Source organism: Rattus norvegicus, chromosome 1 (assembly GCF_036323735.1).
Source record: "Rattus norvegicus strain BN/NHsdMcwi chromosome 1, GRCr8, whole genome shotgun sequence".
NCBI classification, from domain to species: Eukaryota; Metazoa; Chordata; class Mammalia; order Rodentia; family Muridae; genus Rattus; species Rattus norvegicus.
In genome coordinates, this window is record NC_086019.1 from 171,399,474 (window position 1) to 171,471,562 (window position 72,089).

At 37.1% G+C, this 72,089-nt stretch overlaps 3 protein-coding genes across 3 annotated transcripts; 1 reads left to right on the plus strand and 2 right to left on the minus strand.

Moving 5' to 3' along the window:
- Positions 1-19,398: 19,398 nt before the first annotated feature.
- Positions 19,399-20,370, minus strand: Or5p58 (olfactory receptor family 5 subfamily P member 58). Its single transcript, NM_001402451.1, has one exon. The coding sequence runs from the start codon at positions 20,368-20,370 to the stop codon at positions 19,399-19,401; it is 972 nt and encodes a 323-aa protein (NP_001389380.1).
- Positions 20,371-46,157: 25,787 nt separating this feature from the next.
- On the plus strand, positions 46,158-47,105 carry Or5p59 (olfactory receptor family 5 subfamily P member 59). The gene has a single exon (NM_001001037.1). The coding sequence runs from the start codon at positions 46,158-46,160 to the stop codon at positions 47,103-47,105; it is 948 nt and encodes a 315-aa protein (NP_001001037.1).
- Positions 47,106-66,145: 19,040 nt separating this feature from the next.
- Positions 66,146-67,090, minus strand: Or5p66b (olfactory receptor family 5 subfamily P member 66B). The gene has a single exon (NM_001000218.1). The coding sequence runs from the start codon at positions 67,088-67,090 to the stop codon at positions 66,146-66,148; it is 945 nt and encodes a 314-aa protein (NP_001000218.1).
- Between the last annotated feature and the right edge of the window lie 4,999 nt (positions 67,091-72,089).

Here is a 72,089-nt window from a genome sequence, read left to right on the forward strand (position 1 = left end):
CTCCCCCTTTTACTATGAGGGTATTTCCCTACCCATTTTCACACCCCTTCCTGCCTCCCTGCCCTGAAATTCCCCTACACTGGAGGGTCGAGCCTTGGCAGGACCAAGAGCTTTTCCACCCATTGGTGCCCGACAAGGCCATTCTCTGCTACATATTCAGCTGGAGTCATGGGTCTGTCCAGGTGTACTCTCTGGATGATGGTTTAGTTCCTGGGAGCTCCAGTAGGTAGGTATTGTTGTTCTTATGGGGTTGCAAATTCCTTCAGCTCCATCAATCCATTCTCTAACTCCTCTAGTGGGGACCCCATTCTCAGTTCAATGGTTGGCTGAGAGCATCCATTTCTGTATTTTCATGCTCTGGTAGACCCTCTCAGGAGATAGTTATATCAGGTTCCTGTCAGCATACACTTCTTGGCACCAGCACTATTGTCTGGGTTTGGTGGATGCAGGTATATGTGCTGGATCTCCAGGTGGGGCAGTCTCTGGATGGCCTTTCCTTCAGTCTCTGCTTCAAACTTTGTCTTTGTATTTCCTCCTATGAATATTTTTGTTCCTTCTTCTAAGAAGGACTGGAACATCTTCACTTTGGTCATCCTTCTTCTTGAGCTTCATGTGGTCTGTGGATTGTGTTTTGGGTAATCCAAGATATTGGATTAATATCCACTTATCAGTGAATGAATGACATGTGTGATATTTTTGTGTTTGGGTTACCTCACTCAGGATGATACTTTCTAGTTCCACCTACTTGCCTATGAATTTCATGAAGTCATTGTTTTTAATAGCTGAGTAGTACTCCATTGTGTACATGTACCACATTTTCTGTATCCATTCCTCTGTTGAGAGATATCTGGGTCAATTTCAGCTTCTGGATATTATAAATAAGGTTGCTATGAAATAGTGGAGGATGTATCCTGGTTATATGTTGGAAATAATAGAAGAAAAAGTTTGGAAGAGCCTTGAAGACATGGGCACTGGGGGAATTTTCTGAACAGAATATTGATGACTTATGTTCTAAAATCAAGTATTGACAATTGGAACTTCATAAAATTGCAAAGTTTTTGTAAGACAAAGGACACTGTCATTAGGATAAAAGAGCAACCAGCAGATTTCCAAAATATGTTTGCCAGTCCTACATCTGATAGAGGACTAATATCAAATATATACAAAGAACTCAAGAATTTATACTCCAGAGAATAAAAAAGTCTATTAAAAATGGGGTACACAGCTAAGCAAAGAATTCTTAACGGAGGAATATCAAATGACTGAGAAGGACCTGAAGAAAAATTTCAACATCCTTAATTATCAGGGAAATGAAAACAAAACAATCCTGAGATTCCACCTCACACCAGTCAGATTAGCTAAGAAAAAAACTCAGGTGACAACAGATGCTGATGAAGATGTGGAGAAAGAGGAACACTCCTCCATTGTTGGTGGACTTCCATCTGGTACAAACACTCAGGAAAACAATCTGGAGAATCCTTAGGAAATCAGACATAGTACTACCTGAGGACCCAGCTATAATATTCCTGGACATATACTCAAAAGATGACTTGCCTTTTTTTAAAACAGTTTTGGAAATGTCATGAAAGAGCAAAGGTATAGTACAATGAATATACTTTTAGCTCCAAGACAAAGCCTCTCCAGAAGTCATTTTTATTTTTAAATTTAATTTTAAAATTTTAACTAGTGATAAATTTACACCCATTAGTAGGTCAGATTACCACAGTGATCCTATGTCTACTTTGTTGCATTTCTACATACTTTAGGACAATGTTGCAACTACTAGAGTGACATAGGATTGCAGTACAAACAAGACACAGACCATGTCCACCACCAAGAGGATTGATCCTAATGTTCTATAACTACGAGAATAGTCTCTCTTCCCAATTCTCTTCTTCATTTCTGATAACACATGACATCATTTTCTGCTCTTTTATCTCTTCAAAAGCTTTACAGTTATATAACACCCTTATGGGTATACACTTGAAAAGTCTGTACTTCCTCTTTGTTCTTGGCTCTGAATCATCAAATGTTCATGCAGGAACTCCCAATTAATTTTACAGTAATTGTTTCAGTTTTTACTTCTTACCTATTCCATTACATTTGAAGTGTCATTTATACAGTAAAGGGATGAATCACTTGATTTTCAAAATCAACTAAATGAGACATCGCTCCAGCCCCTCATAGTGGGTTAGAAAGAAAAGGAAGAAAAATATATTAAAATGAAGAGATTCTACATTAGGAAAGATTATCCTGGAGGAAAAAAAATCCATGATGTGACTAAGCAACTTTTTTTCTAGTATTGAAGAGATTGTAGATGTCATGGTTTAACAGATGGCTTAGAAAGATTAAAACAGAGGCAGAAGGAACACCCAGTCAGAGCCTGCCCCACATGTGGCCCATACATATACAGCCACCCAATTAGACAAGATGGATGAAGCAAAGAAGTGCAGGCTGACAGGAACCGGATATAGATCTCTCCTGAGAGACAGAGCCAGAATACAGCAAATACATAGGCGAATGCCAGCAGCAAACCACTGAACTGAGAACGGGACCCCCATTGAAGGAATCAGAAAAAGGACTGGAAGAGCTTGAAGGGGCTCGAGACCCCTTATGAACAACAATGCCAACCAACAAGAGCTTCCAGGGACTAAGCCACTATCCAAAGACTATACATGGACTGACCCTGGACTCTAACCTCATAGGTAGCAATGAATGGCCTCGTAAGAGTACCAGTGGAAGGGGAAGCCCTTGGTCCTCCTAAGACTGAACTCCCAGTGAACGTGATTGTTGGGGGGAGGGTGGTAATGGGGGGAGGATGGGGAGGGGAACACCCATATAGAAGGGGAGGGTGAGGGGTTAGGGGGATGTTGGCCCAGAAACCAGGAAAGGGAATAACATTCAAAAAAAAAAAAAAAAACCAAGAAACAGATGGTTTAGTAGGTAAAGTACTTGTCACTCAAATCTGATGACATAATTTTATTCCTCCAAAGCCACATCAAAGGTTTTTTTGGTTAGTGTGCATCTTTATTTCCAGTACTTATATTTTGAGGTGAGAGATGAGACAAAAAAAAATCTTCTGGAAGCTTGATGTAAGTTAACATGGAGTATACATACAACAGAAATAAATGAAATTGTGCCTTTAAATAGTTAAAATATATAACAGATCATGAAATGTTGTTCTATTGCCTATACATGTGCTCTGCAACATACATGCACACACACACACACACACACACTAACAAAACAACAACATAGTAACAAATGAAAGAAAACTATTAGTTCTCTTGTTTTGACTTCATAATTATCAGATGATAGAGCATATCTCATAATAACAACGGACTCAATTCACCAATAAAAATAGATGAGCTAACAAACTGCATCTCCAGACAGGATCCAGCATTTTACTGCATCCAAGAAACCCACCTCACTAACAAAGACAGATACTATCTCAAAGTAAAAGGCTGTAAATGGTCTACCAAACAAATGGTCCCTAGAAATAAGCTGGAATTGCCCTCCTAATATCCAATAAAATAGACTTTCAACCAAAAATTGTCAAGCAGATGGAGAAGGACACTTCTTATTCATCAAAGAAAAAAATCCACCAAGAAAATTCTTAATTCTGAACATTTATGCCTCAAATACATGGGCACCCACATTCATAAAAAAAGTTACTAAAGCTCAAAACACATTTGATCTCCACACAGTAATAGTGGGAGACTTTAACACTCTACTCTCATTAATGGAAAGGTCATTGAAGCAGAAACTAAAGAGAGACAGTGAAACTAATGGATATTATGAAACAAATGGATGTAGTAGATATATACAGAACATTTCACCAGAAAAGCAAACAATATATATTTTTTTCAGCACCTCATGGTACTTTCTCCAATATTTGCCACATAATCGGTCACAAGACAAGCCTCAACAGATAAAAAAAGTTTGAAATAATCCCATTCATCCTCTCAGATCATGACTGACTAAGGCTAGACTTCAACAACAACAACAACAACAACAACAACAACAACAACAACAACAACAACAACAACAAAAGAAAACCCACATACCCATGGAAACAGAACAACTTTCTACTCAATGATGAGTTGGTTAGAGAAAAAAATAAAGAAATTGTGACTTCCTGGAATTCAGTGAAAATGATGATACAGCATAATCAAACTTATTTGACACAATGAAATCAGTGCTAAGAGGAAAATTTGTAGAACTAAGTGCCCTGATAAAGAAATTGGAAAGATACAAACTGGCAACTTAACAACATACCTGAGAGCTCTAAAACAAAACAGAGCAAGCACACTCAAGAGGATAGCAGGCAGAAAATATTTAAACTTGGGGCCAAAATCAACCAAATAGAAACAAAGAGAATAATATAAAGAATCAACAAAACCAAAATCTGGTTCTTTGAGAAAATCAACACAATAGATAAACACCTAGCCAAACTAACTAAGGGTGACAGAAACAGTATTCAAATTAACAAAATGAGAAATGAAAAGGAAAACATAACAACAGAATCTGAGGTGATTCAAAATATCATTAGATCTTACTACCAAAGCCTATACTCAACAAAACTGGAAAATCTCTATGAAATGTCTGAAATTTTCTAGACAGATATAATGTGCCAAGATCAAGCCAAGAGTGGGTAAACTGTCCAACAGGCCCATGTCCCTGAAGGAAATAGAAGTCATTAAAAACTTCCCAACCAAAAAAAGCCCAAGGCCAGTTGGCTTTAGTATATAATTCTACAAGACCTTCAAAAAGAACTGGCTAATACCAATACTCCTCAAACTATTCCATAAAAATTGAAAGAGAAGGAACACTACCTAATTTATTCTATGAAGCCAGAATTGCTTTGATACCTGAACCACACAAAGATCCAACAAAAGAAGAGAGAGAAATTTAGCCCCATTTACTTACAAATATTGACGCAAAAATACCAAATAAAAATTTTAAAATCCAATCCAAGAACACGTCAAAACCACCATTCACCACAATCAAGTAGACTACATCCCAGGGATGCAAAGTTGGTTCAATACAAAAAAAAAATCCAATAACATAATTGACTATGTAAATAAACTCAAAACTCGAGCGGCAGGTCCCCTGTAGTCCAGACACTGCTTCGACCTGAAGGGACCGGGTCAACAATTCTCTGCACCCAAATCCTGTGGGAGGGAGAGCTAAACCTTCAGAGGGGCAGACACGCCTGGGAAGCCAGAAGAGACTACACTCTGGCCACATTTCTGAGTGCAGAGGAAAACACCTAACACCATCTGGGACCCTGGTGCACGGGGGCTGCAGGAAAAGGCAGCACAGGTCCTCCTGGTTGCCGCCCTCACGGAGAGCTCAAAAGAAGCCCTCCATGAGCAACTTAGCTGCTGTACCACAGGTAAGACCAACTTTTCTGCTCCAAGAGACCTGCCTGGTGCACTCAGGACACACACTCACAGAAACAGCTGAAGACCAGTAGACAGGAAAGACTACATGCCTGAAAGCAGAACACTCTGTCCCCATAACTGGCTGAAAGAAGCAAGAAAACAGGTCTACAGCATTCCTGACACACAGGCATATAAGACGGTCTAGCCACTGTCAGAAATAGCAGAACAAGGTAACACCAGAGACAACCAAATGGCGAGAGGCAAGCACAGGAACCCAAGCAACAGAAACTAAGACTACATGGCATCATTGGAGCCCAATTCTTCCACCAAAGGAAATACTGAATATCCAAACACACCAGAAAAGCAAGATCTAGATTTAAAATCACATTTGATCATGATGATGGAGGACTTCAAGAAAGACATAAAGAACTCCCTTAGAGAAACACAGGAAAACATAAATAAATTTTAGAAGCCTATAGAGAGGAATCACAAAAATCCCTGAAAAAATTCTAGGAAAACACAATCAAACAGGTGAAGGAATTAAATATGGAAATAGAAGCAATAAAGAAAGCACAAAGAGAAGCAACCCAGGATATAGAAAACCAAAGGAAGAGACAAGGAGCCGTAGATACAAGCATCACCAACAGAATACAAGAGATAGAAGAGAGAATCTCAGGAGCAGAAGATTCCATAGAATTCATCAACACAACTGTCAAAGATACTGTAAAATGGAAAAAGCTACTGGTTTAAAACATGAAGAAAAACCAGGACTCAATGAGAAGATCAAACCTAAGGATAATAGGTACAGAAGAGAGTGAAGACTCCCAGCTCAAAGGACCAGTAAATATCTTCAACAAAATCATAGAAGAAAACTTCCCTAACCTAAAGAAAGAGATGCCCATAAATATACAAGAAGCCTAAAGAACTCCAAATAGATTGGACCAGAAAAGGAAGTCCTCCCATCACATAATAGTCAAAACACCAAATGCCCAAAATAAAGAAAGAATATTAAAAGCAGTAGTGGAAAAAGGTCAAGTAGCATATAACGGAAGACCTATCATAATCACACTAGACTTCTCTCCAGAGACTATGAAAGCCAGAAGATCCTGGACAGATGTCATACAGACCCTAAGAGAACACAAATGCCAGCCCTGGTTACTGTTTCCTGCAAAATTCTCAGTTAACATACATGGAGAAACCAAGATATTCCATGACAAAACCAAATTTACACAATATCTTTCTACAAATCCCATGCTACAAAGGATAATAATTGGTAAAGCCCAACATAAGGAGGCAAGCTACACCCTAGAAAAAGCAAGAAACTAATCATCTTGGCAACAGAATAAAGGGAAGAAAAGCACACAAACATAATTTCACATCCAAATATGAATATAACAAGAAGCAATAGTCACTATTCCTTAATATCTCTCAACATCAATGGTCTCAACTCCCCAATTAAAAGACATAGATTAACAAACTGGATACGCAATGAGGATCCTGCATTCTGCTGCCTACAGGAACCATGCCTCAGAGAAAAAGACAGACACTACCTCAGAGTGAAAGGCTGGAAAACAACTTTCCAAGCAAATGGTCGGAAGAAGCAAGCTGGAGTAGCCATTCTAATATCGAATAAAATTGATTTCAACTAAAAGTCATCAAAAAAGATAAGGAAGGACACTTCATATTCATCAAAGGAAAAATCCAACAAGATGAACTCACAATTCTAAATATCTATGCTCCAAATTCTAGGGAACGTACATACATAAAAGAAATTTTACTAAAGCTCAAAGTACACATTGCACCTCACACAATAAGAGTAGGAGATTTCAACACCCCATTATCATCAATTGACAGATCATGGAAACAGAAATTAAACAGAGACTTAGATAGACTAAGAGAAGTCCTGAACCAAATGGACTTAACAGATATTTATATATCATTCTATCCTGAAACAAAAGCGTATACCTTCTTCTTGCCACCACATGGTACTTTCTCCAAAACTGACCATATAACTGTGTCCCATAAGTTTGGGTATGTTGTACATTCATTTTTATTAAATTCTAAGAAGTCTTTAATTTCTTTTTGTATTTCTTCCTTGACCAGGTTATCATTGAGTAAAGCATTGTTCAACATCCATGTATATGTGGGCATCCTTACCTTATTCTTGTTGAAGACCAGTTTTATGACCAATTATATGGGACACAATGAAAGCTGTGCTAAGAGGAAAACTCATAGCTCTAAGCACTTGCAGAAAGAAACAGGAGAGAGCATATATGAGCAGCTTGACAGCATACCTAAAAGCTCTAGAACAAAAAGAAGCAAATACACCCAGGAGGAGTCAAAGGCAGGAAATAATCAAACTCAGAGCTAAAATCAACCAAGTAGAAACAAAAAGTACCATATAAAGAATCAACAGCAAATATATAGGCGAATGCCAGCAGCAAACCACTGAACTGAGAACGGGACCCCCGTTGAAGGAATCAGAGAAAGGACTGAAAGAGCTTGAAGCGGTTCGAGACCCCATATGAACAACAATGCCAACCAACCAGAGCTTCCAGGGACTAAGTCACTACCCAAAGACTATACATGGCTGACCCTGGGCTCCAACCTCATAGGTAACAATGAATGGCCTAGTAAGAGCACCAGTGGAAGGGGAAGCCCTTGGTCCTACCAAGACTGAACCCCGAGTGAAAGTAATTGTTGGGGGGAGGGTGGTAGTGGGGGGAGGATGGGGAGGGGAACACCCATATAGAAGGGGAAGAGGAGGAGTTAGGGGGATGTTGGCCGGGAAACCGGAAAAGGGAATAACATTTGAAATGTAAATATGAAATACTCAAGTTAATAAAAAATAAAAAATAAAAAGATAAAAAAAAGAATCAACAGTATCAAAAGTTGGTTCTTTGAGAAAATCAACAAGATAGATAAAACCTTAGCCATACTAACCAGAGGACACACAGTGTGTCCAAATTAACAAAATCAGAAATGAAAATGGAGACATAACTACAGAATCAGAGGAAATTCCAAAAATCATCAGATCCTATTAGAAAAGCTATATTCAACAAAACTTGAAAATCTAAAGGAAATGGAGAATTTCTTAGACAGATACCGGGTACCGAAGTTAAATCAGGAACAGATAAACCAGTTAAACAACAGCATAACTCCTAAGGAAATAGAAACAGTCATTAAAGTTCTCCCAACAAAAAAGAGCCCAATTCTAGATGGGTTCAGTGCAGAATTCTATCAGACCTTCATAGAAGACCTCATAACAATACTATCAATACTATTCACAAAATGGAAACAGATGGAGCACTACCGAATTCCTTCTATGAAACCAGAATTACTCTTATACCTAAACCACACAAAGACCCAAAAAGACAGAGAACTTCAGACTAATTTCCCTTATGAATACCTATGCAAAAGTACTCAATAAAATTCTGGCAACCCAAATCCAAGAACACATCAAAACAATCATCCACTATGATCAAGTAGGCTTCACCCCAGACATGCAGGGATGGTTTACTATACAGAAAACCACCAACGCAATCCATTATATAAAGAAACTGAAAGAAAAAAACCACATAATCATTTGATTAGATGTTGAGAAAGCATTTGACAAAATTCAACACCCCTTCATGATAAAAGTCCTGGAAAAAATAGGAATTCAAGGCCCATACCTAAACATAGTAAAAGCCATATACAGCAAACCAGTTGCTAACATCAAACTAAATGGAGAGAAATTTGAAGCAATCCCACTAAAATCAGGGATTAGACAAGGCTGCCCACTCTCTCCCTACTTATTCAATATAGTTCTTGAAGTTCTAGCCAGAGCAATCAGACAACAAAAAGAGATCAAGGGGATACAGATCAGAAAAGAAGAATTCAAAATATCACTATTTGCAGATGACATGATAGTATATTTAAGTGATCCCAAAAGTTCCACCAGAGAACTACTAAAGCTGATAAACAACTTCAGCACAGTGGCTGGGTATAAAATTAACTCAAATTAATCAGTAGCCTTCCTCTACACAAAAGAGAAACAAGCCGAGAAAGAAATTAGATAAACAACACCCTTTATAATAGTACCAAACAATATAAAATACCTCGGTGTGACTTTAACCAAGCAAGTAAAAGATCTGTATGATAAGAACTTCAAGCCTCTGAAGAAAGAAATTGAAGGAGACCTCAGAAGATGGAAAGATCTCCCATGCTTATGGATTGACAGGATTAATATAGTAAAAATGGCCATTTTACCAAAAGCGATCTACAGATTCAATGCAATCCCCATCAAAATACAAATCCAATTCTTCAGAGAGTTAGACAGAACAATTTGCAAATTCATCTGGGATAATAAAAAATGCAGGATAGCTAAAAGTATCATCAACAATAAAAGGACTTCTGGGGGAATCACTATCATGAACTCAAGCAGTATTACAGAGCAATAGTCATAAAAACTGCATGGTATTACACAGAGACAGACAGATAGAACAGTGGAATAGAATTGAAGACCCAGAAATGAACCCACACACTTATGGCCACTTGATTTTTGACAAAGGAGCCAAAACCATCAAATGGAAAAAAGATAGCATTTCTAGCAAATAGTGCTGGTTCAACTAGAGGTCAACACGTAGAAGAATGCAGATCGATCCATGATTATCACCCTGAAAAAATTTGAAGTCCAAGTGGATCAAAAACCTCCACATCAAACCCGATACACTCAAACTAAAAGAAGAAAAAGTGGGGAAGCATCTTGAACCCATGGGCACTGGAAAAAATTTCCTGAACAAAACACCAATGGCTTATGCTCTAAGATCAAGAATCGACAAATGGGATCTCATAAAACCGAAAAGCTTCTGCAAGGCAAAGGATACTGTTTTTAGGACAAAGCGACAACCAACAGATTGGGAAAAGATCTTTACCAATCCTACAACAGATAGAGGACTTATATCCAAAATATACAAAGAACTCAAGAAGTTAGACCGCAGGGAGACAAATAACCCTACTAAAAATGGGGTTCAGGGCTAAAGAAAGAATTCCCAGCTGAGGAATGCCGAATGGCTGAGAAACACCTAAAGAAATATTCAACATCTTGTCATAAGGAAAATGCAAATCAAAACAACCCTGAGATTTCACCTCATACCAGTGAGAATGGCTAAGATCAAAAACTCAGGTGACAACAAATGCTGGCAAGGGTGTGGAGAAAGAGGAATACTCCTCCATTGTTGGTGGAATTGCAGACTGGTAAAACCATTCTGGAAATCAGTCTGGAGGTTCCTCAGAAAATTGGACATTGAACTGCCTGAGGATCCAGCTATACCTCTCTTGGGCATATACCCAAAGATACCCCAACATATAAAAAAGACACATGCTCCACTATGTTCATAGCAACCTTATTTATAATAGCCAGAAGCTGGAAAGAACCCAGATGCCCTTCAACAGAGGAATGGATACAGAAAGTGTGGTACATCTACACAATGGAATATTACTCAGCCATCAAAAACAATGCCTTTATGAAATTCATAGACAAATGGATCGAACTGGAAAATATCATCCTGAGTGAGGTAACCCAATCACAGAAAAACACACATGGTATGCACTCATTGATAAGTGGCTATTAGCCCAAATTCTTGAATTACCCTAGATGCATAGAACACATGAAACTGAAGACGGATGATCAAAATGTGAATGCTTCACTCCTTCTTTAAAAGGGGAACAAGAATACCCTTGGCAGGGAATAGAGAGGCAAAGATTAAAACAGACACAGAAGGAACACCCAGTCAGAGCCTGCCCCACATGTGGCCCATACATATACAGCCACCCAATTAGACAAGATGGATGAAGCAAAGAAGTGCAGGCCGACAGGACCCGGATGTAGATCTCTCCTGAGAGACACAGTCAGAATACAGCAAATACAGAGGCGAATGCCAGCAGCAAACCACTGAACTGAGAATAGGACCCCCGTTGAAGGAATCAGAGAAAGAACTGGAAGAGCGTGAAGGGGCTCGAGACCCCTTATGAACAATAATGCCAAGCAACCAGAGCTTCCAGGGACTAAGCCACTACCTAAAGAGTATACATGGACTGACCCTGGACTCTGACCTTATAGGTAGCAATGAATATCCTAGTAAGATCACCAGTGGAAGGGGAAGCCCTTGCTCCTGCTTTGACTGAACCCCCAGTGAACGTGATTGTTCGGGGGAGGGCAGCAATGGGGGAAGGATGGGGAGGGGATCACCCATAAAGAAGGGTATGGGGAGGAATTAGGGGGATGTTTGCCCGGAAACCGGGAAAGGGAATAACATTTGAAATGTAAATAAATACTCAAGTTAATAAAAAACAAATATATCTAATAACAAATTTTTTAAAAATGAAAGTAAAAAAAAAAAGCTCAGGTGACAGCAAATGCTGGCAAGGATGTGGAGAAAAAGCAATACACCTCCATTGCTGGTGGGATATTGACAGGTACAGCCATTCTGGAGATCAGTCTGGAGGTTCCACCGAAAATTGGACATTGAACTACCTGAGGACCCAGCTATACCTCTCTTGGGCATATACCTAAAAAATGCCCCAACATATAACAAAAACACGTGCTCCACTTTGTTCATAGCACCCTTATTTATAATAGCCAGAAACTGGAAAGAACTCAGATGCCCTTCAACAGAAGAATGAATACAGAAATTGTGGTACATCTAAACAATGGAATATTACTCAGCTATCAAAAACAATGACTTTATGAAATTCATAGGCAAATGGATCGAACTGGAAAATATTATCCTGAGTGAGGTAACCTAATCACAGAAAAACACACATGTCCTCATTGATAAGTGATTATTAACCCAAATGCTTGAATTACCCTAGATGCACAAAATCAAGAAGGATGACCAAATTGTGAATGCTTCCCTCCTTCTTTAAAAGGGGACAAGAATACCCTTGGGAGGGAATAGGGAGGCAAAGTTTAGAACAGAGGCAGAAGGAACACCCATTCCTTCTGAGCCTGCCCTACATGTGGCTCATACATATACAGTCACCCAGTTAGATAAGATGGATGAAGCAAAGAAGTGCAGGCCAACAGGAACCAGATGTAGATCTCTCCTGAGTGACACAGCCAGAATACAGCAAATACATAGGCGGATGCCAGCAGCAAACCACTGAACTGAGAACGGGACCCCAGTTGAAGGAATCAGAGAAAGAACTGGAAAGCTTGAAGGGGCTCGAGACCCCATATGAACAACAATGCCAAGCAACCAGAGCTTCCAGGGACTAAGCCACTACCCAAAGACTATACATGGACTGACCCTGGACTCCAACCTCATAGGTAGCAATGAATAGCCTAGTAAGAGCACCAGTGGAAGGGGAAGCCCTTGGTCCTGCCAAGACTGTACCCCCAGTGAACGTAATTGTTGGGGGGAGGGTGGTAATGTTGGGAGGATGGGGAGGAGAACACCCATAGAGAAACTGAGGGGGAGCGGTTAGGAGGATGTTGGCCCAGAAACCTTGAAGGGTAATAACAATCAAAATGTAAATCAGAAATACTCAAGTTCATAAACATAGGAAAAAATAAAAAAATAAAAAAATAAGCTCAAAGGAAAAAAATTGCAAGATCATCTCATTAGATCCTGGAAAAGCATTTGGCATTTGAAAAAAATAACAAAACACCCCTTCATGTTAAAATTATTTTATAGACCAAGAGTCCAAGGCCCATACCTAACCATAAGTAAAGCAATATATAGCAAATCAATATCCATGGAGAGATTCTTGAAGCAATCTCACTAAAATCAAGGACAAGGATTTCCATTCACTTTGTATCTATTCAATATAGTACTCAAAATCTAGTTAGAGCAATAAGACAACAAAAGGAGGTCAAGGGGGCACAAATTGGCAAAGAAGAAGTCAATGTATCACTATTCATAGATGATATGGTTGTATATATAAGCAACCCAAAAGATTCTACTAGAGCACTTCTACAGCTGACTAACAACTTCAGCAAAGTGCTTGGATATAAAATTAACTTAAATAAATCAGTAGCCTTCCTTTATACAAATGATAAATAGGCTGATAAAGAAATTAGTGAAGCAGCACCCTTTAAAATGGTCACAACCAATATAAAATATGTTTAGGTAACTCTAACCAAATAAGTGAAAGATCTGTATGACAAGAATGTTAAGTCCATGAAAAAAATAAACTGACAAAGACCTCAGAAAATGGAGAGATGCTGATGTTCATGGATTGGTAGAATTAACATAGTAAAAATGACCACCCTACCAAAAACAATCTACATATTCAATGCATTCCCCAACAAAATTCCAACACAATTCTTCAAAGACATGGGAAGAGCAATTCTCAGTTTCATATGTAAATCCAAAATCCCAAGAGAGCAAAACACTTCTTAACAATAAAGGAACTTCTAGGGGAATTGCCATCATTGATCTCAAGCTATACTACAGAGCAATAGTGATAAAATGGCATGGTATTGTTACAGAGACAGATATGTTGATCGATGGAAATGAAACCACATACTTAAGGACATTTAATCTTTGACAAAGAACCAAAAATGTACAAAGATAAAAGAAAACATCTTTAATAAATATTGCTGATCTAACCAGCAGTTAATATGTAGACAAGTGAAAATAGATTCATATTTGTCACCTTGTACAAAGTTCAAGTATGAGTGGATCAGTGGCCTCAACAGTAAACCAGATACACTGAATCTAATAGAAGAGAAAGTGGAAAATAGCCTCAGACTCATTGGCATGGGGAAGGGGAATTTTCTAAACAGAACCCCAGTGTCCAAGCTCTAAGATCAAGAATTGATAAATAGGACCTCATAAAAATATAAAGCTTCTGTAAGACAAAGGACATAGTCAATAACACAAACTGGAAACCTACAGATTGGGTAAAAGATCTTCACTAACCCCACATCTGATAGAGACCCATCCAAAATATATAAAGAATCAAAAGCTAACCTCCAAAAATCCCAAACAACCCAATCAAAAAATAGGGTATAGAACTGAACAGAGAATTCACAATAGAGGAACCTCAAATGTCTGAGAAGCACTTAGAGAATAGTTCAAAGTCCTTAGTCATCTGGGAAATGTAAATCAAAATGACCCTGAGATTCCACCTTACACCAATCAGAATGGCTAAGATCCAAAACTCAGTTGACAACAGATGCTAGCAAGAATGTGGAGAAAGAGGAACACTCCTCCATTTCTAGTAGGGTTGCAAACTGGTACAACTACTCTGAAAATTTAGAAGTTCCTCAGAAAATTCGGAGTAGATCTACCTGAAGATTCAGCCGCACTACTCTTGGGCATATAGCCAAAAGATGCCCCAGCATACCACAAGAACACATACTCCACTAAGTTCACAGTGGCCTTATTTGTGATAGCCAGAAGCTGGATAAAACCCAGTTGTCCCAAAATGGAACAATGGATACCAAAATGTGCTTCATTTACACAATGGAATAATATTCAGCTGTTAGGTATGAGGACATCATAAGTTTTGCAGGCTAATGGATAGAACTTTAAAATATCCTGAGTGAGGTAACTCAGATCCAAAAGGGGAAGCATGGTATGTACTCTCTAATAAGTGGACATTAACTAAAAGCATATAAAATACCCACAGTGGAATCCACAGAACTCAAAAATTTAAAAAGCCAAAGGGCTCACATGAGGATGCTTCAATCCTATCCTACTTGGGAGGGGAATGAAAGCGATCATGGGGGTGCTGGGGCACCAGGGGACAGAAGGAGGTAGGTACCTGTGTCAGAGAGGGGAAGGGAAGGAGAAAAGAGGTATATGATCAGGTGTGGGGAGAGAGCAGGAGTGAAGCCCTGAGGTACAGCAGAATAAAATTAAAAAATAAAATTTAAAATTTCTAAAATCTATTTGAATAGCTCATGGTGTTTTTTATGGCCATAGTCAGAAAAGCTGCTATATTAAATTCTTGGATCACCTGACCAAGTTGGAAATTCTGTTAGAAAATTCTCAAAGTACATTTTGGGTTTCCCAATCAAAACCAGAGAGACAGAAAAATTCTAAAATAGTCATGTTTGCTCTTCAGACAGCCTTTTCTGGATAGTCGCTAGAAAACATTTTAAAAGAGCTGTTTTCGCTCTCCAGAGATCTCTAAAGTTCTTGGTAGAGAAAATTCTAAAGAAGAACTGCTACAGTTTTCTACTACCTCATCTTATGCAGACCAAAAACTCAGCTTTTTATTTACATGTTAATACAGTTATTTATTCTGGGTTTTCTTTTGATTATCCTACGAATCAGCACTGCATAATCCAGTCCTTTGATTCATAGGAGACAACAGGCACACATTTCCTTTAAACACTATAAAAGAATTCAGGGTTTTGACTGCCTCTGTAAAGCACAAAGGATAAGATAGGTAGGTGGGACCCTGTACTGAAATTATTATTTTTACCAAACCTTGGCCTAGATTCCCTATATTACAGGGTGATCTGGATCTCTAGAATTTGTCTGTCTTTGTATCTGTCCGCCTTTGTATCTTTCTGACAAGCTGGCTTATAATGTAGCTGCCTCTATTCCTTTGGATTAGTAAAGGTCCTTATAAATACATATGGCACCCTTATATTTTTGGCATACTTGAGAAATTATATATTTTCAATCTCATGTTTTTAAAGTTCTTTTTCCACAGCCTTTAGGACTGTCCTGAAAGTCCCAGCATTTACCATTTTGCTAAGACATTAGGCACACCTTCTCCTTCTGGACTCATGCTGCTTCTGATTATCATGGAGTAATTAACATTAGCAGAGGGTCATTCCTTGGAGGGATATGAAAATATGTAGATTATTATACAAATGAGCCTTATCCCTTCTCCGTCAAGACTCCTGGATGTTCACTTCCACTGACCTTGTCCCAGTGGAAGGAACTATGTCATTCTGTCCCCACCAAGACCATGCCTGACACTTATTCTGGTACTAAAGTTTAAGTGTAACAAAGAGAAGTAGGCTCAAGAAGGTTTCACTTTTTCTCAATCAGGATTGTAGAATATCACCTTTCAGAAAATAGAGAATGCAAATAGCAGACTGGAAGAACAAGATGTGTGAAGCATGACATTTATGAAGTATTAATAAGGGGGTGACATTAGTTAGCAAAGGTAGAAAAAATATAAACATTTTCTCAATATATGTGTGCATGCATGAGATTGTCAAAACGAAAGCCATTCTGTGATATCTATTCACTAATGAAAAATATATAAGGAGTATTGGCTGAGAATGGAAGTGATGACATATGGTATCAAGTGGAATGTTTAAATAATTTTAACACCTATCATTCAGGAGACTTACTAGGAAGTGAACTCTTGGTCTTCAGGACACAGAAACCATGTAAGCCAGTTACATAGAGAAGTAGAAAATGAGGAAACTACGAACTGAAAAATATTAGGAATCAGAGCTTTGTGGCTCTTAGATGTGGATAAGAGAGGGAGAGTTGCTATGACTCCCATGGCCCAAATGCTGAGATACACACCACTCTTCTGTTGAGGTTTGCAGGTAAAGTAGGAAATAAAGGCTAATATAAGTATCAGTAAAATCTGTTACTAACACTATGGCCATTTCTACTGTGGCTAACATAGGAATAAATGTTATGAGCAGAGAGATTTCTAAAGCTTCCATAGACTACCTCTCTCTAATATCCTATTTTTCATTTAAAATGATTTGGTTCTTTTTCCTTTTTATGTGTATGAGTGTTTTGCATTTAAGGATAGGCAACATATGCATGCCGGGTCACTTTAGAAGGCAGTAAAGTTTGCTAAATTCCCTAAACTTGAACATGGTTGTGAGAGCAGTGTGTGTTCTGGTAACTCAGATCTTCTGCAAGAGTCATATGTGCTCTTAATGTTAAGCCACCTTTCTACTCCAACAGATCTCCTCTTAATTCTACCCTATATCCTCCTGTTGTATATGTCTAGTCTGTCTGGCTCACTTCTATATGTTTTTTTTATGTTTCATTGTGTGTGTGTGTGTGTGTGTGTGTGTGTAAGAGTACAACTTGTTTGAGTAAGTACTTTCTTTCCACTATGTAGGTCCCTGGGGTCAAAGTCTGATTACCAAGCATGGTGGCATATACTTTTTCTAGTAAGCCTCTGCCTCTTTACATTAACAACACTCATATTGGTAGAAATATGCCTACATTTCCTGACAGCTTACTTAAAGTCTTTAGAACTTGACAAATATCTCAGAATACTGGGTACAATTTTAAGGTGGATTTCCCTACATGAGAACTTAAAACTTTAGTTATGTTAACCCCAAATTACTTAACATAAAGTTAGCGTCCCCCCATAAAACCTGAATCTGTAGCTCTAATGTCAAAGTGTTCACATATTTTCAATATTTTTCATTAGGTATTAGCTGAGCTTGGATACCTAAGAAATAATAAGTTAATGACTAGTAAGGAACATTAATTAATTTATCAATGAAGATTAAAATCTCACACTCTTTACATGTTTGAGGATAGCTTAAGAAGAGGGCAGTGAAAAGCCATCAAACACCAGCAATGTCCTCTGTCATGACAAGAAATTCTTTCTGGAATATTATGTTAGAGCTTTGCAATTATTTTACAGATACATACAGGGTAAGCATTGAGCCAATCTTTCCATCTAGGTGTTTTGATTGAGTATTTATTGCATTGTTGAACCAAGTAGATACTAAAGATCAGCCAATGAATGAAACAATTCACATGGGATTAATACTTCAGTGGAGAATACATTAGAGATGAATCAACCTTATAAAACATCGAATGTTGTAGGGCAGAACAAATAGAGCTGATATGATTAGTAAACGTAGCTATTGTATGAATGGGTAGTATTAACTTGTGTAGGCTAGCAATGAAATTCCATGAGAAAAGTGGTATTAGAGCATGAAACTTAGAAGGGATTAAGAAAATATGACTACCTGGATTCTATTCTAAACTAAGTAGAAAGATTAAAAATTTAAAATAGGTATAACCTAAAGCAACCATGTTTTCAATTATATGTTGTATATATAATTTATCTTGTGAAGACTTCAAGTATAATATAGGACAGCCATCCAGGACAGACATGTTTATTAGTGCTATAGTGGCATAGATATCATGGGAATAAACAACAACTTCCCTGCTGGTTCTAAGTCTAACTCCACAGGGTTAAAATCATACCTTAACACAATTATCCAGGCAAAAACCTGTGCTAGACAATTCATAGGCCCTAGGGAAGAACCCGCTACCATTATTCCCCTCAATGGACATAGTGTAAAACCAATTTGCTATGATGAATCATCATATAATACATTAGTACACTTTTCAACCCTCATCATCACAGCTTCTTTTTGTAGTACATAGTGATTAACATTACTTGCCAATGTGCAGAGAATTGGAGTTCAGCACTATATGGAATATCTATATCACGCCTCTTACTTTTCAAGATCTGGATTAATTTGGAGAGGGGATGCAAAGATTTTAAGAGCCAGAGTTTGTGGATAACTATAGATAAATAAGGTTTTTAGAACACAAAACAATGAGTGAAAATATGACCTCATGGTAGCTATACTAGCATGCACAAGCTCAAACTAGACAAAATTCCAGCATGGAGGGTATCCGTGGGCATGAAGTTCATTGGTAGCTGAGGAGCTTTTGGCAACTGATCTAAGAGAAGGAAATTCAGATGTTTTGGCCCCTGTTGTACCAACTGTGCTTCTGTGGAAGCCTAAATACCTTAGTGTCTACAGTTAGTATAAGATGGATTTGATAAAAAGGAATAATCAGATGTGTAGGAGAGGGAGTTATACTGAGAAGAGTTGAGAGAAGGGCTGAACATACATTTGTATGTAATGTCAAAATACATTATATAAAGTTTTCAAAGTCACATCAAAGTATGCAAAAGAGAAATGTAATAGAATATAATAGCTATGTATACTGGGAGTAAAAGGAGATAAGGACAAGTAGAGTATTAAGAAGGTGAATAACTAAATCTCAGAGGATAGTCCCATTCGTCTTGGGTAATTGCCATTATTATATTAAATTTTACAAAACAATACATTACTCTGAGAAAACATTTTCTTACCAAGCTGTCTCCTCAGAGCACCCTTAATCTCATTATTTCTGAGGCTGTAGATGAGGGGGTTCAACATGGGGACCACCACCAGGTAGAACACAGATACCACCTTGTTCTGGTCTGTGGAGTATCTAGAGTTGGGCATCACATAGATGAATGTAAGGGTTCCATAGAATAGAGTGACTGCCGTGAGGTGGGAGGTGCAGGTGGAAAATGCCTTTTGTCGACCCTTGGTGGAATGCATCTTCAGGATGGTGATGAAAATGTAGGTATAGGAGATGGCTATTACAAACACTGTGATCATGGTAACTAATCCTGCAGAAAATGAGGTAACAACTACAGGGACACTGACATCAGAGCAGGAGAGTTCAACCAAAGGAGCAAAATCACAGAAAAAGTGATTGATTCTGTTTGGCCCACAGAAGAGCAAGGAAAAAATAGAAACTGTGGCAAAGGAAGCAGTAATCAAACTCACTATATAAGATGCTACAACCAACTGGATACAGACTTCTGTGGACATTTTGATGGAATAAAGCAGTGGGTTGCAGATTGCTACAAAGCGATCGTAAGCCATAGCAGCCAGAAGGAAGCATTCAACCATCCCAAAGATAGCAGTGGAGTCAAATTGTATAGCACATCCAAGGTAGGAGATAGTATTTTCCTTTACTAGGAAGTTGACAAGCATGTTGGGTGTGACAGAAGATGAGTAGCCTATGTCAACTGATGCCAAGTGCCTGAGAAAATAGTACATGGGGTGATGGAGCTGGGGAGAGACTCTGATGAGAAGGATGGTGCTGAGGTTCCCAGACACAGTCACCAGGTAGATGCACAGGATGATGATGAAGAGGATGACTTTAAGTACTGGGTCATCTGTTAATCCCAATAAAATGAACTCTGTCACTGCAGTGTGGTTCCCATCCATCAGGAAAGCCATGGACTGTGCAGCTGCTGCTAGATTGAGGCTGTGATGAAAATGTTACAGGGGGGGTTATACATAGGTCACATCATTTCATATAATATATACTTGGAGAACAAATAAATATATTATCCAAAAATTGTAGTAACAATGGATGCTATACTCAAGGTTTTCATTGTTTATACATTTCTGTGCAAAAAGTTCTTGAAAGTAATCAGAAAAGGCTAGAAATATGATACAAATAAAAAGTTTTATTTACAATTTTATAATAAAATATACTTAGTTGTTATTAAAGTTAAATATTTAAAGTCATGCTCCATTCTGGTAGGATCAGTTTGCATCCTTTCTACCAAGTCTGACCTCTGACATCTAGAATTTGATTCCTGGAACTCACAAGGTAGGAAATGGGAAGTAACTCCTGGATGCTCTCCTTTGAGACTCGTACCTATGTGTTTACCTGCATCATTTTCTTCAGGCAAAAAATAAATGAATGAATATGAAATTATATGAGAACTTTCAAAATATTAATATATTTATTATAACAAAGAAATAAAATATGAAATAGAATTATATAATAAAGACTTAAGTTATTGCTTAATTTATTGAATGCTTATGAAATCCCCAGCACATTAAAATAAACTTGTGTTTATTAAAATGTATATTTTTTTTCATGAAATATCAGTTAGTTGATTTTTGTTGTTGTTGTTTCTTTTCAAGATATGGTTTTCCTGTGTAATTCTGGCTTTCTCACTATGTAGATTAGGCAGGCTTTGAACACAAACCTACACACACAGTCACAAGCTATATATATACATATATATATATGTGTGTGTATATTTATATACATGTATATATAGGTATTTATATACATGTATATACAGGTATTTTTATACATATATACATGTATATACATGTATTTATATACATATATACATATACACATCTAATATATATATGTGTATATATATATGGGTGTGTGTGTGTGTCACATGTATATATGAAGAAATATATTCTGAAATTCAGATTGCTTTCAGGATATGTGCACTGACTCTACTTGTAGAGGAACTTTGTTCGATTTTCAGCATCCATGTGTTTTTTTCACAAGTTTGTTTTTACAACTCTTGGGATCCAAGGCCCTCTTTTAGGCATTCACATGGTACATGTATGTTTAGCAGGCAGTGCTCATATATACTAAGTAAAATTAATACATTTTAAAGAGAGTATTAGATATGAGCACCAGGTAGGTTAAACTCAATTTATTGCTCTTAGTAAATACAGTATAAGTAAACAGTAGCAATGCTGTTTAAAACATACAGAAATCAGGGAAAGACAGAAGGATAACATTTCTGCTTTCACATGTTTAGTACATCGAAAGTTACTTTGCTGTTGATGTTGATCTCAAACTCTATAAAACTGAACAAATATCACATTAAATTTACAAATTGAGCTTAGTATTGCAAACTCATTGGCCATTTCTAATTCTTTTTAATAGATCATTGTTCTTTAAAGTTATTTGGATTATCAATTTTAACAACATGTAAAATATAAATATTTAACACATTATTAATTATTATTATTTTTGACACTGCAGCTCTTTACTTAAGTGTCTAGTGTTTTCTAGCTAGCCTATGATGGAATGAATTCACATGATTTTCAACAGAGGGCACTACTCAAAACTCAACCTAAGACATTCAATGATTTACCAAGACTCACCCATCAAGAGGCAGATTGACTGTCATCCCTTACATTTTACACTTACATCCTCATTTGTCTACAGTGATGCCTGTGAGGCTGGCACATTCAGTCCATAAGCAAAGCAGGTTTCTGCATAGGATATCCCCAGATAGTAAGCCACCAAAGCATTCCAAAGCTAGTAGACTTACTAGCCTGTTGGCTAGTGCTACATGTGTATAGCTATGAAGGTCTTTATGGATGGATAAATAAGGAATCTTTGAAAACTTAGTTCTATTCCTGATCATTCTGAAGAATTTACTGATGACATATAAGGTGAGTATATGATAATTTGTTTTTCTCCCTTCTGTTATCCAACTGCAAGATTCCATCTGACATGTTTCAACACCATGGTTTGTAAATACACTACATGTCAAGGCAAAAATATCTCCATGTACCAACAAAGTCAAAAATCTTACCTCTAGAAATAAGAATTCATCTCAAATTAAGAAGTTCAAAGTTCCCATGATCTTATAGTGGCAAAGCTGTTTTGTACTGTCATAGTTTGTCACTGAGGATAAATCCCTACAGAAGCTCTGGATTCCAATGTGAATTGAAAGCATCAGGGATCATTACCACTTTCCCAGTGAGTACTGAGCAATTCATTTAATGCACAATTAATTTTCAAGAACTCAATAAATCTCAATCTCTTGTTTTTCAATTTGTGTGAGCATTGGTACACTTTCACTCAGTAATTATGGGAGGTTCAGGGTCACAAACTATCTTAGGTAAATATTCCTGCAAGTTGATATTTGTTAGAAAATATTGAACTGATCATTAAAATGAACTATATTGGCTTCTTTTATTCAATGTGCATAAGTTTTGCTTTACTTTTTTACTGGTGGTTGATGCACCATACTCTGTTGGGTACTTTGGTGAGTATAGGTAGAGAGGAAGCATTTAGTTGAGTAACAGTTATTTTACGTACTCACATTTTTATATGCAAGAATATAAATATTATTGTTAATTAGAAAATAATGAGTAGAAAGTGATATAGAAGATTTCCAGGTAAAAACAAGCATTTCATAGTTCATACTTAAAACAAGAGACAGTTGGTGTCAGCTTATATGCTATAGTGTAGAACAGAAAGCATGGTTGACCTGAAGAGACAGCTCAATTCTCTTGTTAATCTTAATTCCGTCATGTTCTACATTGTATTAGTTCTTTTAATCTTCCTTGGTGACATCATTTCTGTTTTCATGCTATATTGGTTTGTTAATTTATTTTGTTTGTACTTTTACAGGTTGAATGACAAGATGGTTCCTGGCCACTGTTTTTATGAGCCATACAGAATGACAAATGAGATCTATCTCTATTGGCAACTCATTTGCCAAAGAAAACAGTGTTCAAAAATTAGCAACTAGTTTAGAGATCTCTAAGGGCCATGGTCTTGTCTTGCTGATGGAACCATTGGTTCTTTTCACCAGGGCTGCCTGACTTACCTGGAAAAGAAATTCCTGCTCTTTCTATCCTGTTGTCGTTATCTAACTGCTGAAGCTATGTTCTGATTGGTTCATTTCTTTTAGCTCCATCAATTGTGTTTTTAGAATCATTTCTTTTATTTTAATATTACAATAAAATTGCATAATTTCTCCTTCCCTTCTGTCCTTCCAATTCTTCCCATATAACATCACTTGCTCTATTTCCAATTTATTGCTTCATTTTTATTACTTGTTGATAATATACATATAGATGTATATACATATAAATAAATGTTTTCTATATGCTCAATTATAAAAACTGCCTGCTCAGTCTATATAATGTATGTATACTTGTATGTACATTTTAGGACTGACAATTCGGAATTAGTCTACAAATTGGTGTGCTCTTCCCTGGGGAAGACCATTTCCTTCGCTCTCAGTTTTTTCTAGTTGACTATGTTTCTTTATTTAGAATTGCAACCTCATCAGTTATCCTTTATCTATTTTAGGACATCTCTTGGTATTATCCTTCTTCAGTTATGTTTGCTCAATCATGTTGGTGAAACCACATGAGTATGGCTTCCGATATTACTGTGAGACAGTTTTACAGCAGACTCGCTATTCTGTCTCTCACAAAACTCCCACTGTCTCTTCCACATGCTTGTTCTTATTTTTCTTGGAAGTTTCCTATTCTAACCTTTGTGAGGTTCTTAATCTTTTCCCCCACTTTCATTAGAATATAACATATGCTTCCTTATACTGAGCCTTCTTCTTATTGAAAATTTCTTATGTTATATTTTTATCATGGTTTCCCTTCTCCCGGTTTGTCCCAGAACTTCTCTAACTCACAACCCATCTACTTTCATTCTATCATTATTTCTCTCTTAAAAACCCAAGATTCAAAAACAAAATTATAAACAAGAAATTGAAACACACACACACACACACACACACACAAACACACACACTCTAAACAAACCACTAATAGGAAAATAAGACAAAAAATGGTTTAAAGTAAAATGAAGAAAATGCACAAATATCATTGAGGGTTTGTGTGTGTGTGTGTGTGTGTGTGTGTGTGTGTGTGTGTGTGTGTGTGTATGTTGGCTAACTGCTCCTATGAGTGGGGCTTGCTTTGAATGGTGGTAAATATACTCAGTGATGTGTTGTGGGACTTCTTCGGTAGAAACAGATTTTCCCTTTGCCAGATCATATAAATTTTATATAGCTCCTTGCTTAGGGGTTGGGGCCTGTGTCCATGTTCCCATTTCAATGCTTGGGACCTTGTCTACTTCCAAAATATATAGATCTTATATGTGATGCCATGCTCTCTGTAATTTCATATAACATCAGTTCTCTTGTGACTGAAAGTCACTGTTTACTTGAAGTCATCCTTTACCTCTGGTTCTTACCAACTTTTCACTTTATCTTCCACATACATATATGAACCTTAAGGGGTGAAGGTTGATGAAAATGTCCCATTTAATATTGATTGCTCCAAAGTCTCTGATTGCCTGCACATTTCTGGTTAGAGATTACTGAGTTGATTCCCATTTACAGTGAAGAAGAGCTACTCTGATGTAGGTATTTGAGAAAAATACTGATATATGGTTTTAGAAGTATGTCATTATGAGTCCATTTAATTCCTACATTCCTTCAGCAGAATAATAGTAGTAGTTTTTCTCTGGGAACATAATTTATCTAGTCTGTAAATGGCAACTTTATCAGTGTAAGGTGTGGGTTTCAATTTAACTGAGTGGGTCTTAAATCCAATATATGAAAACTTGTTGGTTACTCCCATAGTGTTTGTGTCACTATTTCACTAGTATATTTTCCAGGCAGATCACTTTTATAGAACTCAGAATTTGTCACTGGGTAATATAGATTTTTCCCTTTCTCCTCTGGTATTGTGTTGAGTATTTTCTAGTACCATGAACACTAGTCAATACAAATGAAACTTCTAGTAAGACACCAGTGCTATGTTTCCTCATTTGATGACTTAAGTCTCATCTTCAGTAAGTAAGTAAGTAAGTAAGTAAGTAAGTAAGTAAGTAAGTAAGTAAGTAAGTTAGTAAGTAAGTAAGTTGTGTTGTCTTCAGCAAAGTGACTTTAACCACATAGAGCCTTTTTTTTTTTTCCTGGTTGGTCTCATAACTAACTCTGACAATTTGTTCTAATCTTCTGGTTCCTTCTTGGTTTGTTTTTGTTTTTTTTTGGTTTTGTTTTGTTTTGGATATTTTTTATTTACATTTCAAATGTTATTCCCTTTGCCAGTTTCATCTCAATAAGCCGGCTATCCCATCCCTCCTCCCCCTTCTTCTAAGAGGGTGTTCCACTCCCAAACCACCCCACTCTTCCTGCTACCCAGGTCGGACATTCCATTATACTGGGAGATCCAGCCCTGGCAGGATCAAGGGCTTCTCCTCCCATTGATGCCCAACAAGGCCATCCTCTGCTACATATGCAGCTGGAGCCATGGGCCAGTCCCTGTATAGTCTTGTGTAGTGGTTTAGTCGCTGGGAGCTGCTCTGATTGGTTGGCATTGTTGTTCTTATGTGTTTGCAAGCCCCTGCAGCTCTTTCAATCCTTTCTCTAATCCCACAAAGAGGGATCCTGTTTTCAGTTCAATGGTTTGCTGCTGGCTTTTGCCTCTGTATTTGACATGCTCTGGCTGTGTCTCTCAGGAGAGATCTACATACGGTTCCTGGCAGCACGCATTTCTTAGCTTCATCAATCTTACCTAGTTTTGGTGAATGTATATATATGGGCCACATGTGGGGCAGGTTCTGAATGGTCAGTCCTTCAGTCTTGGATCCAAACTTTGACTCCCTATTCTCTCCTATGATTATTTTGCCCTTTTAAGAAGGAGTGAAGTGTTCACACTTTGGTCATCCTTTTTGAGCTTCATGTGGCCTGTGGATTGTATCTTGCGTAATTCAAGTTTTTGAATTAATATCCACTTATCAGTGAATGCATATCATGTCTGTTTTCCTGAGTTTTGGTTACCTCACTCAGGATGATATTTTCTAGTTCCATCCATTTGTCTATGAATTCCATGAAGTCACTGTCTTTAGTAGCTGAGTAGTACTTCATTGTGTAGATGTATTATATTTTCTGTATCCATTCCTCTGTTGATGAGCACTGGAATCTTTCCAGTTACTGGCTGTTATAAAGAAGGCTGGTATGAACATAGTGGAGCATGTGTGTTTGTTAGGTGTTGTAGCACCTTTTGGGTATATGCCCAAGAGAGGTATAGGTAGGTCCTCAAGTAGTTCAATGTCCAATTTTCTGAGGAACCTCCAGACTTATTTCCAGAATGGTTGTACCAGTCTGCAATCCCACCAACAATGGAGGAGTGGCTTCTTTCTCCACATCCTCGCCAGCATTTGCTGTCACCAGAGTTTTTGATCTTAGCCATTCTGACTAGTGTGAGGTAGAATCTCAGGGTTGTTTTGCTTTGCATTTCCCTTATGACTAAAGATGGTAAACATTTCTTTAGGTGTTTCTCAGCCATTTGGCATTCCTCAGCTGTGAATTCTTTGTTTAGCTCAGAAACCCATTTTTTTTTATTAACTTGAGTATTTCTTATTTACATTTCAAATGTTATTCCCTTTCCCGGTTTCCAGGCAAACATCCCCCTAATCCCTCCCACTCCCCTTCTTTATCATTGTTCCCCTCCTGATCCTTCCCCCATTGCCGCCCTTCCCCCAACAATCACATTCACTGGGGGTTCAGTCTTAGCAGGACCAAGCGCTTCCCCTTCCACTGGTGCTCTTACTAGGATATTCATTGCTACCTATGAGATCAGAGTCCAGGGTCAGTCCATGTATAGTCTTTAGGTAGTGGCTTAGTCCCTGGAAGCTCTGGTTGCTTGTCATTGTTGTACATATGGAGTCTCGAGCCCCTTCAGGCTCTTTCAGTTCTTTCTCTGATTCCTTCAACGGGGATTGCTCAGTTCAGTTCAGTGGTTTGCTGCTGGCATTCACCTCTGTATTTGCTGTATTCTGGCAGTGTCTCTCAGGAGCGATCTACATCCAGCTCCTGTCGGCCTGCACTTCTTTGCTTCATCCATCTTGTCTAATTGGATGGCTGTATATGTATGGGCCACATGTGGGGCAGGCTCTGAGTGGGTGTTCCTTCTGTGTCTGTTTTAATCGTTGCCTCTCTATTCCCTGCCAAGGGCATTCTTGTTCCCCTTTGAAAGAAGGAGTGAAGCATTCACATTTTGATCATCCATCTTGAGTTTCATTTGTTCTAGGCATCTAGGGTAATTCAAGCATTTGGGCTAATAGCCAGTTATCAATGAGTGCATACCATGTGTGTTTTTCTGTGATTGGGTTAGCTCACTCAGGATGATGTTTTCCAGTTCCAACCATTTGTCTATGAGTTTCATAAAGGCATTGTTTTTGATAGCTGAGTAATATTCCATTGTGTAGATGTACCACATTTTCTGTATCCATTCCTCTGTTGAAGGACATCTGGGTTCTTTCCAGCTTCTGGCTATTATAAATAAGGTTGCTATGAACATAGTGGAGCACGTGTCTTTTTTATATGTTGGGGCATCTTGTGGGTATATGCCCAAGAGAGGTATAGCTGGGTCCTCAGGTAGTTCAATGTCCAATTTTCTGAGGAACCTCCAGACTGATTTCCAGAATGGTTTTACCAGTCTGCAATCCCACCAACAATGGAGGAGTATTCCTCTTTCTCCACATCCTCGCCAGCATTTGTTGTCACCTGAGTTTTTGATCTTAGCCATTCTCACTGGTATGAGGTGAAATCTCAGGGTTGTTTTGATTTGCATTTCCCTTATGGCTAAAGATGTTGAATATTTCTTTAGGTGTTTCTCAGCCATTCGGCATTCCTCAGCTGTGAATTCTTTGTTTAGTTCTGAACCCCATTTTTTTCCTTAGTTCTTCCATTTATCAAATGTCTTTAAATCATTTATTGAAAATATAAGTATTTATATATATGAATATTTATTTTCACATGTATGGATATTGGATTCAGTATATTAAAAAGAGAAATCTAAAATATTTTTAAGACATTTCTTTTTCTGAACTGGAGGGATGCTCAGTGGTTAAGAACACTTGCTGCTCTTCCAGAAGGCCTGAGTTGATTCTCAGCAACCACAAGGCGGCTTATGACCATCTGTCAAGAGATCTGGCGCCCTCTTCTGGCCTTCAGATGTACATGCAGAGAGCACTCCTACATTAAACTTTTTTTTCCTTTTTTTTTTTTTTTTTTATTAACTTGAGTATTTCTTATATACATTTCGAGTGTTATTCCCTTTCCCGGTTTCCGGGCAAACATCCCCCTCCCCCCTCCCCTTCGTTATGGGTGTTCCCCTCCCGACCCTCCCCCCATTGCCGCCCTCCCCCCACCAGTCTAGTTCACTGGGGGTTCAGTCTTGTCAGGACCCAGGGCTTCCCCTTCCACTGGTGCTCTTACTAGGATATTCATTGCTACCTATGAGGTCAGAGTCCAGGGTCAGTCCATGTATAGTCTTTAGGTAGTGGCTTAGTCCCAGGAAGCTCTGGTTGCTTGGCATTGTTGTACATATGGCTGAACCCCATTTTTTAATAGGGTTATTTGTCTCCCTGTGGTCTAACTTCTTGAGTTCTTTGTATATTTTGAATATAAGTCCTCTATCTGTTGTAGGATTGGTAAAGATCTTTTCCCAATCTGTTGGTTGCCGTTTTATCCTAACCACAGTGTCCTTTGCCTTACAGAGACTTTGCAGTTTTATGAGCTCCCATTTGTCGATTCTTGATCTTAGAGCATAAGCCGTTGGTGTTTTGTTCAGGAAATGTTTTCCAGTGCCCATGTGTTCGAGATGCTGTCCTAGTTTTTCTTCTATTAGTTTGAGTGTATCTGGTTTGATGTGGAGGTCCTTGGTCCACTTGGACTTAAGCTTTGTACAGGGTGATAAGATCGATTTGCATTCTTCTACATGTTGACCTCCAGTTGAACCAGCACCATTTGCTGAAAATGCTATCTTTTTTCCATTGAATGGTTTTGGCTCCTTTGTCAAAAATCAAGTGACCATAGGTGTGTGGGTTCATTTCTGGGTCTTCCGTTCTATTCCACTGGTCTATCTATCTGTCTCTGTACCAATATCAAATACTTTTCATCACTATTGCTCTGTAATACTGCTTGAGTTCAGGGATAGTGATTCCCACGGGAGTCTTTTTATTGTTGAGGATAGTTTTAGCTATCCTGAGTTTTTTTGTTATTTCAGATGAATTTACAAATTATTCTAACTCTATGAAAAATTGATTTGGAATTTTGATGGGGATTGCATTGAATCTGTAGATTGCTTTTGGTAAAATGGCCATTTTTACTATATTAATCCTGCCAATCCATGAGCATGGGAGATCTTTCTGTCTTCTGAGATCTTCCTCAATTTCTTTCTTCAGAGGTTTGGATTTCTTATCATACAGATCTTTCACTCTCTTGGTTAATGTCACACCGAGGTATTTTATATTATTTGGGACTATTATGAAGGGTGTCATTTCCCTAATTTTTTTCTTGACTAGTTTCTCTTTTGTGTAGAGGAAGACTACTGATTTATTTGAGTTAATTTTATACCCAGCCACTTTGCTGAAGTTGTTTATCAGCTTTAGTAGTTCTCTGATGGAACTTTTGGGATCACTTAAATATACTATCATATCATCTGCAAATAGTGATATTTTGACTTCTTCTTTTCCGATCTGTTTCTTTGATCTCCGTTTGCTGTCTGATTGCTCTTGCTAGGATTTCGAGAACTATATTGAATAAGTAGGGAGAGAGTGGGCAGCCTTGTCTAGTCCCTGATTTTAGTGGGATTGCTTCAAGTTTCTCTCCATTTAGCTTAACATTAGCTCCTGCTTTGCTATATATGGCTTTTACTATGTCCAGGTATGGGCCTTGAATTCCTGTTCTTTCCAGGACTTTTATCATGAAGGGGTGTTGAATTTTGTCAAATACTTTCTCAGCATCTAATGAAATGGCCATGTGGTTTTTATCTTTCAGTTTGATTATATAGTGGATTACGTCAATGGTTTTCGGTATATTAAACCATCCCTGCATGCCTGGAATGAAGCTTACTTGATCATGATGGATGATTGTTTTAATGTGCTCTTGGATTCGGTTTGCAAGAATTTTATTGAGTATCTTTGCATCGATATTCATAAGGGCAATTGATCTGAAGTTCCATTTCTTTGTTCAGTCTTTGTGTGGTTTAAGTATAAGAGTAATTGTGGCTTCATAGAAGGAATTCGGTAGTACTCCATCTGTTTCAATTTTGTGGAATAGTTTGGATAGTATTGGTATGAGGTCTTCTATGAAGGTCTGATAGAATTCTTCACTGAACCCATCTGGACCTGGGCTCTTTTTGGTTGGGAGACTTTTAATGACTGCTTCTATTTCTTTTGGAGTTATGGGGTTGTTTAAATGGTTTATTTGTTCCTGATTTAACTTAGGTACCTGTTATCTGTTTAGGAAATTGTCCATTTCCTCTAGATTTTCAAGTTTTGTTGAATAAAGGCTTTTTTAGTAGGATCTGATGATCTTTTGAATTTCCTCTGATTTTGTTGTTGTCTCCCGGTTCTCCAATAAAAAGACACAAACTAACAAACTGGATATGCAATGAGGACCCAACATTTTGCTGCCTACAGGAAACACACCTCAGAGACAAAAACAGACACTACCTCAGAGTAAAACAACTTTCCAAGCAATTGGTCTGAAGAAGCAAGCAGGAGTAGCCATTCTAATATCGAACAAAATCGATTTTCATCCAAAAGTCCTCAGAAAAGATCAGGAAGGACACTTCATATTCATCAAAGGAAAAATCCACCAAGATGAACTCTCAATCCTAAATATATATGCTCCAAATGCAAGGGCGCCTACATACATGAAAGAAACCTTACTAAAGCTCAAAGCACACATTGCACCTCACATAATAGTAGTAGGAGATTTCAACACCACACTCTCATCAATGGACAGATCATGGAAGCAGAAATTAAACAGAGACATAGACAGACTAAGAGAAGTCATGAACCAAATGGATTTAACAGATATTTATAGAACAGTCTATCTTAAAACAAAAGGATATACCTTCTTCTCACCACCTCATGGTACTTTCTCCAAATTGACCATGTAATCGGTCATAAAACATGCCTCAACAGATACAGAAAGATAGAAATAATCCCATTCGTCCTATCAGACCACCACAGTCTAAAGCTGATCTTCAATAACAATAAGGAAAGAATGCTCACAGATATATGGAAGGTGAACAATGCTCTACTCAGTGATAACCTGGTCAAGGAAGAAATACAGAAAGAAATTAAAGACTTCTTAGTATTTAATGAAAATGAAGGTACAACATACCCAAACTTATGTGACAGAAGAAAGCTGTGCTAAGAGGAAAACTCATAGCTCTGAGTGCCTGCAGAAAGAAACAGGAGAGAGCATATATCAGTAACTTGACAGCACACCTAAAACTCTAGATCAAAAAGAAGCAAACACACCCAGGAGGAGTAGAAGGCAGGAAATAATCAAACTCAGAGCTGAAATCAACCAAGTAGAAACAAAAAGGACTATACAAAGAATCAACAGTACCAAAAGTTGGTTCTTTGAGAAAATCAACAAGACAAATAAACCTTTAGCCAGACTAATCAGAGGACACAGAGATTGTCCAAATTAACAAAATCAATGTAAGTTTTGTAAAGGACAACATTTAATTGGTGCTGCCTTACAGGTTCAGAGATATAGTCCATTATCATCAAGGCAGAATTATGGCAGTATCCAGGCATGCATGGTGCAGGAGGGGCTAAGTTCTACATCTTCACCTGAGGGAAGTCAGGTACAGGTTAAGCATCCTCAAACAGCTAAGAGGAGGACCTCCAAGCTCAAGCCCACAGTGGCACACTTCCTCCAACAAGACCACACATTCTAATAGTGCCATTCCCTGGACCAAGCATATGCAAACCATCACAATAATGATGGATGATCATTTTGATGTGTTCTTGGATTACTTTTCAAGAATTTATTGAGTAATTTTGCATCGATATTCATAAGGGAAATTGTTCTGAAATTCTCTCTCTTTGTTGGCTTTTTGTGTGCTTTAGGTAGAAGCATAATGGTGACTTCATAGAAGGAATTGGGTAGTGTTCCTTCTTTTTTTATTTTGTGGAGTAGTTTGGAAACAATTACTATTAGGTATTCTGTGGTGGTCTGATGGAATTCTGCACTAAACTCATCTGGTCCTGGGCTCTTATTTTTGGGAGACTTTAAATAACTGCTCTTATTTCTTTAGAAGCTACGGGATTGTTTAGATGGTTTATCTCATCCTGATTTAACTTTGGTACCTGCTATCTGTCTAGAAAATTGTCTATTTCAGCCAGATTTTCCAGTATTGTTGAATATAGGCTTTTGTTGTAGGATTTGTTGATTTTTTGAATTTCCTCAGATTCTGTTTTTATGTCTCCCTTTTCATTTCTATTTGTATTTTTTCTGATTGTCTTTTATATTAACTCTTTTATCTTTATTAACTTGAGTATTTCTTATTTACATTTTGATTGTTATTCCCCTTCCAGGTTTCTGGGCCAACATCCACCTAACCCCTCCCCCTCCCCTTCTATATGGGCTTCCCCTCCCCATCCTCCCCCCATTACCACCCTCCCCGCAACAATCATGTTCACTGGGGGTTCAGTCTTGGCAGGACCAAGTTAATTTGAGATACATTATCTGTGCCCTTTGATTAGTCTGGCTGAGGGTTTATCTATCTTGTTGATTTTCTCAAAGAACAAGCTCCTGGCTTTGTTGAGTCTTTGTATAGTTCTTTTTGTTTTTACTTGGTTGATTTTAGCCCTGAGTTTGGTTGTTTCCTGTCATCTATTCTGCTTGGGTGTATTTGCTTCCTTTTCTCCCTAGAGCTTTTAGGTATGCTATCAAGCTGCTAATGTATACTCTCTCCAGTTTCTTTTGGAGCCACTCAGAGCTATGAGATTTCCTCCTAGCACTGCCTTCATTGTGTCCCATAAGTTTTGTTATGTTGTGCCTTAATTTTCATTAAATTCTAAAAAATCTTTAATTCCTTTCTTTATTTCTTCCTTGACCAAGTTATCATTGAGCAGAGCACTGTTTAACTTCAGTATGTATGTGGGCTTCCTGTAGTTTTTGTTGTTATTGAAGACAAGCCTTAGTCCATGGTTATCTGATAGGATGCATGGTATTATTTGAATTCTTGTATCTGTTGAGGCCTGTTTTGTAACTGATTATATGTTCAATTTTGGAGAAGGTACCATAGGTGCTGGAAAGAAGGTATGTTGTTTTGTTTTAGGATGATATGTTCCATAAATACCTGTTAAATCCATTTGTTTCATAACTTCTGTTAGTTTCCCTGTGTCTCTGTTTAGTTTCTGTTTCTATGATCTGTCCATTGATGAGAATTGGGTGTTGAAATTCCCCATTATTATTGTGTCATTTGCAATGTGTGCTTTGAGCTTTGGTAAGGTTTCTTTTATGAATGTAGGTACCCTAGCATTTGGAGCATAGATATTTAAGACTCAAGTTTCATCTGGGTGGATTTTTCCCTTGATGAAATATGAAGTGTCCTTCCTTATCTGTTTTGATATCTTTTGGTTGAAAGTTGATTTTAGTCTACATTAGAAAGGCTACTTCAGCTTATTTGTTTGGACCATTTGCTTAGAAAACTGTTTTCCAGCCTTTTACTCTGAGGTAGTGACTCTTTTCACTGAGTTCTGTTTCCTGTATGAAGCAAAATATTTGGCCTCTTTATATATTCAGTCTGTTAATCTATGTTTTTTTATTGAGGAATTGAGTCCATTGATGTTAAGGGATATTTAGGGATAGTGATTTCTGCTTCCTGTTAATTTTGTTGTTAGAGTTGGAATTATGTTTGTGTGAATATCTCCTTTTGGGTTTGTTGCAAGAAGATTACTTTCTTGCTTTTGTAGTGTGTAGTATCCATCCTTCTGTTGGAGTTTTCAATCTATTATCCTTTATAGGGCTGGATTTGTGGAAAGATATTGTGTAAGTTTGCATTGTCATGGAATATCCTGGTTTCTCCATCTATGTTTATTGAGAGTTTTGCTGGATATAGTAGCCTGGGCTGGCATGTGTTTTCTGTTAGCATCTCTATGACATTTGTCCAGGATCTTCTGGTTTTCATAGTCTCTGGTGATAAGTCTTGTATAATTCTGATAGGTCTGCCTTTATATATGACTTGATTTTTTTCTCTTACTGTTTTTAATAGTCTTTCTTTGTTTTGTGTGTTTGGTGTTGTGACTATGAAATAGGTCAAATGGAAGCATTTTTCTTGTCTTCTATCTTTCTGGGAAAGTTACTATACTTGCTTCTGTGTTTTATACTTTTAAATTACTTCATTTTGAGTTAAAATTTTTATGTCTTGAGGGCAAGGTCAAAATTAACTCTTTTGCACATTTATTGAAATTACTTTGGATCACAAATTAAGTGGTGTTTTCACACTTTAAAAATTTATTGATAGATTTAGATATGGTGTTTCATGCCTAATATAGTCACATTTGGGAAGGTGAAATAGTTCAAGTCAATACCATCTTTGCCTACAGTATAACCTTAAGTGAATAAATTATTAAAATTAATGGTCATGAAGTAGAGTGATAGGTTATTTCTCTGATATTGAAATGAGCCAATTCTAGCCACATTAGAATATATATTAAAGGCAGGTTTATTGGGAACCTGCTCCTTTGTGAGTTCACTGGACACAAGGATTGAGGCCAGGAAAGATACCATGGGGAGGTGGGCATGGGGAGAAAGAGAGAAGGGGTGAGTTCATTCAAGTATAGAGAGAAATAGAGAGAGAGAGAGAGAGAGAGAGAGAGAGAGAGAGAGAGAGATCAAAATATCTGGATTATATAGAGAAGATTCTTTGGGGAAAAGAGCCTCTGAGGAAAGGTTGGCCAGCCCCAGGGATGGAAAGTTCAGGGTTGGGGGCAGGTTGTACTAGGTTGGGACTGAGGGATTCTTGGAGAACCTGGAGGCCAGGTCTGCTTTGATATATAAAATATGTACTTCATTAAGAAAAATTAAATCACTTTTTAGGCCTTAGTATGACTTGATTATTATCTTCATTGGAAAACTAATCATGACTAGAACATATCATTGTCTGTCAAATAAACAAGCATGGGCTTATGATGGCTACTCTTGGTTATCAACTTAACTACATCTGAAGATAGGACCCAAAAATAAAGAACATACTAGTGAAGGTTTTGCTTAATTCCAAGAAGTAAATCCATTTCTAATGTAGATCTTTGATATAGAAAGACACACCTTTAATCAAAACTTTGAGCTGGAAAATACATGCTTTTAATCCATATTTTAAACTAGAACAACTCTAGGCTATGCCTTCTCCTGGAATAAAACCCTAAGACAAAGTTTGTACCAGGGACTCAGGTATTGCTCTGATAGACCTGCTCATGCTTTTATTTGGAGGAATGAGGATTTTGGGACTTTAGATTAACAAAGGATTGTAATGCTTTAAGTAGGTCTTAATAGACTATACTAGTAAAAGCATAGAAGACTTTTGTGCAGAGGGTGATTTTAGCTGTGGAGGCCTGCCTCCAGAGGTTTCAAAGGAGAATTTTAGTATGCTGCCTAGAGATACTTATTGTGATATATTGCTGAATAATGTTATTGCTTTTTGCCTTTGTCAGATAGTTCTCCTGAAGCCAAGATGAAGAGATTTAGATTAAGTACATTGGCAAAGGAAATCTCAAAACAGCATAGACTTTGTCCTGTGTTTCACTCTTAAAACAGTTTGCATATGAGCCTAGATGCATATGTATGTATGCAATGTATGTATATTATACACATACACACACACACACACATACACACACACACACACACACACACACATATATGGTTTAAGGATTAAAGGAGCACCAGGAAGGTAGCTATATCCTGTGTTTAAGGAAATACATAGATATTAAATAGAATGAAAGGAATGATGACCTCTAGGCAAGATCTCATCCTGCTAACTTCCATTTTGTAAACAGGAATTCAGGAAAATTTAGGTCCAGGTGTGGTTGTCTACACCTTTAATCCCAGTGTACAGGAGCAGAGGCATGCACATCTCTTAGTTGAAGGTCAGCCTGGTCTACAGAGCAAGTTCCAAGACATCCAAGAGTAGGCAGAGAAGGAAACCATGGAAAATAGAAAGCTGGTGAAGATGAATTGAACTATGGGATCATGTTCCAGTGCCAGCAAGCAGCATAACTTGGCAGCTTTAGACATGTGTTTCTGGCCTTAGAGTCAAGAATATAAGAAATGTGGTATGACATCTCCCTCTAAGACTATGAAAAGTTGCTGAGGCCAGAATGAGTGTGCCACCTGGAAACATAGATATGCTATTATATAAAGCTGTAAGCATGAAGACTGGATTGCCTTGGAGACCCCAGTAGTTTAGAGATGCTAGAGCTGTGGAATTCTTGCCCAGAAAAGTGATTATAGGGAGTAGAATCAGCCGAAGAGAAAGAAATGTGTTGTAGTCAACAAAGCTGAAATTAGTTGGAGATCTGAAGAGTCTTTAGAGATCAGACACAGAGATACAGTGTTTGGAATTGGTTCGGCTACTTTTCAGCCTTGCTTTGGTCCAGGATTTCCTTAGTATGATCCTTTTCTTGTGCATTGGAAAAGTAACATGCACTCCTGAACTATTTTATTATGGATGCAATATGATTTTGATATTATAGATGTTTGTAGTTAAAAGACTGCATGAATCTCCAAAGAGATTTTGAACCTTGGTCTTTTAAACATTTTTGAGACTATGATAGAGTATAGGGACTTTGGATAGGATTAAATGCAGTTTACATTATGTTATGACAACAAGTCTAAGTTGAGCAGATAGTGGACTGCGGTGTTTTTAACGGGTAAGGTCCCACATAGGTTCCCATCTTTGAATGCTTGCTCCATAGGGATTGGCACTATTACAAGGTGCGGCTTTGTTGTAGTAGGCATGGTCTTTTTGGAGGAAGTGTATCACTTTAGGGGCATGCTTTGAGGTCTCATAAATATTCAATTAATGCTCAGTAGAGAAGACATTGTCTCTTTCTGCTACCTTCAGATTTCTGCTAATTTTCTAGCACCATGTCTATGTGTGTACTGCTATGCTTTCCACCATGATGATAATGATGTAAACCTCTGAAACTATTTTCCTGTATAAGAAAAGGTTACCTTTCATAGTGTGACTTTACAGCAATAAAGCTCTAACTAAGACAGCATTCAAAATAAATATGCTTTAAGGTGAGTTCTAAAAATAAAATCTTGTGGTTTATATTATATATACCAGTCATCTAGGGTTGTGTCAATTGTCAGGGACAAAATTGGTACCTGATACCAGGCCAGTGAGTCTCGAAAGTTCTTATTAGTTCTGTCCAACACATAGAGTCATACCAGAACTATGCTCATATCAGCTCTGGTGCTGTGTTATACAAAATGAGTTCTATCTTAAATATTTTTATAAATTAGTTAAAAATTTCATACAATACATTTTGATCTATTCATACCACTTCTCCTGATTTCCTCCTATATAAATTTATCAATAAAACCCATTCCTCTGCCCTGTAGAAAGCTAGGGAATACATTGGAGTTCAGCATTAAATATATGTTGTTCATACATTCAATAATGCTTGCTATTGAAGAAGCAATTCATGTATATGTTAAGTGTCTCTCTTACAAATGAAATGGTGACAAGTTTTAAACACAGGTATATGAAGATAGAAGTTGTATCATAAAAGAATATGATGCCAAAGGAATGGGGGTTCTGGGGGTTAGGTGGGGTTGGGTAAGTGGGTGAGGGAGGGTGGATTGGGGAATACCCTCTCAGAGCCAAATGGGAGGGGCAATGTAGTGAACTGCCCTGGGATGAGGGACTAGGAAGGTGTCAATATTTTGAATGTATATAAATAAGTTAATAAGGGGCTGGGGATTTAGCTCAGTGGTAGAGCGCTTACCTAGGAAGCGCAAGGCCCTGGGTTCGGTCCCCAGCTCCGAAAAAAAAGAACCAAAAAAAAATAAATAAGTTAATAAAAATTATTAGTCTGCTAAAAAAGGAATATAAAATGAATTAAAAGGGAAAAAATGAAGGAGAAACCAATGGAGGCAACTAGGTAAAGACAAGATATTTCAAACAAACCAAGGTTTCTTACTATGAATTTTCACTAACAAGTTTTTGTTGTTGATGACTTGTACTTTATACATCATATTTTTATCATGTTTACCCCTCCCACTACTCTTACCAGAACCCCCCAAACTGTTTATTCTACCAATCTCTCTCCCTTCTTTTACCTCACATGCCCATCTGCCTTTTTATTTTTGTCTTTTTCTTAAACCAACATGACTGTCAAAACTTGGCTACTAGTCCAATAATGGCATGACAGTTATGGATTCAACAAACTGCTCTCTTATTGCAATTCAGGCTTATTCCACTGGTAGAAATTCACATCCTAGTACTATGATCAGGAAAGAATCATAGGTGAGGGGGCCACAGAAGAAAGTATTAATAGAAATTATATTTTTTATTTAAATAGGTCTGATGTGACTTATAAATTGAAATCTAAAATATTGTGTATAGTAAAATAGATTCCTACTGTAAATGGTTTTTGTTTGATTGGTTGATTATTTTTTAATCAGTGTACTGAAGAGACTAATAATGGGTCAAGCTCCTGAGGAGAAGTGAATGTTGCTGTGTCATAGAGGGTGATTCTTCTCTCTTGAGCTTCAGGGGTTATTGAGTAAGGGGCATGAAAAAAATGTAAAAGCTGGAAGAAGAATATTGTGTTGTGTAATTATTTCTTCCAAATTGAACCATTCTGTCTAGGAGGAAAAAGGCTATTAAGAGTCATGAAACAACACAGTGTTCCAAAGCTTATGATCTAAACAAAACTTATAATGCCCCGGAAACTTGAGAAAAAAGAATAATAAAGTCTGTGGTGCAAGTGTAAAACAAGAGAATGGGCCTAGAGCAAGAGTGAGATTGAGACATGTCCAAACCCTGAAAATCTCATCTTGAGACCAACAAGAGTAAATATTGTTTCCTCTCTGCTCTCTGGTCTTGCATGCCCCGGGATACACAGCTCTACAACTCCTACCTTAACCACAACTGAGGTAGCCATGTAGCTTTCTGGCCAAATTGCAGGTTTGAGCACCTGGAATTCTTCTCCATATAAATGAAGCATTCCTAGTACTCCAGTCTCAGCCAATAATGTGCACTCATCAAAAAACCCAACCCATTTATTCAGGATCATATCACCCTTGTTCACTCCAAATAACAAAGATCTGTTTTACTGAGTACTGTCTAAAAGAGTTTTTGGACTTTCCCCTTAGAAAAACTGTCTCCTAAGAGGACTCACTTGGCCTGACCTAAATCCTGCTAATTTGCCTACCCAGAAGAGCTTAGTTCTTTTCATTCGAGATGGTTTGCAATGGTGTCAGAATAACCCAAGGGCAGGAGCAGAACAGGGCTCACAAGGCCCCTTTCAAAGGCAATATTTTCATGATAGAGACTGGCTGGATAAATATGTGTAAGCTATACAGGGGACAACAGAGACTGAGTTTTTATGAACAATGTGCATGCTGGGGTAGGCTACATAGTAATGCAGCATTCGTTCACCCATGCTTCTGTAATCAACTCCTCATCTATATTCATGTAAGTCAATCTCTAATATTCACTAAATGATACAAGGATGGAGTCACATTTGATCTGTTGTTAGTACCCTAATTGATATGATTAGATTTATTGATATGATTCTTCAGAAAGTCATCGAACACTATGTCTAATGAAAGCAATGATATTGGTTTATTTCCCACTAATGAAAAAGAACATTAGCACCTCTTATCTATGAAGTTTCTTTGGGTAAATATTGAGAGTATTACAAAAACTCACCATAGTAAAAAATGTAGGATGTAACTGACCATGGGTTGTTACCACAAATATATTTATCTACAATTCAACCTCTACATCTAATATAAAAGGGACATCAAAGTAGTGAGGATATCAAAATGTAGAAGCCAAAGACCAGGATGTCTGGTGCTTAATATTGTCTTATAAACATGACAGGGTAGTGACACCCATTAAATCTCAATGATATGTCAATATCAGTATAAAGAATAACTGAACAATGAAAACAACAGTTGACATGACAGTATGTAAGACAGAATTTTACAAGGCTCTATACCCTATTGAAGAATCACATAGAATCAAATGGGCTGCTGAGAGAAAAGAATACATCTTCTCTAAGGATAAGCCTTTGAAATGCTGTCAAATGGCCATCTCTGAGCATGTGTACCCAGCAACAATAAATGGATTCAGTAGGGTGGGTGTATAAAAATAATATTTAAAACAAAGTATAAATTTGAGATAAAGATAGGAAGATGCATGAGAAGTTAAAGGTGATGGTGGTGTAGAACTAATGCAAATAGTATGCTTATATAGAAAGCCATAAAAATCTTAAATTAAAAAATGATATTAGGGGTTAGACATTGTGAGATTTCTCATTACACTTTTGTGTGAACACTTTTGCTGTTGTCATTATTCTGTCATACATATACAGCCGTATCTCTGAGTTGGTTTTATAAATAGTTTCCCTGTCTTTCCTTACTGACATGGTCTCACACCTATCTTCTTAGTCCTCTTACTCTTATAATCTTCCAGACCCTCTTTCCAGATATTCACTAAGCCTTAGGTGCAGGATATTTTTTGACATATCTCTTGGACTGAACTCCCCACAATTATTTGCTTTCTGTATTTTAATGAGTCCTGTTTATTTTGAATAGTCTCTATCTACAAATAGAAGCTTCTTTGGTGTTTGGTGAGAGCATCATCTGTCTGTTAGTGCAAGGACAAGGTATAGAATGAAGTTTGGAATTATGCTGACCTAGTAGAGTTGCAATGGCAAGTTCTTTCAGATACATAACCTGGGTATGGTTGGGTTTCTAATACCAGGCACAGTTTGCCTCCTGATGATCAGGCTGCAGGGAGAGGGAGAAATAATCTCTCTCATGAATGAGTGCTCTAATTTTTTATCCAAATCAAACTGGTCATCATCGAAATCAGACTCATAAGTAACACTGAGTGATCTCATCAGGTTTTGTTTACAAATTTAAGCCCTTAAATATAACTAATAACCTAATCAAAAGAAGACAGATAGATGGTCAATATGAGAAGGACCATAAGAGTATAAGAGTTGAAGAGGTTGAAAGAGGAAAGAGAAGAGAGGGAAAATGTAATTGTATTTTAAATAAAATTATTCTGGAAAATGTGATCCAAAACACAAAATTAGTGATATATTAGAGCATTGAGTGCAACTTCTTCATCCCTGTGAACAGTAGCTGTTAGAAGAGTGCTAAGCAGAAGGCTTGCTTTGCTGGTAGTTCACATTACTTAAAATTAAAGAAACTATTCTGAATAAGAATCAATATGCCTGAACTCAATTTCAATAGCATGATGGTTCTCTTGGTTCTGGGATGACATGGTTTCTGTCTCTCCTGAGTAATGTGTCATTGTAATCTGTATTCCAAATTGCTTGTCTTGTTTGGTTTTCATGTTCTAGTGGCTTCTCCACTGAAATTTAAATTTCCTAAGAGAGGTTCACATTTCTTAACCTATGTACGGTGCTCACCTAGTTTCTAGAATACAACAAATATTCAACATATATTTAGGAAATGAATGAATGAATGAATGAATGAATGATTTTTTTCATATCTGGGTGTGAAACTTCTTTGGTAACAGACTTCCAAAACAGTACATTCTAGCATCCAATGTGACCTGAGTCATAATCCTAAATTTATTCTGAAATAACACATGAATACACATGAATACAACCTCTATTTACTCTCTCATCTGTTAAAAATAAGATTGTATGCATAGTATGTGTATTTAAAAATTATTAACCTAAGATAATAAAGTGAATATAATCTAATTGGTAGAACCCTTGTCTAGCATATTTACATCTCTGTGCTAGATCCCCAATACTACAATAACCGAGTGTTAGACAATTTTTAGTTAAGTGCTTGAACAAAGGAGACAGGGGGATCAAAAGTTCAAGGTCATTCTTAGCTACTTAGCAAATTCAAGTCCACCTAAACTATACGGGTCCATCTGAAAAAGAGAAAGATAAGATACATACAGCATTAAATACACAACCTTGTGAAGGAATCTTTGACAGTGACATATATATTCTGTAAGGATTATGTTTATATTCATGTTTGTGCATATGTTCATGTGAGTTCAGATGCCATTATGCCACAGTACATATATGCAATGATCAGAAATCGATGTCACTATCTTTCCTAACTTTCCAACCTTCTGATACAGGGTCTTCTGTCATTCACTGCTCCATACATAGGCTAATGTACCAGGGGAGTTTTCAGTGATGATCCTGTCTCTACCTCTCCTCTGTCAACAGGTACAGGAGACACTTTGAATGAAAATTGACTGCTGTTGAATGGTCAACCACTTTTATTAAGGTAATATCATGGATATAATGTAGAACTTAATGAAACCAATGCTAGCAGTAGAGATGAGATGAATCTTCATGTGGAGAATCATTGAGACTTCTTTTCTGCCTTATAGCATATAAACTGTGCCATCTGTTACATCTTTGGGGATTATGAAGTGTTAACCCTTTGTTGGAAAACATCCATACCTCTTTCTTTACACTATTTTCTAGGTAACAATTATATTTTATACTCTTGCTTATAAAAATTGAATTTGCTTCAAACAATCATTGAAATTAGCATCTCATCTATCCCTATATTCACCAAAAAACAGACCTAGTAGAGTATTTTACATCAGCCTTTAAAATAGTTAAAGAAATGAAAAAAAAACAAAACTAGTTCACTTTTTTATTTTGTCTAATATTATCTAACACAAACCAAAATGAATCAAATATCAACTTGAATGATTTACCTAGGATTATTTGTGGTTCTATAGCTCCCATGATTACCAAGTAAAAGTCAACAAATACTCACATAAAGAGGGAAACAAAATATAAATAGAGATTGACAGAGTCTTTGAAAATTAATTGTTTGCATGTGTGAAATAAACTCAGTAGTTACTGGGAATGAGGTAATGATCCCTGATGATTTGAATTCACACTGGAATCCAGAGCCTCAGCAGGGACTCATATTGAGTGATAAACAATGACAGTGAAGAGAGCTGTGTAGCTATAAAAATCACAGTAACTTTGAACTTATTATTATGAAATGAGTTTTTATTTCAAAAGGTAAGTTATTTTACTTTGTTTAGTATTATCTAACACAAACCAAATTCATCAAATATCAACTTAAATGATTTACCTAAGATTGTTTGTGAATGTATAACTCTCATGATTACCATGTTGGTAAATGGAGATACTTTATTCTTTGAAAATACACTATATTTCCAAACGTGGCATAAAAAGAAGGAAAGAGGTATCCAACAAATAGGTAACAGAAAATAAATAAACAAACTTTATTGAATCATATTACATTTACTTAGGCAAATAATTCAGAATGCTTGGGTATAAAACTAAGGTCCTTTTCTTATTTTATTTAAAATAGATTTTTCTCTCATATGATATATCCCAATCACAGTTTCTCCCTCTTTCATTCTTCCCAGCTATCCTCCAGTTTTCAAAGATTCCTTATTTATTCATCCATTGGTAAGACCCAATTCTATCATGACCCTCAAGTATATAAACATGTAACCTTGAGCTAACAGCCTAACAATTTCAGTAGCTTTGAAATACTTTTGTTACTTATGTCACTGAATATCACATGCAAAAGACCTCCTTTGTAGAATACATCTTGCAACATCATAGACATCACAGTGGACAAATAATATAATTATAGTATGTGAGAGATGAGAAACAATCTGCTCCTTGTTGGGTGAACCTTGATAAACCTCTCAACTCCATAATTTGGGTATTTATTGATCAGTATCCTCTGTTGAAAATCATGTGAATTGATTCCATTTCACTCTAGTTTTAAAAAGCTGTGATATTGGGAAAGGATTTGATGTATTTCAATAAAAATTTATAATAATATGATACTATTATTCATATCTTATATGGTGATAAAATTGATATTTCAATTTATTTAAAGATGGTTATCTACTTAGAATCATTTAGAATATTTAATGAACTTAGAACAGGAAGTTCCATTTGTAAATTTGATGTGATCTCTATTCTATTTCTTCTCAATTCTGAAAAGAAAATTTATCATTTAAAAAGTTGATGAATATATGACCTTACAGAAATGATAGATTTTATGACCAGTGTCACCAACAATGAACCTCTCTGTGTATGAGTCATTGGAAAACTGAAATCCTTCCTGCTGTCTGGCCTTAATTGTTTTGTGCCTTCAACTGCATGGCTACTCTTTTAGTGTGGTCACTAAAAGAAATAGACTGAGTTTGTACTACCTTATGTCCATTTTTAATTCTCTTTTAAAAGTTTTGGTATTTTTTGTGTATATGAATGTTGCATGTATGTGCATACATGTATGGTCACCTCAGGTATATCTGGTGCCAAGAACCACAGAAGAGGTCACTGGATGCCCAGAACTAAAATCACAGACTGGGAGAAATTCTGTGCAAGGGATCAAACATGGGTTCTACATAAATACATCAAGTACTCTTAAACATTGGACCACTTCCCCAGCCTTATAAGTGAAAAAAGTCCATGGGGTACTAAAGCTGTAAAAAGACTCTGATGAAAATGATGGTGTGTGTGTGTGTGTGTGTGTGTGTGTGTGTGTGTGTGTGCCATATATTATACGTGTGTGTCAACTTGGTAGTGAGAATCTTTAAAAGAAAAGCCATCTCACCATGCAAAGTCTTATAATTGTAAATATTTAGCTCTAATGTCAACAAAGTGTGTTTTATTACAAATAAATACAAACAAAAGTTACATGTGTGTTTCTTACCTTGAAGCTATTTCATTCTATAAAACATAAATTATAAAAGAAATTTTGGGTCTTAGACATAAAAGTAAAAACATAATGAATTTTAAATCCCGTGCTAATTATTTAGTAGCATTAAATGAAGTTAGTAAAGATTTAGCTTTATTAAATAATAATATGGTTTTAGGTATTAATTACCTTAAAATAAATATATTTTCATCAAAATTTGTATTTTGTATATTTTTTGAGAATAGAATGGTGTAGGAAACATACCATATGTGTGGATGCCTAAGTACAACATTCCTGCCACCATTTGAGCTCCAGCAATCAAACCCTTCATATCAGGTATCAGCTTGATGACAAGAACCTTTACCTGAAAAATCATCTTGCCAGACAAAGTCTCATGATTTTAAACATTTAGCTTTAGCACCAACTAAATATGTTTTATTTTAAATAAATGAAAATAAAGCTTACTTATTATTCATAACATATTTCTAGGATTTCTGCTTAAATAATTTTCAAGGCATTATTTCACATATATATATATGTATATATATATAAACAATGAAATCTCAGATGTAAAATTCCATTATTGGTTCAATTTTTTGAATAATATATTGTGTGTCATGCGCTCTGTGTCAATATTAATTAAACTGAAATAAAATATTTATAGATTATGTCTATTCTGTCTCCATCAGAGCCTTGATCTGGCAGGAACCACACTGTCCCATGGCTTTCCTGCAGGATGGGAACTACACTGCAGTGACAGAGTTCATTTTATTGGGATTAACTGATGACCCAGTCCTCAGAATTGTCCTCTTCACCATTATCCTGTGTATCTACCTGGTGACTGTTTCTGGAAACCTCAGCACCATCCTTCTCATCAGAGTCTCTTCCCAGCTTCATCATCCCATGTACTTTTTTCTCAGTCACTTGGCTTCTGTTGACATAGGCATTTCATCTTCTGTCACACCCAATATGCTTGTCAACTTCTTATTGGACAGAAATAGTATCTCCTATATTGGATGTGGCATCCAGCTTGGTTCAGCTGATTTCATTGCATCAGTTGAATGCTTTCTTCTGGCTGCTATGGCTTATGATCGCTTCATGGCAATCTGCAACCCACTGCTTTATTCCGCCAAAATGTCCACACAAGTCTGTATCCAGCTGGTTGTGGGATCTTATACAGGGGGTTTTTTTAATGCTTCCCTAATTGTAATGGTTTACTTTTTTTCTTTTCTCTTCTGTGGACCAAATATAGTTGATCATTTTTTCTGTGATTTTGCTCCTTTAGTGGAACTCTCCTGTTCTGATGTCAGTGACTCTGTACTTCTTATCTCATTTTCTGCTGGCTCAGTCACTATTATCACAGTGTTCATCATAGCCGTTTCCTATTCCTATATCCTCATCACCATCCTGAAGATACACTCCACTGAGGGTCGCCATAAGGCCTTCTCCACATGCACCTCCCATCTCACTGCAGTCACTCTCTACTATGGAACTGTCACCTTCATTTATGTGATGCCCAAGTCTAACTATTCTACTGATCAGAACAAGGTGGTGTCTGTGTTCTACATGGTGGTGGTCCCCATGTTGAACCCGCTCATCTACAGTCTCAGCAACAATGAGATTAAAGGTGCTCTGAAGAGACAGCTTGGTATGAAAACAGTTTCTTAGAATTATCCTGGAGTTTTTATTTTTGTAATACAATATTTTGATAAAATATGCAGACAAATACAATCATCATCTCAGACTTGGTTATTAGCATTATGAATAATCTTTTTCATTCTTATTTCCTTTTCCTCCCAGAACATATAGCAATTTTGTTTTATTGCATTTCCCCTTTTAGAATTTTATGCAAAGTTTGTGCATTATTTTCACCCTCCCTCCCAATTCCTACCAGTCTTGTAGCTGTGTTTCCCAACTACGTGTCCTTCTTTTCATCAAATTTACTTGTGCTGTTCATATATACTCTGGTATGTAGGCATCTACCAGAGAACAATTATCTTACCAAAGGACAAACCCTTAAGACAATTGATTCTCCTCTTATCAGCTATCAATTGTCAATTATACTTTACCTAGAGGTGCATTTCATGATTACTTCCCACAGCCACATTTGAATTTGGTTTTAGCTCATACAGGCTGGCTGGGATATCATGAGTTCATATCTACAACCCTTCTGTTTTGTCTGAAAAAGAGGGTTTCTTTGCAGTCATCTAATAGGTCTCCTTGTAGTCATCCACCACCGCAGTCCCTTTGCAATCTTTTCACCCAGTCCTTGACAAGATGCTACTGCTTGTAGATGAGAGGGGAATGAAATAGATGCCCCAATTAGAGCCTTCCACAGTGGCCTCTAAATCCCCGAGCATTGAACAGTTGTGTGTTATTTGCTAGCTACTGCAATTAGTAGGTATTTCTCTGATGACAGTTGGGAAGTATGCTAACCTATGTGTGTAATGATAAGTCATTAAAAGGTGGTTTATACTACATCTATTTAGTAATAAAATGGTGATAGAATTTTTTGCTTTGTCATGTCTAGCACAATTTTGGCCCTGAGAGTATTGTTAGGTGTGGATTTCATCTTCTGTAGGTAGTCTTACATCCAGTCAGAAAGTAGCTTGTTACTCTCATGACATTGGTATAACTTATACCATCATTAGGCATGTCTTTCCTTTCTGGTGGTTACTGTAGTTTGTAAGGTCCGCAATAAAAGTTGTCTGTATAGCAATTGCCATTTAAAATCGTCTTCATATTATGTTATTCCTATTGAAATATTTCAATACCTTCCATGTCATTCAGAATAGAATCTAAATACTCTACTATTCTCCATAAACCTTCCCTTTGATCAACCTGACTTGCTCCCTCTTTAGGTTATAAGAATGAATGCACATGTTGTTTTCTTTCTGGCAACTTTTTGCCCACTCTTCATACCTACAAGCCCTTCTAATTTTCTTACTTTAATATCACTTGACCCATGTGGATTTCATTTCAAACTAATATAACCCATCCTCACCATAGCTAACTTTTGCACTAGTATTCATTCTATTTATGTATGCTAACATATATGCACATGTCTAACATATATGAAAATATTTTAATTTTATGTAACAATAAATGTTGACATAGAAACAGTTGGAAAACCTATTTAAGAGTGCAATTAAGAACATCAATAAAATACTGAAGTTTAAGAGAAGTTGAGTAATATCTTATTAATTTCAAAGTGATATACAATTGGTTTGGATTGTAAACTCAAATATTATTGATATTGAGCAAATATATAGACCAACAGAACAGAAAAGGTGGTTCATAGTTAGTTGCATATGATATTAATTATCTTCTGTAATATTAGGGATTAGTAAAATATTTTGACAAAAACCCTATTTTCCTCTATCTTTATAAATAAACATGTCAACTGTAATATATTAATTATATATTAATTAACAGCTTTAAATAAAAACAATTGTCTTATGATATTTATTTTTTATTAGCTAAAGGAAACATCACACAACAAAGGTAGAAGTCTGAGCATGTCTTGGTGGAATCAGTTTTTGCCTTCTACCACATGGACACGATTGAGTGTCAGGTATTGCGATCAGGCTTTATGACGAGTGGCATTACAATTGTGATTTCTATCTGGTTCTTCAAATAGTATTATTTAGGAATACAATCCAGTAGGTATATGAGGACCAGACATAACACCCTGCCTTATCATTCTATAACATGGCAATGTCTATAACACTAAACAACATCTGGAGGGAACCTGAAAACGCAGGATGGTGCTATTTTAAGATATATTGTGTATCAGAGGGACAAAGAGCTTCTATTCTAATAAATTCTATTCTGCCCATATTACCATTTTAAGGCATTTTAAAAATTCATGAAGTAAGCATCTATGCACAGAGATGTCTGCTGTGTCAATGTGGTAAATTTGCTGTTGATTCTTTCATATGTTATTTGTCAATATTTTTCTTTCTTCTTCTTTTAAGAAAGGACTTAATTTGTGTAAAAATTTCTCAGGAATATTCCATCATGGAAGGTATAGCAATAGTAAAGGGAGGCAAAGAAATAGGAGCATGTTGGGGCATCTTTTGGGTATATGCCCGAGAGGTATAGCTGGGTCCTCAGGTAATTCAATGTCCAATTTTCTGAGGGACCTCCAGACTGATTTCCAGAATGGTTGTACCAGCTTGCAATCCCACCAACAATGGAGGAGTGTTCCTCTTTCTCCACATCCTCACCAGCATTTGCTGTCACCTGAGTTTTTGATCTTAGCCATTCTGACTTGTGTGAGGTGAAATCTCAGGGTTGTTTTGATTTGCATTTCCCTTATGATTAAAGATGTTGAACATTTCTTTAGCTGTTTCTCAGCCATTCGGCATTCCTCAGCTGTGAATTCTTTGTTTAGCTCTGAACCCCATTTTTTAATAGGGTTATTTGTCTCCCTGAGGTTTAACTTCTTAAGTTCTTTGTATATTTTGGATATAAGCCCTCTATCTGTTGTGGGATTGGTAAAGATCTTTTCCCAATCTGTTGGTTGCCGTTTTAACCTAACAACAGTGTCCTTTGCCTTACAGAAGCTTTGCAGTTTTATGAGATCCTACTTTACGATTCTTGATCTTAGAGCATAAGCCATTGGTGTTTTGTTCAGGAAATTTTCTCCAGTGCCCATGTGTTTGAGATGCTTCCCCACTTTTTCTTCTATTAGTTTGAGTGTATCTGGTTTGATGTGGAGGTCCTTGATCCACTTGGACTTAAGTTTTGTACAGGGTGAAAAGCATGGATACCCAAAAGATGCTCCAATATACAACAAAGACACGTGCTCCACTATGTTCATAGCAGCCTTATTTATAATAGCCAGAAGCTGGAAAGAACCCAGATGTCCTTCAACAGAGGAATGGATACAGAAAATGTGGTACATCTACACAATGGAATATTACTCAGCTATCAAAAACAAGGACTTTATGAAATTCATAGGCAAATGTATGGAACTGGAAAATATCATCCTGAGTGAGTAACCCAATCACAGAAAAACACACATGGTATGCACTCATTGATAAGTGGCTATTAGCCCAAATGCTTGAATTACCCTAGATACACAGAACACATGAAACTCAAGAAGGATGGCCAAAATGCGAAGGTTTCACTCCTTCTTTAAAAGGGGAGCAAGAATACCCTTGGCAGGGAATAGGGAGGCAAAGTTTAGAACAGAGGCAGAAGGAACACCCATTCAGAGCCTGCCCCACATGTGGCCCATACATATACAGCCACCAAACTAGATAAGATGGATGAAGCAAAGAAGTGCAGGCTAACAGGAACCAGATGTATATCTCTTCTGAGGGACACACCCAGAATACAGCAAATGCATAGGCGAATGCCAGCAGCAAACCACTGAACTGAGAATGGGACCCCCGTTGAAGAGTTGAAGGAATCAGAGACACGACTGGAAGAGCTTGAAGGGGCTTGAGACCCCATATGAACAACAATGCCAAACAACCAGGGCTTCCAGGGACTAAGCCACTACCCAAAGACTATACATGGACTGACCTTGGCTCCAGTCTCACAGATAGCAATGGATAGCCTAGTAAGAGCACCAGTGGAAGGGGAAGCCCTTGGTCCTGTCAAGACTGAACCCCCAGTGAACGAGATTATTGGGGGGAGGGTGGTACTTGGGGGAGGATGGGGAGGGGAAGCCTATGTAGAAGGGGAGGGGGAAAGGCTAGGGGATGTTGGCCCATAAACCGGGAAGGGAATCACAATCGAAATGTAAATAAGAAATACTCAAGTTAATAAAGAAAAAAAAGAGGGCTAAGTGCGATGCTTCTCCACTTGGGAGGGAGAAGAAAGCAGAGGTCAGAGGGAAGGTGAGAGATTGGAGGGGTTGGGGGAAGTGTAAAAAGTAAATATGTTTAGGAATTGGGTGTGTGTGACCAGGAGTGAATCCCCAAGAGCTAGTAGAATGAATGAATATATAAAATCTCAGGATGTGGTAGGTGAGGTGACTCTTTTTTATGTACCAGAGACCTGGGACATGAATCTCAAGGTTCAAAGAGAGGGACATTAGATGATATGATCAACATTTAGTAGAGGGGACTTGTAGAATCCATTTCTGGTACAAAACCAGGCATCAAGTGGATGGATAATGTTGCCATCCCATAGTCAAAAACTCTGACCCAGAATTGTTCCTGTCTAAAAGAAAGGCAGAGAAAAATGGAGAAGAGACTGAGGGAAAGGAAGTTGAATAACCAACTCAAATTTAGACTCGTCTCAAGGGGAGGCTCCAAGGCATGGCACTATTATTCATGCTATGATGTACTTACAGAGAAAAGCTTAGCATGGCTTCCCTCCTAGAGACATGACAAGCAGCTGACTGAGACAGAAACAGATATTTGCACTCACAAAATGGTCTGAAGTTGGGAACAACTGTGGCTGAGATAGGAAAAGGCTGGAAGAAGTTGAGGATGAGTACAATCCCATAGGAAAACTAGCAGTCTCAACAAACCTGGACCTCTGATATCTCTCAGACAATGTGCTACCCATCAATGTGCAGCATGATCTACAGAGCAGAGAACTGCCTATTCTGGTCTCATTGAAAGAAGAAGCAACTAACTCTTGAGAGACTTGAGTCCCTGGGGTATGGGAATACCTAGCAGGACGTTAGGGGTTGTGGGCATTTGGAGTTCTTTCTCTTCAAGATGGGAGAGGAGGAATGGGATGGAAAACTGTTTGATTGAGAGGGTGATAAAGATTGTACTGTGTTGCCTGAGCCCTGGAATACTTGTTATTCACCATCCAACCATACCTACCCTTGGGGGTTGGAGGTGAGGTGGCACAGAGTCAAAGACACTGACTCTGGGAACAGGTGAAAAACACTGCACCAAACTCTCTTAACACTGCTGGAAACTTTTTTAATAATCTCCACCCAGGCTGTGTTAATCCCAAGAAAGCATTTCTTCTAAACAGTAGTTCTTGATCAGTTGGCATTGTCTGTACCAGCAATCTATGTTCTTTCAGGCAGTCCTCAACTGGTCCTCCAGCAGGAGTGGTGGTGAGGCTCCCATTGTTTACATAATGGTGGCCCTACTGCTCCTGCTACAAGAGTGTAAAACATTTTAAACATAATTTCAAAATAAATTTTTCCCAACTTAATTTTTGGTTATATTGTTTTATGGCAGCAAGAGAAACCATAAGAGATGTTGACTCTGGTTCATTGTGATAATCCTGGACATTATAATGTTTTGGGGAGAGGATTATGGAAGGACCTTGGAACTATGGACTAGAAAATCCATTAAGTGTTGAGAGCCCAATGACCTGTTCTCTAGGAACAAGGAAGATAAAAATATTGAGAACACAGGCCAGGTTTGTAATATTTTGTGGAAAGCAAATACTATTGGGAGTTTTGTGTGAAGAATCTTTAATCCTGAGTGGCTGTGACTGAAGAATCTGCTTTGCTTAGCAAGTTACTAGAACTACTAAAGATTTTTGCTGAGATATTCAGTGATCTCCAGCTTAAGCCAGAATATTAGTGGTGATTAAGATAAGACTTAAATCTTTTGTGATCTCTCTGAAGTGTTTGCATAGTGTAAGTATACCAAACCTCTGTTTTGACATGCCAAATTGTGTCTCTTAATGTGGAAGTATGTCAACGTAAGACACTCTATATTTCTATTTGTTCTAAAGCTGTGAATAGATCAAGAAGGATGACTGATGCTTCACCCAGTGTTTGCAGTAGCTGAGTCTCTGAAAAGAACCAAACACCTTGGAAGAGCCTAGAATTCATGAATCAATTCCAGATGATTGAACATTGAGTTACTTATACTGCTAAGGCTTGGTTTTACTTTGTTCAGATTGTTATTATGCCATGGTTCTTCTTTGTTTTCTATGAGGTCACAGTTTAGAGAATTTGAATTTTATAACATTTGTGATTCTCAATGCGAGGTCTTTTGAATAAATGAGAGGAAAATATTTGGACAACAAACTGCATACTCTTAATTTTGGTGTTGTGGTGGAGGAAATAGAACCTATAGTCATCTGAGAACTATGGAAGTGTTAAAAAAAACACTTTCATATGGTCTGTCTATAACCAATTCTCTTGGATTTTTTTCTAATTCATGACAGAGAGGGCCCAGCTCATTGTGGTTACTCCCATGCTTTGATCAGTGTCCTAGGTTTAATAAGAAATTGACTGACATAGTCATGAGAAGCAAGACAAGATGCAGACAATAAAATAAGTCAAATAAATCCATTTCTCCAAAAAAGAAAGAAAGAAAGAAAGGAAGGAAGGAAGGAAGAAACAGGAGCATGAGGCTTACTCATCACATTTCATCTATAATTAGAAAACAAAGCATGATCAGGAAGTGGGGGGCAGGTTATAATATCTCAAATACTGCTCCAAACAGCGTCTTTCATACTGCCAGTTTCCACTTCCTTAAGAACTATTACTGGACCAAACAACTCCATTAGCCAGGGATCAAATTACTCACTTCCCGTGACTTGCTCAGCCTGTCTTTTTATGTGATCATGGGCCACCTCCTCTTCTAATCCTATTCCTCGCCTCTTACCTGCCATCAAAATTTGAAGCCATAGGGGATTGATTCTCTGAGTGCTCCACATTGGCTTATAACCCAGTACTAGCAAAGGAGATATGTTCTCTCCATTCTGACTAATATCTCCAATTCATTGGTTCATCTTAATACTCAAAATTAGTCTATCTATGCCTTAAATACACTGGTTCAACTATATCATTAGGACTTATAAACTCATCATAAACAGTTTTTCCCCTTTCCTCATAAATAACCCACTCCTGAAAAAAAAAACACCTATTGCATACTATCTACTTGCTCAATCCAGATGTCATAACCTCTCTCCCCTAGTTGCTAATTCGTCCCTCCCCATTGGATAAAAGTGATTTTCCCCTCTTCTAACAGGTTTAAGTGACAGTTCAGTTGCTAGTCTTTACTCTTGTAGCTACGTTTCCATTTATTCTTCATTTCATCCATTAATTTTCAAAAATGACATGATAAAAATACTATTATTTTGGAGTTGAACAAGGCTGTGGATCATTGTCTATATTCTAGTGAGGGCACGCAAAAGATAAGTCAAGAGCCTCTGATTGGGCAGTGGAAAAGGAAGGTGGGCTGAGAATTTTAGAGAGTAGTACAGAGAGTACAGAGAGACAGAGGAAGGGAGGGAGAGGAAGAGATAAGATGGAACCTATAGGAGAGAAAGAGGAGCCAGAACCACACAATCCTGGGAACCATAAATATCCGTAATTTCTTAGATAGATGGTTAAATAGTAAGTAGGGTACATTTGCCACATCTGGGTGTGTAGCTTGTGTTTATATCAATTGAGTTTTTAGTTCATTAATCAGGCGTTTTGTGGGTTGAGAATTTACTAATCTAAATATGACTTATAAATTACAAGCCTCCAGAGTTTTGATTTTACCTTGCTATGGGGATTTGTGACAGCTAACCACAGGGGGCAATGGCTGGGAATGTGAGTGGAAAGTCTCTTGGGATGAGAATAGACCTGTCTGCTGCTGGTGCCTTGCCAGTGATAGCGTGGGTTACATATTTTATATTTCATGCAACACAAGAAATATCAAAAGAAGGAAAGGAATACAAGGGAAGACACAAGAATCAGAGACCTACCCATTGAATTACTCAGAACTCCATAAAATTATGTAGTTGAAAGACCATCTATACACAGATTTGGAATAGATCCATGCAGGTCCCATGCATGTTACTTCAGTCTCTGTGAATTCATATTCACATTGCTAATGATGATTTAAAGGGATGTTTGGGACCCAGAGGCATATGTTGGACAATCCTCTGAGGGTACAGTGAGAAAAGGCAGAAAAAAGACACAGAAATAAAAAAATATACTCAGGATGCCTGTCCAGTGAGTACTACAGCAGCACGTTTAATCTGTATAGCCTTTTTATACCCCACAGTTCCGTGTGGAACAAATCACAAGCTAGCAGAAACAATGGTTATTGAACATATACGGTATCTTTTCCCTTCTGGAGTCCCTGTTCCATGATTAATAGAACATTCGACCTCTAGCACTGAGCATCAGGTACATATTTTTTTTATCATTTCATTTGTCAGCAGGCCAGGACATCTGCAAGCAGACCCTGACCCTCCTTTAATCAGCCTGTCTATTGGTGCAGAAAGACTGTGCATGTCTTAGGCATCTCTTCAAGAAACTTTAAGACTTTATCTGCCACCAGTACATTAATTCTAATATCCATGCCCTATCTTAGGTTGATCCACCTCTGAGAGAATCTTACCTGTCTTTGATTACCAGCCTCTGCAATGGGGATTGTAACCTATTATATTGCAGTTTTGAGCCATATATGATAGATATCTACATGGATGTTAAAAAAGAAACAACATTTAGCCACAAGTAGTAATAGGTATACTCCTATAACTATTAGACTAAGTACCCAAGGCAAGTACTGAAAAGGCCAAAAGAGTAAATAAAACCAGGAAGGCATGTTCATTCTTAATTGCTCTAACCATTCAGAGGCAGCTTTTGCAGCACTTTGGCATCTTTTAGATTCAAAATTTCCTGATGCAATTGAATTAGGTCCAAAAAAATGTTAGCATCATGCTAAACATCTTTAACATCTTCATGCAAACATACTCGATACCAACCTTGTTGACTTTCATTATACCCTTTTGGAGTAATACAAATCCATTGGTATTCTACATGACTCATATTCTAAATGTGCTCTCACTTCTGGCCCTTGAACTTCATCTTCTAAATACTATACTACTTCATACAAGGCATTTATCTTTTGTTCTAGCTTAATACCTGTATCTTTTTGCATTCCTAAAGCTACAGTAACATTTTTAGACAAATCATTAACAAAGTGAACAGTTTCAACAAATTGAGATAAGCTAGTGTGGCTGTAGTAGCAATGACTATAATAGACACTATAGGAAGAATTCCAGCATTGAAAAATACAATCATTTGGGGTTGGGGATTTAGCTCAGCGGTAGAGCGCTTGTCTACCAAGCGCAAGGCCCTGGGTTCAGTCCCCAGCTCCGAAAAATAGAAAAAAAAAAGATAAAGAAAAATACAATCATTCTTTTAGGTCTACTCAAACCTTTTGGAATTTTATTCAACACTTGCAAGCATTAATATGTTTACCAACCAATGTTCTGAAACATTGACTAGAAGCATAACAGATGAAGGTTGATGCACTATCATAACAGAAATTCCTTGCACAGTGTCAGACACACAATTAGCCAAATTACAGTTGTAGCAAGTTACATTGAATCTGGACCCTTACATAGTGATGTTACTTTTCCTACCAACAGTGCATATGGTGGGGAAGCACAGGCAAGTACATTTCCCACTGGCATCAATCTGAACCCAGTGTTCCATCTCCAATAATATCTATGTTAGCTGACTTAATATTTCCCAATATAGGTCTGTGCTGGTTTTGAGCGAGATCACAAAATTCCTGCTGACAGTTCTTTTTGCCAGTCATCCATATTTGTTTGAGGACTCTCCTCAGTTGGCATCAGAAAGTGCCTCATCAACATCAGCATCATGGGTCTGGTCAATTGCATTTTCCCACATGGCAAACCAAATGCTCTGCAAACCACCTGCCACTTTCAGGATCCTGTGGAAAAACACAACATACCTTTTTCCCCATATAAATACCAGAATGGGATCATGCCATATGACAGTAAGCAGGTCTGTCTATTTCACCTGGGTATAAGTATGCTGAGTTGTAGGGTGTAACAGACATTTGGCAGCAGAGAGTCCATTGGCATCCAAGGTCAAAACATTTAAAATAAACTTTTGTAGTGAAGGAGTATACAACTCTTCATTTTTTACTTTTTGTAACTGAACTTTAGAGCTCCATTGGCTCCTTCTATACAAATAAATTATTATATATCTAAATTATTATTATATTTTATTTTAAAAATATTTTTAAATATTAGTTTAAGATATAAATTTTTATAAGTCTGAACATTCTCTTATTATTGCTACAAATATGAATTATAAAACATAAAAATTAATGACATAAATGTTAAAACAAAACATTTGTTTAAAAATAAATTATATATTTAAAATATTTAAATATTTGATTAAAATAATTAAACTTTATTCATTTTATGAAGTACTGCCACAGAATCTCCCATAAGTTTTTTTGCTGTCTACTGCAACCTGGCCACAAAATCTTGGAAGAACTTGGAAACTGCCTAATTATGATGAGAATTTCAGGTCTTTCATTAAAGAAATCAAAGGAGACCTTAGAAAATCAAGAGATCTCTCCCATGTTCATGGATTGGTAGGATTAACATAGTAAAAATGGCCATCTGATCAAAAGCAACCTACAGATTCAATGCAATTCCCATCAAATTTCCAACACAATTCTTCAGAGACCTGGAAAAAACAATTCTCAATTTCATATAGAAAAACCAGAGACACAGGATAGTGAAAACAATTCATAATAATAAAAGAAGTTCTGGGGGTTATTTTGTCCTATTGACAGTGTCCTTTGCCTAGCAGAAGTTTTGCAAATTTAGGTCTCATTTATCAATTCTTGGTCTTAGAGCATGAACCATTGGTGTTCTATTAAGGAAGATTTCCCCTGTCCCTGTGTTTGAGGCTTGTCTCTTCTATTAGTTTCAGTGTATCTGACTTTATGTGGAAGTCTTTGATCTACTTGGAATTGAGTTTTGTACAAGGAGATAACAATGGATCAATTTATGTTCTTCTACATACTGACCTCCAGTTGAACTGGAACCATTTATAGAAAATGCTGTCTTTTTCTATTGGATACTTTTAGCCACTTTGTCAAAGATTAAGTGACCATAGGTGTGTGGGTTCATATCTCGGTCTTCAATTCTATTCCATTAATCTACGTGTCTATCGCTGTACCTGAGTGACATAATCCAGTCACAAAAGAAGACACATAGTATGCACTCACTGTTAAGTGGATATTAGCCAAAAAGCTTGAAATACCTAAGAAAAAAAATTCACAGATCATATGAAGCTCAAGAAGAAGGAAGAACAAAATGTGGATGCTTTAGTCCTTCTTAGAAGGGAGAACAAAATATTCTTGGGAGGAAATACAGGGACAAATAGTGGAGCAGAGACTGGAGAAAAGGTCATCCAGAGGCTCCTCCATCTGGGGATCCATACCATATGCAGGTACCAAACTTAGTCACTATTTCTGATGCCAAGAAGTGCTTGCTGACAGGAGATAGATATGGATGTCTCCTAAGAGGCTCTGCCAGAGTCTTACTGATACAGATGAGGATGCTTGCAGCTAACCATTGGACTAAACAGGGGACTGCAACATAGGAATAAGAGAAAGGACTGAAGAAGCTAAAGGGGTTTGCAACCCCAGAGGAAGAACAATAATATCAAGCAACCAGACCTCACCAGAGCTCCCAGGGACTAAACCACCAACCAATGAGTATACAATGGAGGTACCCATGGCCACATATGTAGTAGAGAATGGCATTGTCCAGCATCAATAGAAGGAAAAGCCCTTGGTCCTGTGAAGGCTCATTTTGTCAATGTAGGGGAATGCCATGGCATTGAGCTGGGAGTGGGTGGGTGTGGGTACATCTTCATAGAAGCAGGGGGATAGGGGAGGGGGTACGTAAGAGGGAGGAGGAAAGGGGAGAACATTTGAAATGTAAATACATAAAATATCAAAAAAATTAAAAAATACTTCTGGGGGAATCACCTCGAGATGTACTACAGAGCAATAGTGATAAAAACTGCATCGTATTGGTACAAAGAGAGACAGACTGATCAGTGGAATGAAGACTCAGAAATGAAACCACATACTTCTGAATACTTGATCTTTGACAAAGAATCCAAAACTATACAATTTAAAGAAGAAAGCATTTTCAATAAATGATGCTGATTTAACTGGCAGTTGGTATGTAGAAAAATGAAAAATAGATCCCCATTTGTGATCTTGCACAAAGCTCAAGTCAAAGTTGATCAAGGACCTCAAAACAAAAAATGATACACTGAATCTTAAAGAAAAGAACGTTGGAAAGAGCCTCGAACACATGGGCACAGGGGAAATTTCCTAAACAGAACTCCAGTGGCTCAGGCTTTAATATCAAGAAACTGAAAAGCTTCTGTAAGGCAAAAGATATAAACAATAGGATAAAATGACAACCTACTGATTGGGGAAAAAGCTTCACTAACCCTACATCTGATAGAGGGCTAATATTCAAAATATATCAAAAAGCTAAACTCCAAAAAATAAAACAAACAACCTAATAAAAAATTGGAGCTAAACAGAGAATTCACAACAGAAGAATCTCCAATGCCTGGGAAGCACTTAAAGAATTGTCTAATGTCCTTAGTGATCAGGGAAACACAAATCAAAATGACTCTGAGATTGCACCTTATACAATCAGAATAGCTAAGATCAAAAACTCAGGTGACAGCACATATTGATGAGGATGTGGAGAAAGAGGAACACTCCTCCATTGCTGGTGGGATTCCAAACTGGTACAACTTCTCTGGAAATCAATTTTCAGGTTCCTCAGAAAATTGGAAATAGGTCTACCTTAAGACCCAGCTATACCACTCTTGGGCATATACCCAAAAGATACCACACCATACCACAGAGCCACATGCTCTACTCTGTTCAGAGCAGCTTTATTTATAATAGTCAGAAGCTGGAGACAATCCAGATGTTCCACAATGTAAGAATGTATATAGAAGATATGGTTCATTTACACACTGGAATACTATTCAGCTATTAAGATGAAGGACATCATGTGTTTTGCAGGCAAATGGATGGAACTAGAAGATATTCTGAGTGAGGAAACTCATACCCATACATGCATGGTATGTATTCAAAAATAAGTGGATATTAGCAAAAAATGTACAGAATACCCAGGATACATTCCACAGAACTCAAGAAGGTTAGGAGAAGGGTCCAAGTAAGGATGCTTCAATCGCACTGGAAAGGGAGAAGAAAGCATTCATAGGAGGCAGAGGGAGGGATCTGGATGGAGGAGGGCATGGGGAGGGAAAAAGGGCAACATGATTAGGTATTGGAGTGGGGGAGAGGAAAACAGGAGAGAAGCTATGAGGGAAAGCAGAATGAATGGGAATATGCAACTGCAGGGGATAGAAGGTAGGTGTACCCTCTAGAATGTACCAGAGACCTGGGAGGTGGGAGATGCTCAGGACTCTAAGGGAGGTACCTTATATAAAATGCCTGCCCAACAGGGGTGGGAGGGAACTTGAAGAATCCACCTCCTATAAAAAGAATGGGCACCAAATGGAGAGATGGGGTTGCTATCCCATAGTCAAAAACTCTGACCCAGAATTGTTCCTATCTAAAAGAACTGTGGACATAAAAATGGAGATGAGCCTGAGGAAAAGGAGATCCAGTGACCAGCCAGAATTGCAATCCAGCTCAAGATGAGGCTCTAAGACCTGTCACTATTACTGATGCTATGCTATGTTTACAGGCAGGAGCCTGGTATGGCTGTCCTCTGAGAGGCCCATGAAGCAGCTGACTGAGACGGAGGCAGATATTTACACCCAACCAATGGACTAGTGTTGGGTACCACTGTGGTTGAAGTAGGGAAAGGCTGGAAGAAGCTGAGGAGGGCTACCCCATCAGAAAACCAGCAATCTCAACTAATCCTGACCCCTTACATCTGTCAGACACTGAGCCACAAATGAAGAAGCATATAAGAGGTTGTCTGATACATATACAGCAGAGACTTCATGGTGTGGTCTTAATGGGAGAAGTGGTGGCTAACCTTTGAGAGCTTTGAGGCCCTAGGGAGGGGAAGGCTTGGTGGTACTGGGGGGCACATCCACTTGGAGATAGAGGGAGGAGGAATTAGATGAGGAAATGTGGGAGGGTGGGTCAGGAGAGAGATAATGACTGGACTTTAAAACATTAAAGTAATAAATAAAAAAATTCAAGGGATGCTTTAACCTATCCCTTGCCCAATGGATGAATTTTTGGCAATTGATGTCTACTTATAGGGAGTTCATTCTCACGTAAGAATGTGGCTGCTGGTAGGTTTCTCATACTCCAGTGGATGGCTATGCACGGATTTACCTGTGGGCAATGTAAATTGGACTCAGGGGATTATTAATAAGAAGAAATTAAATAAAGGTTCAACTAACAGTCACTTGAAGGAGCTGGAGGAAAGTGGTATTAGATGGCTATGATCAATGTACTTTATGAAAAAATATAGAATTTTCAAAAATAAAGCATGAAATGTATTAAAAAATAACAGTTGAGCAGGCTCATGATACTGTCCCTCTTCTGCTAGCATCTCAAATGTAATAGACAATTGCTGTGCTTGATTGATCCCATTAGTATTTTGACACTGCTCAACAAACCCTGATTTCCATAATAAATAATCTTCTCCTGACAATCATGCCATTGACAATTGTTTTCAGCCCCCAGGATTGAGGGGGCTCCATGGTAAATGATTCAAGCATAGCCTCAATAAATGGGGTTGTTGGCCCATACTGTGCACATGCAGTTTTTAAGTTTTTTTTAACCGTTTAAACAGAAGAGGCTGATACATTTTGAACCTATCACCTTTAAGATCGACCTCTTCTGTAACTGGAAACGCAAAATGAAATCCCCTGAACATCATTTCCTCTCTTAGTACCTCTTTCAAGGTCACTTGTATGAGAAACAAAAGCCTCTGTGAAGGCTATGTCCCAGACAGCTGTCTCAGTAGTGCTACAACTGATGGCTCTGCCTTTGTCTCTGCCTCTGGAGGAAGGTCCAGTCCAGATAGGACTCTTAGTACTTTATGAGCATTCAGCTTAGGATCCACTCTGATGTTCCCAAGAACTCCCCTTGAGCTTGTGGAGCCCGCAATTGCTGCATTTGCACAGACAATGAAGTAAAAGAGTTTTGCAATCACTGCACTTCTCTGTAACTACCTTGTCCTCGGAATTGCTTTTGAGTTCTTCCAAAACAACAGTTGGCAATAATTTTTCTCCCTATGATATCTAGCAGCTCCTGCTTCCAGCTGCTTAGAATAAATAAGCTTCACTGCAAGAGCAGGGTACTTAGTTTCACTTTCTCACTTCTTTGTTGAAGTGTCCTCTGATGGGAGCTGCTTTCATTGTAATCTATTTCTCTTTCTCGTGTCTAGAGTCTATACTATCTCTAATCATAGTTAAGAAGCTAAAAGTTTCTACAGACATTTTACCTGGTCCATGTTGATCATAATAATTTTGAAGTCTTTCCCCAACCTTTTTCCAGGTCACTAACTTTCCTAGTTAGTTCTTTTTCTGCATCTTTACTTACTAATTTTCATTTAATTAAACACACACTTAAGTCTCTATTTTCTAAAACCAGAAATGGTTTTTGTTTTTAAACCAGGAGTAATGTGGTGCCCATAATCTTGAACCATTTCACCCAAGGATTGAGGTATTTCTTCTACTCTAGGGAAAATCTTGTTGCTGATTTTGAACTGCTGACTTCCATTCTGCTGGAATTTGTTTTCACTTTCCCACAATGAAATGAATCTCTAAAAGAATGTTAGGATGACTTTCCTCACATCAAATTAAGGTGTGATTCTGCATTGTTAATTTTGATTGCTGTACTGGCAGAGAACTTCTTGCTGGCAGGATTTTGGTATTATCATTTCTATGGCCCATCACCTACTTCTGATTTGTAAATGCTTGTTCTTCCCCCACCTCCCCAAAACATGGAGGCCAGGCAATACCTCATTGCTGAAAGGCAACTTGTTCTGGAATTTTCTTTCTGCTGATTGGTTAAAATTAAAATCAGACAGCTAATAACTTGAATTAAGAAGTACTGGGTCAGAATTTATCTGCAGGTAGAGAGACAGGTAGGATAAAAGCAGATGTGAGATTTGAAACAGATACAGAAAGAAACAGAAGGGAACTGAAGGGAAACCGGAACTTGGCAGGGAGGTAGAGAGCTATTGACATGGATTGGGACAAGTTGAGAAGTCAGGTTAAGTTAAATGAGCTAGTGGAGAGATTGCCCCGACTCCCCCAGCTAAAAGGCCAAAAGTTTTAAACTACATAAATGTCTTATGACTTTACTATTGTGACTAGGAGGCAAATTCTAGGTCTCCAGGAAACAGATCACGTTAACCAGTTTTATAGAGATATAGAAAATAAGGACTCTACAGATTAACAAGTATTAAATGATAGAATTTTCTAACTACTATTTTCAATCATAAGAGGAGAGAGTGACATGACTCTCATGGCCCAGATGTGCTGCAATCCATACTATTTTCCTGTTGACAATCACAGGTAGAGTAGGGAAACAGGCTAATGCACATTATTGTAAAATCTGTTACTAACATTATGGTCATTATTTTCAGAAGAACAGACATTGTCAATTCAAGACTTAGTAAAGGAGCGAGATTCCTTAATTTCTTACAGACTAACTATATCCAATATTTTCTTGTTTCATTTTTAAAGGGATTAATTTCCTTTTAATTTTTATATGTATGAGTGCCTTACATTTGAAGATGTGTACCACATACATTTAAGGTCCCTTTAGAAGGCAGAAGAGTGTGCTGAATCCATTAGACTCAGTATTGTAGATGTTTTTGAGACAATGTAGGTTCTGATAACTGAACCAAGATAATAAGCAAGAGTAGAATGTATTCTTATTAACTGAGGTATTTATCCAGTCCACCCAACTCCTAATTTACTCTTAATTTCACCCTATATCCCTGTGTATTATATATTTGTCTTCTTCTTTAATTTCTTTTCTCCTACATTTAGTATATGTGTTTGTAAATGAGAGCACAATTTGTAAGAGTCATTTCATTTCTTCTACCATTTATGTTCCATGGAATCAAAACCACACGATTGGACTTGGTGGTATTCACTTTTCCCACTGAGAGTTTGCTTCTTCTTAAGAACACTCATGTAAGGAGCTGTATACAAATCTTTCCAGATAGCTCAATCCAGTCTTTATAACTTGAAAAGAATTTCAACATGTCTGATAAAAGTGTAAGGCAAACCTCCTACACAAGACCTTAGAACATAAGTTATGTCAATCCCAAATTCTTGAACATAAAGATTATATTCCTCCTATACACTGAATTCACTTTTCTGAGGTTGGAATAGTCAACCTGTTTTCTGTATTTTATTTAATGTATTGGCTAAGCATGGATTTATTAAGAAATAATAAGTTAATGACTAGTAAGAAACTTCCAGATATTTCTTGGTATGCTTGAGGATAGTCTAGAAAGAAGACAGGAAAAATATATAAAAAACCAGTAGTGTCTACCATGACAACTTATAATTGTTTCAGAAATATTATTTCAGATGGGAGTTGTTTTAAGGTAGATACAGAATTGCCATTAGGCCATTCATTCCATGTAGATATATTTGTTGAGTATTGTATCCTAGTAGCAAGTAGCCAAGAAAGACATGTTACTGAATGAAAAAAAAATCAACATTTTAAAACTTAAAGCATAGTAGAAAAGAAAAAAAGTAGTTAATAATGTTAGAGTTAGTGTTAGGAAAGATGGGTTATATTAACTTGTGTAGACTAGAAAAGAAATACCCCTGGGCCAGGAATATTAGAGAAAGAAAATTGAAAGGGGTTATAAGTATAGAGAGTGGGTTGAAATTGTCAGATGAAAAATTGCAAGTGCCCTTATCCTTATAGTCCCATGAAAGAAAAGTCAACTGAGAGTATAAATAGAAGTATAAACTCAGTGGAAAATAGAAGAATACCTGGATTATATTCTGAATGGGAAGAAAGGTATTAAAATATTTCAATAAAAGCAATGAAATACAAAGGTATTTTTGAATTTCATATGTGTTGTACAGACAAGTTGTCTGAATAACCCTACAAGCTACAATAAACACTTGCCTAGAAATACATGCCTACTGGTGCTATAGTGACACATATATCATGGGAGTAGCCAGGAACTGACAGAATCTAAGGCTAGTTCCAGAAGATGAAACCATTATTTCATACCATTCTCAGAGTTAAAACATGTACTAGACATATCAAAAACCCTGGTAAAGAATATAGAATAAAAGAACACACAGCTCTAAATGAGATGTACATATCACTCTCCTCTCCTCTATAAGCAAAGGAATCATTGTCAAGGAGTGGGGGAAATGATTGAAAGAGTCATAGCTGGCAGATGACTACAAAAATACCTTTGGATGGCTACAAAGAAACTTTTTATTTCCATACACAACACCATGGTTGTAGATATGAACCCATGGTAGCTGTGTCAGTGTGTATGAGTTCAAACCAAACAAAATCCCAGGGTGGAGCTGGGAGCTGGGAATAAAGTCCCTCTCTATTTGAGGAGTAATTGACAATTGATATCTGGGAAGAGGACAGTCAATTGTCTTTACGGGTTTGTCCTTTGGAAGGATAACCAAGCTACAGAAGATGCCTACATACCAAAGTATATACAGGCAGAACAAGTATTATCAGACAAAAAAGATGGATTCTGGAAGGGGAGCTATAATACTAGGAGAAATTGGAAAGAGAGGGTGAAAAATAAACACTTTGTATAAAGTTTTCAAAGACAGATATAAAACCACAAAATAGTAAATGTAATGAAACAAAATAGCTATACATTCTGGGAGGAAAAGGAGCTGAGAAGCAAAAGAGTAAGGAGAAAACTAGCAACCAAATGTCACATAGTGGTCACGTTGATCTTACATAATTGCTCTTATCATATTAAGCTTGAAAAAATAAAAGATCATTCTATGAAACTGTTTTCCTCCAAATCTGTTTCTTCAGAGCACTTTTAATTTCATTATTTCTGAGACTGTAAATGAGGGGGTTCAACATGGGGATCACCAACAAGTAGAAGACAGACACTATCTTGTTCTGGTCAATGGAGAAACTGGACTTGGGCATCACATAAATGAATGTAACAGTTCCATAGAATAAAGTGACTGCAGTGAGATGGGAGGTGCAGGTGGAGAAGGCCTTCTGTCGACCCTCAGTGGAGTGCATCTTCAGGATGGTAATGAGAATATAGGAATAGGAGATGGCTATGACAAGTGCTGTGATCATAGTAACTGAGCCAGCAGAAAATGAGGTAGCAATAACATAAACACTGACATCAGAACAGGAGAGCTCAATCAAAGGAGCAAAATCACAGAAAAAATGATTGATTATATTTGGTCCACAGAAGAGAAAAGAACAAAAGGAAACCATGGCAAAGGAAGCGTTAAGGAAACCCCCTATATAAGAAGCCACAACCAACAGGATACAGACTTGTGTGGACATTTTGGTAGAATAAAGCAGTGGGTTACAGATTGCCATGAAGCGATCATAAGCCATGGCAGCCAGAAGGAAGCATTCAGCTGCACCAAAAAAAGCAACTAGGCTGAGCTGTATGCCACATCCCAGGTAGGAGATGATATTTCTCTCTACCAGAAAATTAACAAGCATATTGGGTGTGACAGAAGATGAGTAGCCTATGTCAACAGAAGCCAAGTGGCTGAGAAAAAAGTACATGGGGTGATGGAGCTGGGAGGAGACTCTGATGAGAAGGATGGTGCTGAGGTTCCCAGACACAGTCACCAGGTAGATGCACAAAATGATGGTGAAGAGAATGACTCTAAGAACTGGGTCATCTGTTAATCCCAATAAAAGGAACTCTGCCACTGTAGTATGGTTCCCATTCTCTAGCCAAGACATGGGATAATATAGCTGCTGCCAGATGAAGTCTGTAATGGAGTCAGAACAGGAAGAGATTTATAAATAGTTCACTTCATTTCATTATAAAGACATATAAAGCATTACAATCTAACTTGTTATTCAAAAATTGGATCAACGATGGTTGTTTTTACTCTGGAATTCATTGTTTATACATTTGTGCAAATTAAGGACTTAAAAATTATTTAAGCAGAAATGCTAAACATGTGTTATAAATAAATAATGTCTACTTACATTTATAGTAAAACATACTTAATTGCCATCAAAGCTGTAGATTTAAAATTATGAGACTTTGCCTGGTGATAAAGTCACCTGATAGCCAGAGTTTGATTGTAAATCAGATGATGGGAGGAGAGAAACAATTCCTGATTATTGGCCTTTGGTCTATACATATATGTCATGTTTCCTACACAGTCCTCACACAGATGAACAGATATATGTACAATAATATGAGTCTTAATAACAATGGAGTTATAAGTATAAACAAAGACTTAAGATCTAAAATCATATGATTATTTAATTACTAACTCTTTTGAATGCTTACTAAATCATCAGGACAGGATTTAAAATTTTTCATTTTCAATTTTATATCTATGTAATGTTAGTTTATTTATTTTATTTCTTTATTTATTTCCATTTTACAGAAGAAAGGAGTTTCATGTTACACACACACACACACACACACACACACACACTAATGGGGATGGAGAGGTGGTTCAATTGTTAAGTACTTTTTATACTTGGAGAGAACCCAGATTTGATCTCTAGCATTCTGTAGTTCAAATTCTGGGGATCCAGTGGACTTTTGTTTGGTTCACAGGCACCAGAAATACAGGTGGTGCACGATTATATATTGACATGCCTGCAACATTCTTACACACAAAAATAAAAGTTAATGAAACTTTAAAAAGTGAATTAGAAGTGAACATAAGGCAGGTTGTACTCAATATATTAAATATATTAACTTTAGTAAGCACACTATAAATAAAGAGTAGCCACGTATTTTGTCCATACAAAGTAAGGACAGACAACAGGTAGCATTTCGAGTTTTCAATGACTAATATATAGAAAGGTGCTTTGTTGGTGATACTGGTCATAATATCTATCAGTTCTGTAAATAAGGTCATGTCTTCATCAGCTTTTACAAAGATAATAAATTTCTTTTCAGAATTGAGAAGAAATAGAATGAAAGTCACACTAAATGTATAAATGGAACTTCCTGTTGTAAGCACAATAATATTGTAAATGAATCTAAATAGATTATCTTTGAAATAATTTGAATATCAATTTCATCATATAAAATATGAATAATGCAACATTTTTTTCTAATTTTTTATTGAAACTCACCAAATCTTTTCCAGTGTTATAGTGTTTTTTAACTAGAGTGTGAAGGAATTAATTTACATAATTTTAAGGGTGAAATTGCTCAATAAATATTCAAACTAAAAGAGGTTAAGAGAAGTATCTAGGTTATCCCAACAAGGGGCAGATTTTCTCTCATCTTTCACATTCTATATTTACATTTTTAATCTGTCCAGTATGATATCTGATGCTGGAAAACCTACAAACAAAGGAGGGTTTTGCATAAGATATTCACTTACATTAAGAAACATTTGAAAGGTATAGAACTTTTTAGCTTTATGACTGAGTGATACATGTGTATATGTTTCAAGGCCATGTTGGTTTCTTATCTGACCAATCGATGGATAAGTATAGAATCTTTGAAAACTTCAGGGTAGTTGCGAAGAGTGAAAGGAGGAGAAACTGTGATTGGGGTATATTGTATGAGGAAAAAATCTATTTTCAATAAAGTAAAAAAAGAATCTTAGTCATTCTGAATAATTTGCCTATGTAAATATAAGTTCATTTCACAAATTTCATTTTCATTTTGTTACATATTTGCTTGATCCCATTTGACTTCTTTCTATGCGATATTTGCAAACTTTGGTAAAATTTCAAAAAGTATCTCTATTAACAAGCAAAGTAAAAACTCTTACCTCTTGAAATAAAAATTCATTTTAAAGTAAGAGGTTAAAAGTTAATATAGCTTTATAGTTTCAAAATTGTTTCTACTGTCATTGTTTGTCACCAAGGAGAAGTCCCTGCAGAGGATCTGGATTCCAGTGTGAGTTGAATGCAACAGGGATCATTACATCATTCCAAATGAGTACTAAGCAATTGATTTCACACAGAGACATAATTAATTTTGAAGGAATTCATTATTATTAATTATTGTTTTCCTCCTTATGTGAGAATTGATACACGTTCACTTGGTATTCATGGGAGGCACAGGATGACAAATAATCTTAGGTAAATCGTCAAAGTTCATATTTGATTTAAGTTAGTTCATGTTAGAAGATAATAAGTGAAGTATAAAAGTAAACTATTTTGGCTTTTCTCATTTATGTATCTGGATTTTTCTTTTAGTATTTTAGTGGTTAGTGTAACATATTCTGTAATATAGGAGTTTTAGTGAATATAGGAAGGGATATAATACAGACTTCAATAATTACTTGAGGCCACCACAATATTTTTAGGCAAGTGTGTAAAATGTGACTTTTACCTAGAAAGTAGTGCAAAGAAGGAGGTATTGATGTTTTCAAGATAAGACTTAACATTCAAAATTCATACTTCAGATAGGTAACAGCTGGTAAATCTTATATGCTATAAGGGAGAAAAGAAGGCTTAGTGATCCTCCACCTGAAGATTCATCTCCATTCCATTGCTAATCTTGCTTTTTTTACGTTCTACACTGTGCCCTTGATATTTCTTTGATAAAAGTGGTTGACCACTGAGCATCAGTCAACTTTCATTTCAATTGTCTCTTGACCCTGTTGGCAGAGATGAGGTAAAGAGAGGTTCATCACTGCAAACTCCCTGGAATACTAGCCTGTGTATGGAGCAGTGGATGACAGAAAAAAATCTCTGTATCAAACTTTGACAAATTAGGAAATATAGTGATTTGAATTCTGTCCATTGTATATGTACTATGGTATGCTGGCACCTGGACTCACATAAACATAACCACAATCACACATGCATACTTCATACACAGAACCTACAAAACAGCTGTCAAAGAAAGCATCATTCACTAAGTTGTATATGTATAAATTTTCTTTCTCTTTTTAATATAGGCTAACATAATCCAGATTGACTCTGAATTTGCTAAGTAAGGTTATGAAATTCTGATCTTTTATTTTTATGTCTCGTGTACTTAACTGACATGTATTTAAAACTCAGTTTATGTGGTACTGTGGATCTAGAACATGATTGTAAGTATGCAAGGCAAGGATTCTATCAGTTGGATTATATTAATAAGACATTATCTTAGCTTAAGTATTTGTTTACATTCATAATCATACATCCTATCATCATTTTATAGATGAGAGTGGGAACAGTTTGAGTTTAAATGACTTATAAATGTATTCATGGCTCAAGTCATAATTTAGGACTTTGACTCAGGTCGCATTGGATGCTATAATCTACAGCTTGGATGACTCTCACTAATGAGTTTTCACAATGAGATATAAGAAAATCATTCATGCATTCATTCTCCCTTTCAAAAACATGTGTTTAAAATTAGTTGTATTCTAGAAACATAGTGAATGCTGTACATATGTTAAGGAAAGTTAACCTCTTAGGAAATTTAGACTTCAGTGTAATAGTCACTAGAGAATGAATACCAAATATGGAAAGTAGTAAGAAGGACAGATTACATTGACAACTTAATCCGGATTCTCATACACCATGTCATGCCAGAACCAAGGCTGACTTCATGGTATTGAAATCATGCTCATGCATCCTGATTCTCATTAAGTTCCTTTTATTCGATGTCATGTGAACTAGCGCAGCAAAGCAAACTTTTGTTGTATGCTTTCCTGATAGCTATGGTTGAGATGGTTGAAAAAGCTAAACTCACTGCTCTCATTTATCATTAATTTTGTGTTTTATGTCACATTTTCTCAGAAAATTTTTATTTTAATTAAAATGCAATTAAATCACTTCCCTCTCTTCTCTTCCCAACCTCTGTAATGCTCTTCCATTCCCTTTGAAACTGATGATCTGTTTCTTTTGCTTTTGTTGTTAGTTATATTTAAGGGCATGAATATGTAAATATAATCTTCTGAGTTCACATACTATTCCTTATGTGTATATTCCTTCAATGCTGGCTGCCTTGATTTGGATAACACATTGTGGACCTCATTTCTGAGAGAATATTTCTCCCTCTCTCAGCATTCTGATCAGCGGGAGGCAAAATTGTGTCCAATCTAAGAACCTAACCAACTATCCAGGCTATGCATCTTAGAGGAGAATTTGCTACAGCCACTTTACTAGATCTGCAATACAAACAGAAAAGAGAAGTTCTTACTCAACACCAAAGAAGCTTCCCTTTGCAGCAGATTAAGACAATTACAGAAAAACAGAACTGGTTATACTATAGACTTCAAATGATTATGGTGATTCCAGCCCAATGGATATGTGTGTAACATAAGGCCTGCACTTAAGGCTTGGTGAACATCTCAAAAGAGGGTCTGAAAGATTGTAAAAGAAAGAGGGCCAGTCCAAGTATAGTCTTTGAGTAGTGGCTTAGTCCCTGGGAGTTTTGGTTGGTTGGCATTGTTGTTCTTATGGGGTTGCAAATTGAATGTCAGGGGGCATGGCAAGGGGGAGTGGATGGGGGGGAACACTGTTGTGGGGGAGGAGAAGGGGATAAGGGGATAGGGGGTTTATGGACAGGAAACCAGGAAAGGAAATAATATTTGAAATGTAAATAAAGAAATATATCCAATATAAATGAATGAATGAATCAATGAATAAATAAATAAATAAATAAATACTAAAAAAAGAGAGAGGGCAAAGGAGTCATCTGTGAGACTATGTCTCCTAGAAATGACAGGGAAACTATATTTATAATACCAACTCAAAAATATGGCTCTCTAGTTAGGTATCATTGGACCTGCAATACTGCTGCTCTTTGGGT

What these genes read in the sequence shown, in the direction of transcription:
- Or5p66b (NM_001000218.1), bottom strand. Translation starts at nt 67,090, where the DNA reads ATGTCTTGGCTAGAGAATGGGAACCATACTACAGTGGCAGAGTTCCTT.
- Or5p59 (NM_001001037.1), top strand. Translation starts at nt 46,158, where the DNA reads ATGGCTTTCCTGCAGGATGGGAACTACACTGCAGTGACAGAGTTCATT.
- Or5p58 (NM_001402451.1), bottom strand. Translation starts at nt 20,370, where the DNA reads ATGGCTTTCCTGATGGATGGGAACCACACTGCAGTGACAGAGTTCATT.